General features: G+C 39.8%; 2 protein-coding genes across 3 annotated transcripts; one reads left to right on the forward strand and one right to left on the reverse strand.

Moving 5' to 3' along the window:
- Positions 1-11,554: 11,554 nt before the first annotated feature.
- Positions 11,555-39,307, forward strand: WDR48 (WD repeat domain 48). The gene is made up of 19 exons (XM_041408540.1): positions 11,555-11,643; positions 19,869-20,009; positions 20,736-20,814; positions 21,092-21,174; positions 21,290-21,419; positions 24,890-24,978; positions 25,849-25,950; positions 26,254-26,478; positions 27,804-27,878; positions 28,219-28,321; positions 28,617-28,714; positions 30,284-30,391; positions 30,781-30,877; positions 31,382-31,477; positions 33,530-33,635; positions 34,992-35,079; positions 35,646-35,722; positions 36,500-36,692; positions 37,292-39,307. The coding sequence occupies exons 1-19, from the start codon at positions 11,596-11,598 to the stop codon at positions 37,385-37,387; spliced, it is 2,034 nt and encodes a 677-aa protein (XP_041264474.1). The 5' UTR covers positions 11,555-11,595; the 3' UTR covers positions 37,388-39,307.
- A 3,284-nt stretch (positions 39,308-42,591) lies between these two features.
- GORASP1 (golgi reassembly stacking protein 1) lies at positions 42,592-51,338 on the reverse strand. Of its 2 annotated transcripts, XM_041408792.1 has the most exons (9): positions 51,191-51,338; positions 49,239-49,319; positions 48,024-48,227; positions 47,260-47,346; positions 46,792-46,922; positions 46,103-46,244; positions 45,450-45,594; positions 45,006-45,158; positions 42,592-44,713 (listed from the first exon to the last, which is right to left on the reverse strand). In XM_041408792.1, the coding sequence occupies exons 1-9, from the start codon at positions 51,251-51,253 to the stop codon at positions 44,430-44,432; spliced, it is 1,290 nt and encodes a 429-aa protein (XP_041264726.1). In that variant the 5' UTR covers positions 51,254-51,338; the 3' UTR covers positions 42,592-44,429. The 2 variants fall into 2 exon arrangements, with proteins under 2 accessions (XP_041264726.1, XP_041264727.1); XM_041408793.1 differs by lacking the exon at positions 47,260-47,346.
- Between the last annotated feature and the right edge of the window lie 20,221 nt (positions 51,339-71,559).

Raw genomic sequence — 71,559 nt, forward strand, 5'->3', positions numbered from 1 at the left:
ATCAATGTTCAGTAAAATGTTTCATTGACACATGTAAATTATAGGAAGAGCTACATGTTTATAGCAATGTAGTGGTTTTACATTAATGACAGATTTTCTTACATAGATGCTCCCTGTACCTAAAATTAAACCACATCTAATACTTGGAAACACATCTGCACATATTTTATTTATATACAGACACACACACTTGTATACATATACCCCCAAATATTTTGTTCAAACAGACATAGAATTAAATTAAGATAATCAGCAACTGAGTTTTCTCTAGCATATAAATATTTAGCAAAACCAAAATACTTACAATATCCCTTTCAAAATACAAAAGCCTTCACACAGATTTCTGAAGGTAAAGCTGGCTGGTTGTTATCTCCAAAGAGACAGAAAGTCTTGGTTTTGTCACCTTCACCTTTCCATTCCCAACAACATCACTTCTCCTGAGCCAGCTCCCATGCAGAAAGTTTTCTTTGTAGTGGGATGCCTGTGGGAGGGATGGAGGGAGGAGCTTGCTTGCATTTCTGAAAACAGTAAAGGAAATTTTGTGCTCTCACTGATAATACTGTAAGAAAGGGAAAAGTGCTTGGGTGATACTTTTGAAGAATAATCACCTAAATATTAATCAATTATTTTATTTCTGCTGAAATCATAGCTACATTTATTAAAAGCAAAGATTATTTTGTGTTCAATAAATATAAAATATATCTGTAAAATGGTAAGAAAGCAAAAGGTTTCCTATTTCACATTTCCTTCCAAGCTTTTAACCATGCAGACATGCATTAAATATTGGCACAAAATTTGCCTTTCATTAAAAGCTTTTGGTTAGAAATTAGAGTATATATTGCTATTTTTCATTCGTTAATTTCCGCTTTTTATTATTGCCAGACTTTGATGTATGCTCATTATATCTTATGCAGACAAAATCTGAAATTCAAATATACTATCTGTCATACACAAGACCAGAGCCCAAAATACATTCAATCATGTCATAACCTCCAATAAAACATACAAATCTTGTTTGAGCAAAATGAAAATCACAGCATTTATCCTCATATCTGAAATTACTTATTTTTTAAAAAGCGATGTATAAAGCCTGCAAGCAACAGGTACTTGTTGTGTGTTGTTACTTGTGACAGTAACACACACCCACACTCATGGTAAGCCCTAATGCTAAGTACAGTTATTTCTCTTAATTACATCAACAGAACCCATTACTGTCTGAAATTTCTTTTCTTCTTTATTAAGTAGAATATAAATCTTTCCTATCATCTTTCCTGATGATAAGAGAGTTACTCTGGGTTTTGCTGGAAGAATTCTACTGAAGGAACTACGCTGTCCTTAAAAGCCAGGCAGCACTAATGCACACAAAGAAACAAACAGTGATTAAACATTTTTCTAGCTAGGTACAACTGCAGATGGTTTTAAAAGAAATAAAACTCTAAGTGTTCTGTGGTGCAAGCAGCAAAAGGACATTTTAAGATCCAGTGTAAGTTATTTTTCTAGAAAGCAAGATAATGTTCTCAAGACAAGTTCAATTAAGAGAGCAGAATTTGAAAGATCACTCAAGCATCGCTCTATAAAGGCACTATAGCTGCTACATTTACAATGCTGGACCAGCTAATACCACTAAATGCAATAAAGATCCCTACCTGCATGTATTTATTCTGCTGTGTCTTCTCCATCCATCTGTCCCTGTGAAAAATGAGGCACAGGGGATCAACAGAGACCTCAACACAGAAAAAAAAAAATTGATACAAATCTTGTTTGAGCAAAATGAAAATCACAGCATTTATCCTCATATCTGAAATTACTTATTTTTTAAAAAGCGATGTATAAAGCCTGCAAGCAACAGGTACTTGTTGTGTGTTGTTACTTGTGACAGTAACACACACCCACACTCATGGTAAGCCCTAATGCTAAGTACAGTTATTTCTCTTAATTACATCAACAGAACCCATTACTGTCTGAAATTTCTTTTCTTCTTTATTAAGTAGAATATAAATCTTTCCTATCATCTTTCCTGATGATAAGAGAGTTACTCTGGGTTTTGCTGGAAGAATTCTACTGAAGGAACTACGCTGTCCTTAAAAGCCAGGCAGCACTAATGCACACAAAGAAACAAACAGTGATTAAACATTTTTCTGGCTAGGTACAACTGCAGATGGTTTTAAAAGAAATAAAACTCTAAGTGTTCTGTGGTGCAAGCAGCAAAAGGACATTTTAAGATCCAGTGTAAGTTATTTTTCTAGAAAGCAAGATAATGTTCTCAAGACAAGTTCAATTAAGAGAGCAGAATTTGAAAGATCACTCAAGCATCGCTCTATAAAGGCACTATAGCTGCTACATTTACAATGCTGGACCAGCTAATACCACTAAATGCAATAAAGATCCCTACCTGCATGTATTTATTCTGCTGTGTCTTCTCCATCCATCTGTCCCTGTGAAAAATGAGGCACAGGGGATCAACAGAGACCTCAACACAGAAAAAAAAAATTGCTCTCCTTCTGGACACTGTAATGTTTAAAATCCAAAAAGCAAGAGCTCAGAGAACAAGATTTTTTTATCTGCAGCAGCTTAGGACTTTCAGCTAACCACAGAACACTCAGACAAGTTACTTTTCTTGTGCTACAGTGGAAAATTTCCTTTCTCCCATTAGGAAGACAGTTTCTTACAGCGGGAAGGGGGCAGAAAACCAGCCTCAGAATAACAACACTCTCTTCTTCCATTTTCATTCATTATTCCTGTGGAAATAGGAGGAGAAAAATTGAGGAAATATAAAAGCTGACGTTTAACAAGAAAAGGATAATGTTTGTTATATAAGTTACTAAAATTAAATTCATTACAGAAATTACTGTTAATTTATTCACCATGCTCTTGACGTGGATCTGTTTCCTCCATTAACTGCAAAGTACAGCACTTTTCTTTTTCCTTTTTATTGCCAGAGCACAAGACAAATATTTCTTGTTGGTAGCATTAGCACACCACCATTAGCTTAATGACTAAGAGTGTACAGATGTCAAGAGCTGAAAAAACCAGATTTTTGCATAATTAAATGTATCTTGTAACTGTGCCATAACTAAACATTAGTTGCTGCTTTAAATTATGGATCAGAAATGCAGTCATGAAAGATTTTCAAGATTTCATGCACACTGCATGACCCTCTCCTCCTCAGGTTCCATCCAGCTACCTCCATCCTTTCCCTGTGTGACTGAGACTTTCCCTCAGTCACTTGCCAATCATGGAACCCCTGCTGTGGGACACCTGAAATTAAGATCATCAAAAATCTCTTTCTCACAACATTATTCTCCAAGACACACCCGTACTATTAAGATGCTGTGTCTCAAACTGGCTAAAATGACAAGCTGCATACAAGATCCCAGATGGATACAAGAGGGAATGGAACAAGAATTTCAAACAAACAAGTCATTACCATCAGATGATGTATCTGTAAATCCAATCCTCAAATTTGTGCACTGACCTCTCCAATAGTCTCTTTGTATGATTCATATGAGCACAGAAAGTTTGAGTAAAGTGTTTTACAGAGACAAAATAAATACATTTACCAAAAATTTAATTGAGAAATCAACATTCCTTTACTTACCAGTTAAAAACATCCAGTAACTTTGACCATAACAGTTGGAAGGAAAATTACTTGAGGGTGAGAAAGATATTTCAAATTTTCAAGAAATGGCTCCTGCAAAACAAAATCATACAATCCATAACTAGATCATCCACTGACAAAGAATGCTATTGAATTTGATATAAAGTATCAATTTGAGTGTTTTAATTTAGGTCAAGATTCTCACAGAGGCAAATCACAACTGTTAATTACAGAGTTTATAGTTATAGTTCACTGTCCATTAGCCAGCACCAACCACAAGTGAGTCTGAGACAAACACAACGATGCCAATGATCTCCATTAGAATCAGCAAATGCAAATCACCCTTCACACAGAAAACCCCACAAAACACAAAAATTTCAGCTGTGCACATAACAGCAAAGAGGTGTAAACACAGACACCAAAATAGTCTCCTGAAAGCAAAATCTCAGACTCTGGAGAGCAGGGAATGGAAATCAAGAGGGAGCACAGGCAGGTTTTGAGTTTTGTTAAAGACAGATCCACCACAGGAACAGGGGTTGTCTCTTTTGGGCATAATGAAAATAAACACAAATCATAATCACAGCAAAAAGCTTTTATTAACAAAAATCAGATGTTATTTTTGTCTCCTTAAAAATGCAAGGAAAAAAGGTTTCCAAGTAACTTTAGAGGTAAAAATCAGAAAGTTGTATTAAAGAGGAGGAACTGTTTAAATGTGGCAAACCTGAACAAGTGATTGCATGACAGAAAGAATTTCTCAACAGAAAATCATAAAGACTTGCAGACGAATGAGAGCTTTAATACAGGATGGCTCTTCAAGTTGAAGTTCAAAATAGTCAAATGTAGACCAATAAAATGGGACCAGTATTTAACTGCATAGATCATTCTCTATGGAAACAGCTTGTAAGCACCTGTGGCCTTCTCAAATACTCAAAATCATTGGTGTCTGATAGTGCCAGTAGACCTTTGTTTTTGCATCCCCACCTTGCTTTACATACACAAGGAATTCACAGCAGGTGTTCGTAGGGCAATAATTCATTATAACACAGATCTTGAGCAGTGTGATACCTTAAGTTTTAGCTTTAATATTTTCCAGATTCTGTACTGCATTAGTATATAACTCTGAACTTCATATAAAGTGCTAGCAAGTCCTCTTCACAGTTTAGTCAGACAAAACCATCCTTTTCCAGCCCTAGAACCAAGGACACCACTGCAGCTTCAGGCCCAAAAGATATAAACAACAGTGAATTGAGGAGAGTAATCTGGGAGGATGGGACTGCATAACCTCAAACTGTAATTGGACAATTAACCCCAATATGGAAATGAACCAAAACTTATAAAAGTGTAAAAATTTATGACTCAAGAGTCCATCTTGGGTCCATCTTAGGTAGAGCCACGGCCAGGCTCTTGTACTGCCCAAAGTGTATCCTTTGAAGGCCTTTTAATAAATCTCTACTTTATTCCTTTAACTCTGTCTAGCCTCTGTTCTAGGTATCGTTTGATGCCTCTTTAGGCATCAAGTGTAACAGTTGCTAACTCTGATGCTAACAGCTCATAAATTATATTTCTTACAAATTTATGTTTAAAAGGTCCTTCACTGCTCAGCAATAAAATTTCATACTCCTTGGTAATTCAAGGAATATGAAAGAGAGAGTGCATTGGAGACACTTGCAATGAAAATTATCTGCAGAGATTTCTGTTTACTCTGGCTGCAGCTTCAGAGAATTTGCAATCCTCCTTCCTGTCCGTAGCCAAAACTGGCACACAGGGAATGCAGTGCCCACAATTTGGGAAGCACTATAACCTCTGAAATACCACATTAAGAGTGATCTCTAAGTAATGCACACACATTTATTACAATGCAAACTCAAATGCATCCTTCGTGGGCTGAACTAATTCAGCTGCTGGCCAGAAGCTTCAGGATTCCCTTTAATTTCAAGGGTGACTAATTTCAAGATGTAGAGGAGATTCCTGGAATGTCTTATAAAACATCATAACCCTGAAATCCTGAAACAAGAGCAAAAGTAAGAGGGGACATCAGAAAAAAAACAAAAGGGGGTGGGAAAATACAGAAATACATCTGCTTTGTTACACTTGAACACAGAATAACTAAATATTACATACACAGTAAAACCAAAACAATACACAGAGAAAGAAATATACAAAATCTCCAAAGGCACAAGTTCAGAAAAAAAGAGGCGCTTTGGCAAATTATCTGTGAGATAAACAAAATGTGCAACTCAATCTTTCTTAGAAAAGAATTTAAGAGTGTAAAGGACATGCTGTATTTATCAAGACAATAATTTGCATGATTGCCATTTCCCTTTTTTCATGCTGCACAATGAAATAAGAAATTGACAGACATGAAATTTGGTATTTGGTAAATAGCTAATTGACTTTACAGAACAACAGGAAATAGCTTTTATGGTAAGCACACATTAAAGGCATTGTTACACAAAATAGCGTTCTGCCTAATGACCTAATGTACACTGAAGAAGCCTGAAAATGATCTCAGTGCCTTAAGTTCAAGTTATTCCATCTGTTTCTTCTTAGTGTTCTGAAAAACAGTATTAGTATTTTTGAAACATTTTACATTTCTCCAGAGTCAGATGCTAAGAGCAAAATACTGCTGTTACAACCTCTGAAAGGTTTCCAGCATTTCTGATGCAGTCTCGTTAACACAGTTTATGAAGTCTCCCCTTCCGTGGCATGGGCCTCCAAACACAACCATGAAATGAGAAATGCCAAGAGCCCAGCAAAGGTTGAGATATTTGGTTTCACACCTATTTCTTACTGTACCTCCCTGATGATTAAAGTTTAAACTCCAACATGTCAAGAATGCAACTGGTAAAAAAAACTAATATGGAGATGTTTTTGTGATTGCTGTGCAAGGCTTGCATAGAGCCTGCTTTTCCTGCTGCCACACTGGCCAAAGAGGCTGGGGGTGCACGGGAGGTTGGGAGGAGACACAGCCAGGACAGGTAACCCAAAATGACTGAAGGAATACTCCAGACCATGTGACATCATGCTCAGGAAAAAGCGGAGGGAAGAAGGAGGAAGGGGGGAACATTCACAGTGTTAGCATTTGTCTTCCCAAGTCACTGTTCCACGTGATGGGGCTCCTCTCTCTTGGAGATGGCTGAACAACTGCCCAACCACGGGAAGCAGGGAATTAATGCTATGGTTTTCCTTGCTTGTGTGCATGGCTTTTGCTTTCCCTGTTAGACTGTCTTTAACTCAACCCTAGAGTTTTCCAGATTTTGCCCTCTGATTCTCTCCCTGATCCCACTGGTAGGGGAGCGAACGAGTGGCTCTGAGGGGCTTTGGCTGTTGGCTGGGGTGAAACCACAATTCCTTATTCACCAAACACTCCACCCACTGAATCCATCTCTCTCCAGTTCAGATGATGCCTTGTGAAGGCTGACCTAGAACAGAGGCTAGATGGAGCTAAAGAATAAAGCAGGGATTTATTAGAAGGCCTCCATGGATCCACCTTGGGCAGTGCAAGAGTCCGGCCAGGGCTACACCCAAGATGAACCAAAATGGTCACAAAATGGACCACCGGTCACGGGATGTCTCACTTTTATAAGTTCTGTTCCATGTGCAGATTGCAGTTCAGTGTCCAATTCCAGCTTTAGCCCATGCAGTCCCATCCTGCTTGTTTTTCTCTCTTCAGCTCACGGTGTTTGTGCTCTTGGGCCTGAAATTTGGATCATTTGTCCTTGGTCCCCGCTAGAGAAGGAATTGTTTTGTCTCCCTGCTCTGTGCAGAGAGCTCACCATCCCCTAATATGAGGCTCAGAACTACACACTAAAGCAGTAGAGAATCTGAAAAATAAAAAAGCTAAAATCTGAGGCATAACAGAGAGAAAGATGTTGTGAGGACCATGTCAAGGGCTTTATACAAATTACATCCAGAACCTTTCCCTTGGTCACTCCATCACAGAAAGCCACTGGGTTGGTCAGGCAGAACTTGCCTTCGGTGAAGCCGTGCTGGCTGTCTTGAGTCACCTCCCTGTCCTCTGTGTGCCTCGTTGCAGCTTCCAGGAGGATCTGTTCTGTGACCTCCCCAGGCACAGAGGGAAGGCTGACAGGAGGGGAGTTCCAGCAGCCTCCTTTCCACCCTCTTTAAAGGTGGGCAAAAATGTTTCCCTTTTCCCAGTTACCTGGGACTTCCCCTCTATGCCAGGAGTTTTCAAATACTTAGAGAGAGGCTTGGCAACTACAGACAAGCCCCTCAGTCTTTGGGATGTATCCCATCAGATCCCTTAGGCTTAGGTACATTCAGGTGTCATGAACCTGATTGTTACTCACTCTGGGGAGCATTTTTGTCACAGCAGTGGGAAGATTATGATTTAAGGTATTTCCAAAGACAAATTTGAAATATGTTTATTGTTTTTTGGGTTTTGTTTTTTTTTTTTAATACAAAATGAAGGCTTGTTTTTTTTCAGTAAGACAAATCTGAAATATTTATTGTTTTTTTTTTTTTTTTTTTTTTTTAAATACAAAATGAAGGCTTGTTTTTTATCAGTTTAGACGTGTGCTGGGTTCAGGCTAATGGTAATTGCCAAAGTGTTTCAGATGCTGTCATGCACAAAGTATGGAGATTTATTGGATTCTGGGTTGGAAAAGAATGAGGCAAAGTGAAGTTTTCCCTGTAAGTAAATAGTGAGCAAAGTGCCTGACTACATTTCACTATACATTAGTCCATTAAGAAGCAGATTACTTCTTCTCATAACACAGTCATTTTCATGCATACACTTAAGTGACTTCTAGTCTTGTGTCAAAGGTAGTGAAATTCTGATGATAATTTTGTGCTATTCTTTGACAAAATGAAGCACTAATTTAATTCATAAACCCCAACCATAACTTCATTATCCATAACCACTAATGCATTATTCATTTAATTAATACTGTGTCTTTAAGAGCAGTCAGCATCTTTTGTACATTTGGTTTGAAATTGGCTTTGTTTATAGACAGAGAAGTTTGCTTTTTACATTTCTATGCAATTTAAAAATGGGGTTTCCTTTTTTGTTTGGTTGTTTTTTTTTTTTTTGGTGCATCAAGGAACTTTAAGTGTATTATGGCTGCTATTAGTGCATATAATGCAGAGTTTGTTCAACTTGTCGGGCCATTAAATTTAAGGTGAAAAAAAGGTACAGTGATGCCTTTGTATCACAGAACCACTGTGGTCAGAGGAGATCTCTGGAGAGTGCCTGGTCCAACAAAGATCACATTTACTGAGGGCAGCTAAAAATATGAATATCATAATAGTGATAATTTTCTGGTTTCTGTGTGTATTTTTACCAACCCTGAACTAAAGGCAATATTACATAAAAAACATGGTGGGTAATGATTTTTTTTGTTATGCAGGAAACCTTCCAGCCTTTCATCATGTTTGTGTCATTTCCTAGTAGGAAAATGGTAAGATGTGCTGGTCTATAATATTAACAGCTTGCTTTAGGTTTTGGAAGAGAAAGAATATGATGTTTATATGAGTCTAGGGATTATTTTTCAATTTCCATGAAAATTTGATCTTCTTAAGCTAGATTGTGAATTTCTCAGAACACTGCAGTGAGCAAACTGCTGCTGAGTCAAAAAGGAAGTGGTGAAGAGCCAAACAGGTCTCAGGAGTGAAGCCAGGATGTTGAGATAGGGAGAGAAGGAAGAATGGAAATGCCCAGAATGTAAGCACTGAGTGAATAAACATTGTAATGAAGAGCAAGTAACGTAAGTAAGAGTGGAGAGATTATATTTCCTTAATAACAGTGACTTCTAGAATGCTGTGGAATTTCCCAGCTTCCTCTGTGTGCTGCTGCATTCTCTCTCATAAGGCTTGGCAGTCACAGAACTAAAATGTTAAAAGATTTTAGAAATACACTGTAAGAATAATTTGGAGCCTGAGAAGCATGATTTTGTCCAGTGGAGAGAAGATGGAAGGAAACACGACAGCATGACAAATAGTTAAGAAATGTGGAACAAACTCATCTTCTTGTCCATGAGGAATGAACCAAGCAGTAACAGGATGAGACTGCAGCTCAGGAAATTCAGATGAAGCACAAGAAAACCCTTTTTTGGCAGTGAGAACAGTGAAGGAATAGAATATGCAGATGAAGGTATTGGAATCACCGTCTGTTGCAACTAGGGACTAAACAGATATCTCCAGGAATTACATCAGTGGAGTTGATGCTGTTTTGGGATAAATGAACTAACTGGTTTTAGGACATCACTCCCAAACCCATTTTTAATAGATATAACTATACAACTACAAGCAGAAAATATTTTGTATAAAAAAAGGCCTCTCAAATCCTCCAGGACGAGCTGTAATACGTTCTCTACTTGGGACAAGAACTACACAAATTCAAGATATAAAGACATGCATTTTAAGATCAGATGATCATGGAAAATTATCCAAAGGAATGGTAGATTCTACATAGCTTGAAACCAAAAGTGTTGTAGGTTATATATAATTTCTGGCATGACTCAGATGCAACTGTTTGAAAATACTGTATTAGGCTGTGCTTTATGGGATGTGAAACTTGGTGATCTAAAATACAATTTAAATGTTTTGAGTGACTCAAGTCTCCTGAGATATCATATTCTATGTCTGCATAAGCAAGGCATTTGAGTAAAAAACTCCACAGTTTTAGACTCCATCATGTCCAAAATCTGCTGTAAAAGCCACAAAAATACATTCACATAACAATGTACAATGAGCCCAGTGCTGGCAGTGGTTCTCTGGAAGTGGTGTGTCTGTAATCAGCAGCAACTCTTGCTTCTGGATTAAAGGAGATAAATTACTATTGCAGCATTAATTTTGTCTTAAATTTGCTTAATCTAACCAGTAAATACTGGATTCTAGTTCAGTTATTAAATTCTTCCCTGTGAGGGTGGGAGTGCCCTGGCACAGGGTGCCCAGAGAAGCTGTGGCTATCCCTGGAATTGTCCAAGGTCAGGCTGGATGGGGCTTGGAGCAGCCTGGGATGGTACTGGATGAGGTCTTTTCCAACCCAAACCATTCCACGATTCTGTGAAATACTGCAGTGAAGGAAGGATTTTGGCCAAGGCAGATCTCATTTCACAAACCACATACTCCACCTGCAACTGCGATGAGGACATTACAATGAGGACATACATTCTTCACTGCTAGAAAAACTCATCTGTATAAAAACAAGCAAAGTTTCAATCAGCAGAAGTAATAAATTCCCTTATCTTCTACTTAGCCTTGCAGCCAGCATTGAAGAATAGGAATACCCGAATGCATAATTTCCTCCCTAACCCCTTACATTTCATCTCTCACAGCGTTCTTCTTTCACTGATTAACTATTAGCACCTTTACTGATCTACCACAAAGAAGTAGCTGGTCTAAAAAATGGTATGCTGAGAATAGTCTTGCACACAACTTCATACAGCTCCTCACCCAGAAGACACAGAAGGAGATACAAAATATTCTGAGTTGGCAGAGAACCACAAAAGTCCAACTTTTAACAGAGCGCCCCACATGGGGATCAAACCCATGGCAAGTTGTCAGCACCATGCTCTAACCAACATCCCTACTTCTTAATCGACAAGAATATCCCACACAGAGAAATCTCTGGCTAGTTATTAATGAAGTACAGAACTGTCTGATTATTACTGGCAGCTAAAACCAATGATTTTGTTTATTCGAGTGGGCCCTTTATTTCAACATATGCCTTTCACCGCCACTCGAGACGAAGCAAAGCGGGACAAACACACCACAGGAGCACCAGAAAGCAGACAGCAAAGAAGCAAGGGGGAAGAGGACAGACATGACCCGCCCCGGGGCCGGGCTGAGGCGGCGCCTCATGAGGCGGCAACATGGCGGGCACCCCGTGAGGGCGGGGACGGTGGGCACGCCCCCATTGGCCGCGCCCCTTTGACCACGCCCACCCCTGCCGCTCGCCTATAAAAGCCTCGCGCGGGCAGGGTGAGGGGCCGGCACTTCCGGTCGGACATGACGCCACAGTGTCAACATGCAAGATGGCGGCGCATCACCGGCAGAACACGGCGGGGCGGCGGAAAGTGCAGGTGAGGGCGCGGCGGGGCCGGCACGGCTCGAGGGGGGGCCCGGAGCCTCGCGGGCCACGCCAGCGGCTGCAGGGTGTCAGCCTTTGGGGGTTTCTATGGCAGCGCAGTCGCCTGATCCCCCGCAGCCGCGCTGCGCTGAGGGGAGGCAGCGCCGCACGCCCCCGGGGTCTCTCCCAGCTCCGCTGGCCGCCGTGGCGGGGGCGAGCGGCCGCCCGAGGCAGCGCGGGGGAGTGAGCAGAACGGGATCGGGTTCTGCAGCCCGCAGGAGGCAGAGCTGGAGCAGCTGAGATCGAAAGCGGCGGAGCACGGCGGGAGGGAAGCTGAGACCGGGGGAACGGTGCCCCCGGACCCGCTGTGGTGGAACGGGAATTCCCAGCAGCTGTGTCCGGTGCCAGAGCAGGTTTAGATTAGATATTGGGAAGAAATTCTTTGCTGCGAGCGTGGTGAGACGCTGAAATAATTTTCCCAGTGAAGCTGTGGATGCTCAATCTCTGGAATTGATTTCAAGACCGGGTTGGACGGGGCTCTGAGCAACCTGGTCCAGAGGAAGCTGTCCCTGCCCTGGGCAGGGGTTGGAACTGGGTGATGTTCAAGGTCCCTTCTTACCCAAACCATTCCATGGTTCTGTGATCCGCTTTGCATCGTATTTCTGCTTAGTTTCTGTAAAACACTCTGTGCCTTTGCACACGTGAGCGAGGAGCAGGGTTTTTTCTTCTCAAATTTCAGAAGTGTTCCTTGCCAGCTTCAGGCAGCATTTGTTGAAGGAAAACCATGGCACAGGCAGTCAGGTGGGTGTAGGCTTTCTCAGCACACTTGAGGAAGAATTAAACCCTGTGGTTTGGGCTCACATGTCCCTACAAGTGGATTGTGGTAGCCTTGGTAACTCTGGGGTTACCAAAGTGTGTATAAAAAGTCAAGGCTTTTTAACATTTAAAGTAATAGAAGTGGTTTTATTTTATGGCTCTCAATGCTTTTCTTCTTGTTTGTGATACTGCCTGCCTTTTGGATGTTTTTACAGCTTTCACTATGGAAAAAGATTTAATGCTTTATCAATGTGCAAAGCTGCTTAGTGGCAAGTGCCAGTTTCAGCTGTACCTCTCCTAGTGGGATCAAATGAAATATTGATTAGGCTTGAAATAGCATTAGGAGCTTTAAAAACAGAGGTGGGTTTGGCTTTTGGACACATCATTTATCACACTGAGGAAATGGGCATCTTACAGAGCATTTAGTGTTTTCTGTGGTTAAGGGAAGCACTCTTTCAATTCTATATAAAGAATTCCCTTGTCATGACAGAAAAAAATTGGATATGCTTTAAAATATAAGGAATGCCTCTGCTGGGAACAAGTTTTTGCAGGTTACACCCCTAAGGAGGGGGATTTTATTATACCTTGATATTTGTGTGATGCACTCCTATTTATGAACTATTTCCCTGACAGCAGCATGCATCAAAGAGCTCACTGTTTCCTTTTGTCACTACTACTTTTTGTTCTCCAGGCATTGCTTAGCTCAAAAGTTCATTTTTACAGGTGATTTTGTACTGGTTTTTGATGTTTTGTCTGTTCTCATTGTGCTGTGTGGTATTTTTTCACCTCATGTACTGATGACACTTGATGTTCACGACGCTGCTCTGTGTCTCAGCAGTGCACTGTGAGTTTAGATCCAGACTGGTTGTGTTTCCCAGAGAAGCTTCCCAGCCCTGGAAGTGTTCAAGACCAGGCTGGAAGGGGCTTGGAGCAGCCTGGCATTGTGGGAGGTGTCCCTGCCCATTGCAGAGGGTGGAATGAGAGCATCTGTAAAGGTCCTTTCCAACCTGAACCATTCCATGATAAACATTTATAAAGCTTGACTAGAAGCTGGATTTTTTTTTTCTTGACTTGTTTTTTCACCTGCTTGGTTAGTGACAGGACTTTGTTCCAGTAAAGGAGTTTTAAGTGGCTGTTTTATCCATCTGCTGCAAATGGAAAAATAAAACCACTCATGATTTATTTTAATTCCCAATGGCTGAGCATTTAGGGTGCATCTATAGATGGTTTTTGAGAGAGACACAGAGTTGGAGAAATTTGTTCCAAACCTTTGAGGATGGGAGAAGAGGGTTTTACAAAAGACACCTCTCAGGCATGAAGGAACTTGATTCCTTTCATGGCAGAAGAGCTGGTTCAAGTTTATGGAAATCAGAACTATTATTAGCTTGGATGCACCTGTTCTACTGGTAAGCAAAGCCATCCAAAATAGTCAGTTTAGGGTGCTTCTGCATATAATTTTTAGCTTCTAATGGTTTAATCAGAGTTTCAGGCCTCAAAATGAGTTCTATGCATAGAAAAAGAAAAGAATTTAAATTCTTTAAATGGGAGTCAGGCATTTGAAGTGTCCAGTGGCAGGTGTTTGTGAAGCTCTGCCCTGCCTTTCAGAAGGTTGCAGCAGTGAGGTTGAGTGATTTGGGAAGGGAGGGAGGCTGCAGAGGTGTGTCAGATACTGATTTGGGAAGGGAGGGAGGCTGCAGAGGTGTGTTCACACACTGATTTGGAAGCAGGGAGGATGCAGGGGTGTGTCAGACACTGATTTTGGGAAGGAGGGAGGATGCAGGGGTGTGTCAGACACTGCTGTTGGCCATGTGCTGCTGCTTTCAGATGTTGTCCTGCAGTCAAGTCAAGGTGAAGCTTTCCCAGCAGGTGCTTTGAAGGAGCTGCCCTGCAGGGGTTGCATTGTAGCTGCTCTCCCAAACTTCCTCCCTGGCCACAATAAATTTACCCCCAAACTCAAAACAACAAGTGAGAATTTTGCCATATAAGGATCAGCATCCTTATAATCTGATTAGATGAATTTTAAGCACTTTTTGTCTTTAAGTCTTGTACAGAATAAGAAATTCTCCATCCCTGGGAGTGTTCAAGGCCAGGCTGGATGGGGCTTTGAGCACTTGGTCTAGTGGAAGGTGTCCCTGCCTGTGGCACTGGTTGGAATGAAATAGTCTTTAAGGTCCTGTCCAACCCAAACCATTGTGATGTTTTTGAACTGATTTTGTCATATTTGTGCATTAATTTTTGCAGCTTACTAGATGTGATATGTTATTTTTATATTTTATATAATATAAATGTAAAAATTATCATTACAGATATATTTATTTCAGATATAATGCTTAAGCAAACAAATAGCCAGTATGTTGATTCCATTGTAAAAGGATAAAATGAGCTTCTTAATGCCTTCCATTACTTTTATTCTGGAGCCTAGATAAAAATCCAAATAGTCTTCTTAATTAAAAGCCATGTTTTAGGGATCCATATCCCAAAAGATAGTAAAGCAATGTTGATGTTTTTTCCTTGGTATTTCACTGCTGCTTATCTCATCCTTGATGCAATTCAGATCTCATAGAACCCTCTCATGATTTTGAGAAATGGGGTTTTTTTGTTTTGTTTTTAATTGCTCACTTAGAAACAAGGAATGAGTGTTCTCAGAGCTCAGCTGGTTACTGTTTCCTCCGTGTGGTTTGGTGGGATGTTTTAAAAGCACATTTTACCCATCTGTGAAGATAAAGGCTGTTCTAATGCATGTAATGTAACAAGGGTAACATGATCCCACGTCAGCTGAGACACTTATCCACGCAGGAAACACTTGTAAGTCCTGCAAGAAATTCATTTGGCTTTGTGTGCCAAAATGTATCTGTGGGCAGTAACTTTGTCTGGAGCTCTTAGGTAGTCATTAAAATGATTACTCCTGATCCATTTAGGCTCCTGAATCCCATAAACTCTTTATAATGAGTGGATGTTTGTGCTGTTCCACTGCTGCTGTGGAAGATTCTTACTCACTCTGGGAGCTTATAAAAGCTGCAGCAGTGGCCATGGCAAAGCTTTGGTTGTTAGTGAAATATTTCACATGCCACAAGCCCTGCTCCTCCCAGCCCATGTGGCAGTAAAGCCATGCTCATCTATATCCCAATTTTTGTGTCTGTGCTTTGCCCTGGCTCTGTGCTCTGCTGGAAAGGGCACAGCAGGGATGTGCTCCAGCCTGTCCTGCATGGAGCAAATGGCACTGAGGTCTCGGAGCCCTCACTTCTGGGGGTCTCCACACCCCTTTCCAGACAGAACCCAGTGCTTTATCTTCAGTGATAAGATCTGTGTGCTTCAGGAGCAGAGGTGAATTTTATCACAGCAGTTTCTCCTCAACCAGAACTTCCCTGCATTTATATTGTTTAGATATGTTCGTGTACACGCAGGCTTGAAAATGTATTTTGTTTTTGTATTTGCTTTGTGTACTTATTAAATCTTCTAATATTTCTTAAGTCTATGCTAAATGTCACTCAAAACCCCAACCAAACAAAAAAGCACTTTCTCACTTTTTTCCCCCGAAATAAGAACAAAATGGAGAACCACATGTGGATTATCAGCAACCTTCCTCTGTTCTTATTAGTGAATGTTTTGGTTTTGTGGACTTGGCTGCATGTCCACCACTCTTACCCAAATTTCATCTCTCTTAGCCAACTTGCTGTTGCTTTTATTGATACATTTTAAGTTCCACATGCATTTCAACTGCCTTTAAAAAGATTTTGTGGAGCCCTTAATTTTCCCCTCCATGTTAATATGGAGTAAATGCATTTAAGTACAAGCCTGGATGCTTCTGGTGTTATACCTCCCTTTCCAGAGGGTTCTGTGTGGTGTGCAACAAATGTCTCATGGGGTTGTTTTTAGTTCAGCCACATGTGCTGTGTCTTGTTCTAGTTTTGTTAATATACAAGATGTTTATTCCAGCCCCAATGCCTGGTTAGCATGAGTGGACCAGTCAATATTTTTTATTTTGGCTGAGCAAATAAATTTATTAGATATTTTCAGTGTAAACAGCTGACAGTTACTTGGATATCACCAGATTTCCAAAATGAGTTGGAGAATCCATTTTTTGCTGTAGTCCTTTTTCTGCTCATACTGTTTTCAGGACAGATGGTTTTCTTTGTCCTTAGCCAGCTGCTCAAATTGCAGTGCTCATTTGAAGTGCTGGTGTTGTGTCCCATCAAGCTGCTCACCACAGAATAATTCTTCTCTCATTTTAATTTTGTTTGTCCTTGTAGTATTAGAAATTTTAAAAAATTAAGGAGTACATGTTTAATTTGGACTAGAGTTACTTTTCTGATTGAAAAATATCTGTCATGGTTTTTCCACGTCACATGGAGGAAGCTATCATTGCTTAATAAAATAAGGATTTCTTTTTCTTCTTACTGCTACTCCTTCAATTTTTAAGACAGTTTATCAGGACAAGTATACTATTCCTTCTGTGGACAGTAAATGACACTTTCTAAAATTGTGAGGGGAGACAAAAGTAGCTGGTTGAATTCTGTGCACAGTAGCAGTCACTGATGGGAAATTTTGTATCAAGCTCTTTTTGTTGTCTTGCCATATTTTTTTTTTTTTTACATCAAAGATCTCCTGTATTTATACCAAAAAGAGGAACACAAGGTTTTAATTGTTTGTTTCAGTTGTTACAGCAGAGTTACTTTCTGAAGTTTGTCACAGGGAGAAAGAAGGATGATGTTGGCTTTCCTGCTCAACTTCTGCTGAGGTCCAGTTCAGATCTACCAGAGAACAATAACACTGGAACAATATAACCCCTCTCTTTATCCCAGTTCTTTTAAAATAAAAACAATACTTGCCAAGAGATGTTTGACTGAATTAGTATGTGGAAGTCATTAAAGGCAATGGAGGACAAATTAACTTTGACTATTTCAGTACTGGTGATAATGAGAAATGGTTGTCAGTCTCCTCTGATCCTGTCTTTTTGTGAGGGAAAAACAGCATTTGGTTGAGCTGACTTTAATTTCATCAAGATTAATGTAGAAATATGACTCAATTTCCAAAGTCCTGTGAAAGTTTTAATCATATATGAAAAGTACCTTATTTACTAAAGTAAGCCATCATTTGGGGATTTTTTTTTGCACTTTTAAATATTTATGGCTGTGTTTTTCTTGATTTCCTTTAAACTAAAAAGAAGTAACATCGTTATGTGCAAAAAGAATCAGCGTTATCATGCTTAGGTGACTAACATAGTTTGACATTCTAACTTATGAGTGGAATGAAGAGCTCTTAAATTATACCTGAAAATATAACAAATATGGGAGGTGACTGACAGAGGAGGAACAAATCCGAAAATTGAGGCTTTCTCAAAGAATATCCTGGTGGCATTTGGGAAAACAAGAGGTGAAATGCCCTGCTGATCTTGAGCCTGATACCTTGTCAGGAAAATATTGTTCTCTCTAATGAATAACATTCAATTTGATCTACTGATCTCCAGGTTTGTGTCTTAGCTGTTCTCATTTAGTATTTTTAACTGAGTGTTTTCATTGGTTTTATTCAGAGAATTTGACAGCAACGTGAATTTGATGGGCATCCCTTTGCCTTGTGTTTGAATCATGTTAAACCTTGACTTTTGTACACATAACTTGTGTGGGTCTTTGAGCAATACAGCCATGAGTTGATTAAGCCCAGGTAAGGAGTGGCACATACATCTTGCTCCCTGCATCTCACAAGGAAATAATACCTGGAGTGCTTGAAGTGCTTTAACATGACACTTGTGCGTGGTTGATGGTGTCTCCTTTCAGCAGCATCTCTGGAGCTGTGTGTAGGTGGAAACTTGAGCATGGATAGTGAGAATGTTAAGGATGAGTCTGGAATGGGTGAGAGAGGCTGAATGTGTCCTCATTTCCAACACTATCTAAAACTGGGAGGAAGAGCTGTGGTTGTAAAAGGGCTGAGAGTGGCTGACAGAAGGTCTTTAAGAGCATTTGGAATATAATAATTCACTTATGTATGTGTATTGTACATATACAATTATGTGTTATGTACATCACATTAATAAGTGTAGTGAAGGACTTGTGGAATGATAATTGGGAATGTTGAGACAGAAAGCTTCAGGAGACTCTTAATTGTGATCCTTCGGTGTTGGTCTGTAGAGCTGCTGCAGCCGTTTCTCAGCCAGAGAATAGCACTGGACATGTGTTTTCTGGAAGCATCAGTGCTCTGGCTCTGCTGCCTGAGGATGGGATAATTTGATGGAGGTGTTTCCCACGTTCACAAATGGACCTTGCAGCTCTCATGGTACAGAATCTGAGCTGTAAATATACTTCCATAGAATACTTCTTCTGTGATAAGGACCACTGAGCATCTTAATTTGTTGGATTTATTTTGTGTCACTGAGACCTGATCTGGAAAACATTTTCTTTATACTACTTCAACACAGTTACTGGGGTGAAAAATTGCTTTCAGATCTCTAGACCAAGACTATTCCTTATAAGCATTTTCAAAACATTTTCAAAACGGGTGCTTGTGTATCTAGAAGATTCCTGTTTTGAGCAGGTTTGATTGCACCAAGCATGAAATTTTACCTTGTTCTGATTATATTTTATAGAATCTGGGAAGATGCATATCTAGCATTTTCCCTCAGCTTTGAGCTTTTTTTTTGGAGGGCTTTCCTCAGAGTAGTGTGTAAATCCAGGGATCAGGAAAGTGAGTGCAGTAGCTCTGAAGAAACTGCAGTGTCTTAGAATTGTATTTACTGAACACTAATAATGGCGACTGCTGTGGCTTTTCAGGTTCTCCTGAAATTTCCTTTTAGTTTTTCTGAACAAATACATGAAATAACCTTTACACACAATACTGTCAAACGTGGAAGGAAAGAAACTAATGGAATAATTTATCTGAAAGAGCACTAAGAGTTTGATTTCTTATTATATTGGTTGGTAGGTAGTTCTTAAAAAATTGGTTTAAAAATAATAGTGACACCTGTTGAATATGAATCTGCAGTCTGTCAGTACTTTGTAAGCCATGGTGAACATATCCTCCCCTTTGTGAGGCTGGAAGTACTGGCATTGCAGCTGTGGAAACTGGAACCCACTTGGGAAGTGACACACAGACAACTCTGTGTTGTCCAAGATCACCCAGAATGTGCACACACAGCAGGGAATTGAACTGAGGATCCTCTGGGTCTAACTCAGCTGAAGTTGCAATGATTAAAAGAATCTTCTGGGCTCCAGTTCTATCACTGCTGAATCTTCTCTGTGACTCTTCCCCATTTTTGGGGACAAAAATGACCTTGGTGGTGCTGATAACTCTCAAACTGACAAAACAATGCTTGTAAAACTCTTCATATTCTCTACTCTAGAGCCTTACAAAGATGAAATTAGATGTTCAGATTTTATGGCCATGTCAATATCTTAATACCATAATTGGATTTGTGCAAATGTGTTTTAGGTTTCCTATGTGATTAGAGATGAAGTGGAGAAGTACAACCGGAATGGGGTAAATGCACTTCAGCTGGACCCAGCATTAAACAGACTCTTCACAGCAGGGCGGGACTCCATCATAAGGATATGGAGTGTCAATCAGCACAAGGTCAGTCACGACAGCCTTCCTGGCTCTAAACCTGCTTTTTTCCAAGTTATCCTGCTGGTAAGCTGCCTACAGGGTTATACCTGATGCTGTTTTTTAACAGCTGCCAATTATTGTGATCACAGAATCCTTTCGCTGTTGCTTGTGCTGTGGTATTTTATGTGGTATTCACATTCTCTGAAAAATCCCTTAGCCCAGGATTTTTCTCCTGGGAAGCTGAGACACCTCAGAGAAAAGGAAATTCTTATTTGCTTCTCCTGTGTTTTGCTCATCTGGAATGTGTTTGGAGATTGTTTACCCACAGGTGATTGTTTCACTGCATTCTGGTGTGAGTTGTTTTCACTCTTTGGCCAATCAGGGCCATGCTGTGTCGGGACTCTGGAAAGAGTTGCAAATTTTCATTAATATCTTTTTAGCAATCAGTAAGTGTGCATTCTGTATTCTTTAGTATAATTTAGTATAGTATTCTTTAATATAATATAGTATTATAAAGTAATAAATTAGCCTTCTGAGGACCTCAGTTGTGTGATGTCATTCCTCCCTGCCACGGGGATCTCTGCAAATACAATAATTGTACATAACTGTGTAGCTCTCACAAAAAGGGTTCTGGGAGAGTGATTTCAAACAACTCTGCACTAGGCAACTCTGAATCCATATGCAGGTTAAAAAAGGATTTGGTAGTCACAATCTTCTCCATTAGTGATGAGCTTATTTTTTCTTAATTTGCAGCAAGACCCTTATATAGCTTCTATGGAACATCACACAGATTGGGTAAATGACATTGTGCTCTGCTGCAATGGCAAAACATGTAAGTACTTAAAAGTTTCAGAACTGCAGTATTCAGAAACTGCATACAAGTAAATTATCTGCTGCTTTAATTATTTTGCATCTTTTCTTAGCGTGTAAAATTAATTTGTGTTGTATATTTTAATTTTGGTAAATAGTGTAAGCAGCTGTTTTAATGAAAATTGAAATGTTATATAAATTGTTTTCATCTCTTTTGAAAAACAAATTAGAGTAGTACAAATATGCTCTGAAGTAATATATAAGCCATTAAAATTTAGTCTTTATTCTTTCCAATTTAGTGATATCTGCTTCTTCAGATACTACTGTTAAAGTGTGGAATGCACATAAGGGATTTTGCATGTCAACACTAAGGACGCATAAGGTGAAAAACATTATCTGTAAATACTGTGTGTGATCAGTGCCCTTCTTAAAATTATTAAGATGTAGACTTCACAAGGATAACATTGATTCATATCGTTCTATTTCTTTTATTGTAGGACTATGTGAAAGCCTTAGCATATGCAAAAGATAAGGAGCTGGTAGCATCTGCTGGGCTGGACAGACAGATATTCCTCTGGGATGTAAATACTCTCACAGCACTGACTGCCTCAAATAATACTGTCACAAGTAGGTACCTGGAGAGGGGAGACAAATGAAATGCATTTTATTGAGTAGCATAATCTGTGAGGTCAGTTTAAAACTATGGGTGCCTTTTTCTATCTACATAAAAAATGGACAAGAAATTTGAAGGGGGGGTTTGTATGCATTCAGTCCATTTGTTGTGTTGTGTAATGGCTGGCAATCTGGAGCAGCCAACAGTCATGGCATTTAGAATAGAGGACAAGTCTCTTTTGAACTCTTTCTTCTGAACTGTGACATACTGCTTTCTCTGAAACTTGACAGAACTTTTAAGCTGAGGAGATTTTAACCTCTCAACCAGCCTCTTATCGAAATGTTCTGTTAGCTTGTTTGTTCCTACATTTTCTGTGCTTTGGAGTTGGTTTTTTGTTTGTATAGATGCTGAAAAAAAGGAAGTACAGCTTCTAAAGCGTGATTTGATGCATTTGTCAAATCTGTCAGAAGAATAGATAAACTAGACTAAAAAGCATACAGAGTAACACAAAGCACTGATTACATAGAAGGGTAACAGACTGGTGAGATCTGACTGACTAGAGATTGGAAGGCAAGGAGAAACTGGAGATTCTACTCATCAGGGTTAATTCTCAATGTCACCCTCATCTTTTAGGAAGTCACCTGTCCTGCTCCTCTCTCCCAGAAAGGCACTACATAAATTGTGAGACCTTTCCTTTATACAGCAATTCTAACACTGCCTTTTTTTAAATGCTCAGGGTAGAGCTGGTTAAATTGCACTTCTGGCAAGTGTCACACCAGTCTTTAGGTTCAGTTGGATTTAAGTGAATAACATAGATCTGGGTTGTGGCATCCTGGTTTGTATTGGCTGTTTTACAGTTGATTTTTTGAGGAAAAAGTCTAGTGTGATCACAGTGTACATTGCTGCTTGTTAGGTAGGTTGGAAAAATTGTGTTCCCAATGATTGATCTTTCATTTTTTAGTTAGTTTAATGGATATTTAAACAATAGCACTGGGAAAGAACAGAACCATTTTGCACACTGCCACATGCTAATTTTCTAAATAAGCCTATTGCTTCCTCAGTCATGGGTTAGTAATGACTCAAGGAAAATCTGCAAAACTAAACCTTGGAATTGACACACATTCCTAAGACATTTCAGGAATATATGATTCTGTGAGTAAGAGGCAGTTAGTGTTTTTATTTACTGTATTGGGCTGTTTTCAAAAGGTGTGTTTAATTTTATAGATTTGGTGTCTTCTAAAGCCAGAGGTGCATCTGCTGGGCAGAACTGTCAGTTTTGCATTTGTTGTCTAAAGAACTTTTTAATTCAAGCATAGCCTTGTGCTGACATGTCTGAGTAGCCTTTGGAGGAGACATAGCTTTAGAGAGCTGTGTTGTGCTGCAGAATTCTAGTGGGATAGCACATGACTGAAGAGATTTACTTCGTATTTCCCAGAAATACAAAATTCTTCTATTTCTTCCTTTTTTTCCAGTGGAAGTAGAATTACTTTATAGCCAAACTTTGCTGATCACTGTAAATTTTGCTGTCTCCTACTTCAACAAAGTGTTTTTGAAGGAAAAATTTATTTGTGAGCTCACAGGAAACTCAGTTGTGTGATAATAAAGAAACATAAAAACATTTCTTGTGCATTGTAACAGTGATACAGAACCTAAATGGTTGAAGTGAATCAGAAATGGGAGATGGGGAGTACTGAGGAGCTGGTGCTTGTTTTGAACCCAAGATCAAATGGAAGTGGAGACATTTCCTTTAAGGTGACAGGGAGAAATTTGCATTTCTGGAGTAGGAATACAAATATTTCATAAGGGGGAGGAAGAGGAAGCAGAGGAGGTTTTTCTTTCATTTTAGTGCTCCCAGTAACTCTTTTCTGTTGGAAAGAACACAACATATGTCCTCACAGAATCTGTTCTCCTGAGTCCTTTCAAGCAGTATGGATTTTTCAGGGTACAAATGAATATTGTGTCTGTGCATTAATTTTCTATCTGATTACCTGGAAGCAGTGTACAAAAAACCAGCATCAAGAGGAAGTCTGTTTTTAAAGAGTCTCTCAGTCAGCAGAGATGTAATTCAAATTAAAGGAAGAGATTTAGCTTTTGAGAGGTAGTCCCTTCCAGAAGGGAGTGGAGTTGAGCTTTGTTGTTGTTCTGGCATAAATTCTGCTTCTGTACGTTTAAGATTCTCCTATTCCTGCTATCCAGCTTCCTTTCCTAAATTATCCTTTCCTAAATTGTTGTGATTGTTGAGCAGTGTGCAGACTTTCAAGAGTTTTCAGTTCTGTATTTTGCTTTCAGCTGTTCTCTAGGGACAGTGGAAAACTCTCACTTTATTTTAGCTCCCAATAACAGATTTCATTTGACAGTTTGTTTGGATGCTGTAACCAGTGGCTAAGAGGACTCTGAAGTAAAGCTGCATAATTCCATAATAGGGTTACAGAATATCCTGAATTGTAAAGGACTCTCAAGGATCATTGAGTCCAGTTCCTGGCCCTACATGGGACAATCCCAAAAATGTCACCCTGTGCCTGAGAGTGTTGTCCAAATGCTCCTGGGGGCTCTGTCAGCCTCGGGACTGTGACACTGCCCTGGGGAGCCTGTTCAGTGTCCCACCACCCTCTGAGGGAAGAACCTCTTCATGATTTCTAGCCTAAACCCCCCTGACACAGGTTTCTCCTTTGTGACAAAATGTGATATTAAATTCTGATATTAGTTACAAATCCTGTGTTGGAAATTTAGCTCCATCATACAAATAAATCATTGTGTGAAGTTTCACATTTTTACTGGCCATGCAGTTTGTTGCTATTCTCAGCTTTCTTGGCATACTAATGGTATGGATTTGAGGCTTGATGAAATGCCTGATTGTGCTCTCGAAATAGATGATTTTCATTTGCTGTGTCTGTGCTTTTCTGAGTTGAGGGACTGGTACTTTAATTTCTGAAAGAGGGTTAGGCTGGTTGGTATAGAATTCCTCAGCTCTGATGGTAGGTGTGATGCTAAGGAGCTGCCATATGGTCTTCACAAGTGCAGAGGTAGCATCCCTGCTCAAATAACACATTTCAGTGCTGCAATGTAACTTCTCTGCATTTCTGCTGAACTAGAAGAGCCTTTAATACAAAATGTAGAATTTTACTGTTATTCGGCTTGGAAAAAAAATCTCTGCATTTAAATCCAAATGCTGTGTGTTACAAGATCACAAAGAAGTGTCACATTCCAATTACACAGTTGAGCAAGAGTAGGTTGATGGCCCTGGCACAGAACTGTGGTGCCAATGGTCACTAAAATTGTAATCACCATAAATCTGAGGGATTACTTTGTTTTTATGCAGTAGTAGATTAAGAATTGGAATGGGGTTTTCCCAGCACTATGCTGACTATAGTCTTTCTTAAAGCAACTCTATATATGGGTCAAGGAGTATTGAAATACCAGTTTTGAGTCAATAAGTATGTTTTTCAAATAACAGCATTAAAATGTGAATTTTGTTTTGAAATAGCTTCTTCCCTGAGTGGGAACAAAGACTCAATCTACAGCCTTGCAATGAATCAAATGGGAACAGTTATTGTATCAGGGTCCACTGAAAAGGTAAGCAAAATTTGGGGTTCATTTCACTTCAGTTTGATTTCAGTATAAAGAGACAATTTTATTCACTTTCAATGTCATGTCTGTAGCAGCTTTTGTGTTTTCAGTAGTGAGGGCAGACACTTCTCTTAAGTGGGAGTGCAAGTGTAGGATACAAATCCTGCCTCAGTCTGAAGATGTGATGTATCCATAGAGCTTTAATACATAGGGGAGACAATCAGATCATCTTGTGTAACCCTCTTTGTCAGGGATCATTACATTTCCCCACAAGAGCTCTGATTTTGAGGGCACATGACTCAGATGATTATCAAAACTGAAGCAGTTGCTGCAGGTAGGAGAGAAGGTGCCAGCAATTTGCAAAATCCCTGCAGGAGGTGGCAAATGAAGTGAGCTAATGAAGCTCAAGTGTTCCCAAGAGACAGCCCCTGCTCTTTGTTAAGGAAGGTAAAAGAGGCTTAAGTCTCTGACTTGGTTTCTTTTGCCTAATCTAACTTTCAGAGAATTTAATTTCCAAGACAATATAAAACAGAAAAGAGGATACACCAATGAAGCATCTGAGAGGATTCTCAGAAGCACATTTTATGCCCACATCACACTGTCCTGTTTCCAGTCATTTCCATTCTTTAATTTCTTTAAGACAGAAAAAGCCAGAGCAAATTAAATTAAAATCAGAAGAAGATCACATCTGATTTTAAGAGCTGCATGAGATATAACTATATCTGTCTTGTTGAGACATATATTTTCAGTGATGAATGTCCACATGTTTGGAATAAGGATTGATTCATTTGGAAAGGCTTAATTTCTTTCTGCAGAGGTAGCACCTTGGTGGGAAGAATGGTGTTAATGTCATTTATCCACTGTCTGTTTCCATAGGTTCTAAGGGTGTGGGATCCAAGGACTTGTGCAAAACTAATGAAACTCAAAGGGCACACAGACAATGTCAAAGCTTTGTTGTTGAACAGAGATGGCACCCAGGTATGTGCTTTAACCTGAGACAAAGGCAGTTTGCAGAGAGCAGAAATTTCAATCCATTTCAATGTAATTATTTAATGTCATATATTTAGTGTTTAAGGGAGGGAGGCTGATGGGTGCAAGCTTTAATTACATGTTCATGTGGGTTTACATAAAACACTGGAAATCACGACTAGAGTTGGTACCTGTTTAGCACCATTTTAGAAGAAAAATATAAATATATAAATAATCAAATCTTTTTATGGGGAAAAATATTTTGAACTACTTGGGTAGCTGTTTGATTGAAGCGTGCTGGTCGTTGCTCAGTGTCTTTCAGGCAGCTCTGACGGGACGATCCGCCTGTGGTCCCTTGGGCAGCAGAGGTGCATAGCCACGTACCGAGTCCACGATGAGGGTGTTTGGGCTCTGCAGGTCAATGAAGCCTTCACTCATGTTTATTCAGGAGGAAGAGACAGGAAGATTTATTGCACAGATCTACGAAATCCGGATATCCGGGTGCTGATCTGTGAAGAAAAAGCACCGGTTCTTAAGGTAATTGAGTTTAATTCAGAGAATCATGCAATGTCTGAGGTTAGGAGTGATGGCTGAAGATCATCTGGTCCACCCCTCTTCCTTGCTCAAGAGCGCTGGAACTTGGAACCACGTCAAGATGGGTTTTGAGTATCTCCAAGAATGGAGAATCCACAATTTGTGCCAGTGTTCTGTCACCCTCACAGTATAAAAGGATAATTGCATGTTTTCTCATGAAACCGTGGCTTGAGGTATAAATTGATTGAAGAATTCACATTTGGCTAACAAGTGTTTATGGTACCACACCTTCAGCAGATTGGCTCTGTCTCCTAAATTACATTTAAGGTTTAATTGCCTGAAGAAGATGGGTGCCTGGCAGCTACTGAAAATGTGCAGGTTTGAATATTACTGAAATTGAAAATGCTTCACATGCAGTAAGTTGGGTTTATCAGGCTCTAGTACAGTTTTAAGAAACTGAGCTGGCATTGCCAGGGTTTTGTGCAAAAGTGGATTTTTCTTAGCAGCAGCATATGTGCACAGGACTGTTTTAGAATCTGTTACATACTCATGGGAACCAGGAGTAAAGTTGTTTGTGGGTTTTTTTTGAACACCTAAACATGACATTTGTATGCACAAGTCTGAATCTTTCAAAGAGGCTGTTTTTTGAATGTTTTTGCTGTCTCTAATGACATGACTTTGGAACCTGCAGGTGTATAAGGAGTGTGCAATTGAAACATATACTAATAGATATGAGCAGCCTGGGTTTCCTTGGGAGTGAATTCTAGCTTAGAGTGTTAAGATAAAAATCCTGGGTATGTTAATTTAGTTCTGGAAAAGTCAGGATGTGAGATTCCAGTTCAAAATGGAAAAAGAACGTGCTGGTCAGCTGTACAGAGGTCAGGAGGGGCTTCTAATCTTGGCTATAGTGAGCTGAGAAATGTAATGTCAGAGCCAAATGTATAGAATTCTGCTTTTTCATTAGTATAGAACTTCATACATTTTCATATTAACCATAGGAAGTGTCTGAATACAAAGTAATTGGGAAAATAGTGTACTTAGGAAACTGTCCATTAGGCAAGATTGCATCATGCTGGAAGTAATTCTAACTACTGTGTTAATACACACTGCATCTATTATTGCCCATGTCTAGAAGTCATTTGTTGAATATTTGTAACAATTCCTGTGAATTTTCAGAAGTTTCATCTTAGCTACTTTTCATTTAAACTTTGTGTTTCTACAGCAAACTGAAATTAGTGCTGTTTCTGAGATGCTTGCAATTATAGGAGTGGGTAATTATCAAAGGGAAACAAAGTTAAGCGTGACTGAAATTTTGTTTCATTATTTAGATGGAACTGGATAGATCAGCTGATCCTCCTCCAGCACTTTGGGTAGCAACAACTAAATCCTCTGTGAATAAATGGGTGAGTGATACATTTTGCAGTCTGTGAATACAATTGAGTAGTCATGGGATTTGCAGTCTTGGTGTCAGAACTGTTGGGCTGTTGCTTTCAATTTGACTGGGATGTGCTGTGATTTGTAAGCTTTACTTAGAATAAATCATAAAATACTAATATTAAATTGCTCAAAATGTGTGAAGCTTTGAATTCCTGTCTTTGCTCTATTTATGATGCATTTAGAAATTCTATTCCTTGGAACTGGATAGTTAACATCTAAATAGCAGCATGAACTGGCAGTTGTTACTCACAAATAAAAGCAAAGTTTATAGATAATTATGAATGTGTCATTTCTTTCTTTCTTTAGACTTTGAAGGGAATCCATAATTTTAGAGCATCAGGAGATTATGATAATGATTGTACCAATCCCATACCACCCTTGTGTACACAGCCTGACCAAGTTATAAAAGGTAAACAGCTGTTTTACAGAGGACCTTGTAAAATCTTTTGTCTTTAGCACAAGTGATAGAGCTTTAAGATTGACTCAGTTTTTTAAAAACTTGATACTATGATTTCAACCAGAACAATGTGGTTACTGTCTATCCACTGTTGGTTACAGTTAAAATCATATTTAAACCTTGGTGGTATCCAAGGTTTACACAAAAAAGTGAAACCAAAGAGCAGCATATGTCCTGCAATTGAATTTAATGTGATATTAGAAAAAAATAATGACAGTAGTAACCTTAATTCTTGTTTGTTTGCCAGGGGGTGCTAGTATTATTCAGTGCCACATTCTTAATGACAAGAGGCACATATTAACCAAAGACACAAATAATAATGTGGCATACTGGGATGTCTTGAAGGTAAGGATATAATTTCAGATTTTCTACTGTTGGATGATTAATTATTTTGTGCCACTTTCTTATATATAAATTTTTAATGTTTGAGATTTCTGTGGTAGAAAGTCAATCATCTTTCTGTCTCAGGATATCATGCAAGGTTTGCCTTTAGAAAAAGGAGGGGACATTTCTGAGCTTTTCTGTAGCTTTCCCTGATGTGAGGTTGATATCTGCATTCATCTGAATTCAATCCAGTGTTGACATCTGCATTCTCCTGATGTTCAGACCCTTGAATTTTTTTCCAGGAAATAGTAATGTGTATTTTGATGGGGTTTTGTTGCAAAGAGGGCTTGTGTTTGCTGGTAAGTCAGGAAAATGAACAGAAGGAAGCATGGCTCTTGCCTGGTGTTGCCTGGGGAGACTTGGTGTGGCATTTCTTTATGTTGGTTTACCCAATGATTGCTCAGAGGAGAGGGGAAAGAGTGAGAGAGAGAGGACTCAAATCCCACATCAGTGAGATGGTCAGCAAATTCTTCTCTGGCAAAAGCCTGTTTAAATTCTAAATATTTTCTTCTGGAGCTATGGAGTGCAGCAGCCAAGATGAGTAATGAGGTAAAGCATGCTCAGCCAACTTACTGAGTTGTTGAATGAAGCGAAAAATAAATTAAGTTGGAGAATACAGATTCATACTAAAAATTATCTAGATTATTTTTGGAAGAGTTTTCTTTATTTCAGTCTGTATTTAAGTGTGCAATGTTAGATCTCGGGGCCAAAGTCAAATGCTAATGGTAATTTTTACTTTCATTCAGGTTTTTTTTTCCTTAGTAAGGCTGTGAGAAGTGTCACTTGATATATGTTTAAATACATACTCACTGTAGAGGTGAGATGCTTTGTCAGGTCAGACTGTTGCTCCCTGCACTTGAAAGCTGAGACTTTATTGAGAATGCTGGAAGAATTGAGGGAGGTTTTCCTGAAGCTGCACCCTTCAGTCTTTGCTTCCTGTAACTTTTCCTGGATTTTGGGGGAATAAATTCCAAGGCTGCCGTCCTTAGTGTTTGCCTAAAACGAGTATTTCAGAATGACTCTGCAAGTGGATTATAATAATTTGGATTTTAACAGAATTACTTAAAGGACTTTAAAATAAAAGTATGAAAGAAACAGAAATAAAGCATCTGCACAGAAATTCACTCAATGTTGTTCCTATTGCAGTAGTTGAACTGAATTTGTTGCTTGAGGTGCTGGAAATACTGGTGTTTGATGGAGTACTGAAATACTGGTACTGATGGGGAGAGAAATGATAAGGGGGTATTAGAAGACAGCAGTATATCTGTGTAGGGAAAATACTTTCTAGCAATCTGAAGTAATATTTCCAGACTTTTCTACTGGCTTGATGCCACTACCTCAGAGATAAATGAAGAATAAAAATTACTTATCAAATAAATCACTGTTTGACTTTTGTAAAAGATTTAACCTTTAACTTGGATGTTTTTGGACTGCAGTGCTCAGGGAGAGATCCTAAGTCACAATCATTCCAAGTGTGTTTGAAAATAAAGGAAAAAATGACTCTACTTGTACATTTCTTTTGGTGAACAGGCATGTAAAGTTGAAGACCTTGGGAAAGTAGATTTTGAAGAAGAAATTAAGAAGAGATTTAAAATGGTTTATGTGCCAAACTGGTTCTCAGTGGACTTGAAAACCGGGGTGAGATACAACTCCTACATCTGTTGCTTTAATGTCATATTTCACTTTTTTTCATATATTGTTTGTTCAAAAAAGGTTTAGTTTGTTAACTTCAGAAGAACATTCATTGCTTATCTGATGGATTAAATTAATTTTCAAGTAAAACAGCAAATTTTTCCTCTTCTTAATAATCTGAATAACAGATTTTTTAATTAAATTTTGCTTGTGGTATAGTCCACCAATACCAATTATGAATTAATACAGCTTGGTAAACAAAGTGTTCTGTCATGCTTTCAGAAATTCTTGGATTTGTCGGAGCAAATTTAGAATGTAGAATTTATTATGTAGAAATTTATGGACTTGGTTAATCCCAAATAACTATTACATTCATCATGGTCTTTTGCCAACAGATGTTGACAATTACTTTGGATGAAAGTGACTGCTTTGCAGCCTGGGTTTCAGCAAAAGATGCTGGATTTAGCAGTCCTGATGGTTCTGATCCAAAATGTAAGTTTTAACTAATAATAGTGTTTTATTTTAACAAAGAAATCAGAGTAAATTCCAGTATATATGTTTTGAAGTATTCCAGTGCCACCTATGTCAGTGTCTGGTTGGATTTTGAGGTTTATTTTCTTAGTACTAAATTCTGTAGCATATTCTCCAAAGAAAGTATTTCCTTTTTTCTGAAACAGTCATGTTCAGGGTTTACATTTAATTTTGTTTTAAACCTTTAAGATGAAAAAGTGAATAAGTAATTATAACCTAATGTAGAGAATGCTAAAGCACAAGAGTGATCCAACAGCAGGGATTCTAAAATCAGCTTTTCCTGAATGATTGTAACATGCAGCTCTCAGATTGTGACAAGCAGATTTCTGTGCTCATAAATAGTTTGCTTTGGGAACAGACCTGCTCAAACTTGTGGGGAATTTTCAGCTGTGGATCAAATGGACAATATTACATTGCCCATGTTTTTTTGTGTGATTGAAGTTCTGCCTCACTGTGTGTTGACAGTAAACCTTGGAGGGCTTCTGCTGCAAGCACTTCTGGAGTATTGGCCTAGAACACATATCAATCCAATGGATGAAGAAGAAAATGAGATAAACCATGGTTAGTATTTTAATATTTTCCTTTTTTATTACTTGTCCATGTATTATTTGTTTATATGTTTCTTAAACAGATATATTTGTTGTCTTACACCTGTCTCTCTGTGCATTATAGACTTCATGTTTTCTAGAACTTCTAAATTTGCTTTACATCAGGAAGTGTTGTACTTCCAAAAGTATCAGCAAAAATCTTAGGTCTGCCTGTAAAAAAAAGTAGGTGAATAAATGATTCTGAATATTCTGAAGTTACAGAAACATGAGGAAAAATAATGATGAAAAACAATTACTGGCAAACTGAGGCTTGACTTGGAAAAGAAGCAGCAAATAGCAATAATTCAGTTATCCAACATTAGCAAGTATTCTCTTGACATACTTCCAGTTTTTTCTAGGTATTGTGAACAAAATAAAAGCTTTATTGGAAAAAACACATTCAGTGTAATAATGCATGAAGTAGTTCTATAGAAAACTCCTTAAAGTGGTGTTTAAGGTAATAATGCTAAGGCTGATCAGGCCTTAGATGAAAGCCATGTGAAATGTAAAGTAGAGGCTGAATTTGGCAAAGAAGAGAGTCTAACTCCTGAGTGGGAAATCAATTCAACCCAGGTCAGAGTTAACTGAAGTCTCATTTTTGGTGATTAAGAAATTACTTTCTATAGCTAGATGATGCAATTAAGAAAACTGTACATTCAGCATATCTCACTGCTTTGTGACAAGACTGTGCCAAGAATTAGTTGCTTTCTTCTTTCAAAACTGGCCTCCAAGGAGGTTTAGAGCTCTTGGCAGACTTTTCTGGATCCAGCTGCTGATTCTCAGACTGTTGTGTATTGGCAGTTTACAGCTTAGAGCCAGACAAGGTTTGAGAAGTGTCACTCACAGGCTTTTGTGCTGTTGGATTATTGATACTACACTCCTTATTCCTGTGTAGAGTTGTGGATTAGTGAAATGTTTGGAGTATTCCCAACAGAATGTTTTCATTGCCCTTCCAAAAGTAAAAAATTAGGAGACTGGCACTGAGCAGTGACTTGAGAAGGTGAAATGTACCTGTTGGACACTGGCATTTTTGTAGAGATACAAGTTTAAATAAACACAAATTATGTGCAGTGTTGTTCCTTTCAATTGTTCAGAGAAGTGTTATGAAAAAATGTTTCAAGCTACAGGATTTTTCACTTGCTGTAACTTTAGTACCATGTTTACCCCTTCCAATACAGATTATCTTTTTTTATTTCTTTGCTTGCTACAATTTCTGACCTTTCTTTGCCTACATGTGTTTCTGGTTAGAAAGCTGAGCAATCATTCATCTCATCAGTCTGTGCCATTTAAATTTCTTAAAGTTGCTTGAATTCAACATCTCCTCAAACACAGTAATGAGGTGCTACAGTGTAATGGAGATGATGTTTCCCAAGTGCAAGTCAGGCATCCAAATTCTTCTACATTGTTTCAAGGCACCTACTGATTAGAAGCTGCACTGTTCAAGAGGTGTATAAATAATGCTGATTTTTCTTTAATCTTATGCTATATGGAATCAAGTTCTTCAGCCTTTGAAGACCATACTGCTGTAATTAGCTATAATAAATTGAATGTATAAAACGGGAAACTCAAGGCACTGTGAGTCTGAGCTTTCCTGGTACATTGTTTTGACATTTAGCAAATCTGGCAAATCCAGGCAGAAGAGCATCCCTTCAGAGTTCTGTACTGTCACTCTAGAGGGAAGAATAGTCTTGTCTCAGCAGAGTCTATTTAGTTGATTCCTAGTTTTAGTATTGTTCAGTTTGACAAAATAAATGGGGAATAAAACTCATAATTGGGTGTTGACTCCTGGGCTTTATTTTCCTTTTTTCACAGGCTTTTGAAATAGGCCTTCCACAAACCTGTATTGATCTTGTTAATCTCCAGTGGTTTTTTATATACTTGCTGTATCTTGGAAATGGGGATTTTCTTGGTTTTCATGAGGCTTATGATCTTATTAATTTACAAAATGTATCTGCTGTAGGTGGAATGTGTGCCCAGTTTGAAGGCCTAGTGCAGTCTCACTGCTGTTATGTGTTTTTTCCAACAGTGAATGGGGAGCAGGAGAACAGAGTCCAGAAAGGAAATGGATACTTCCAAGTGCCACCACATACACCAGTTATTTTTGGTGAGGCTGGAGGACGCACTTTGTTCAGGTATAAAAACTTAAAAATACAAGTTCAGTGGATGAACAATCTCTTTCTTAGTGCAAGCAGGAATGTTATCAGAAATGTTCTTTGGATCTGTTCTGTGCATTTAAGACATGCCCTTGAAAGGCAAAGTAAGCAGCCTTTGATGATGATTTATCCAACTGAGCGTGTGAGTTTGAGCATCAGCAAGGTGTGGGGTTTTAAAGCAGTAGGAGTTGTGTGCAGTCCTTAGTTGTGTGTGATATTTCTGCGTGCCCTCTTTCTGCAAACTGATAAATTAAACTGTTTTAGAATGAAATTGTGCTGCTTCAGACTCTTGTGTGTTGTGCTGACCTCTGAGAATTACTCAAGAGCTGCTACTCACTAGAGAATTGGCTTCTGCTCCCAGAATTAGTTGATAAATCCAGGAGAAGGTCCCAATCCCTGCCATACAGGTTCTGTATTGCAATATGTGTATGGTTACCCTTCTATGTCTTCTCATGCTACATTGAAGAACCCAGCTGTGATATGTGATACATCAGAGGCAGTTTAATAGTGCTGCAAAACAGGTGCTGAGCTTGCAAACACTGTGAATTGTTTGATATTTACTGACATAGTGGATTTTAAATGTAAGGTGTGGGGCATGTTTGATTTGTTTTTGTTTCCCAGGCTGAAAAGGCCCCAAAATGCTGTAACTTTTGGTCAGTGAAACAGGAAACCATTTTCAGCTTAGAAAGTTGACTTTCTCCTACAGTATCCATGTCTTTATGTTGTACTTGGGGCTTAATATTTGCCTGCATTCTGTTCTGGTGGATCTTCCCTCTTATGCAGCTGCTCCCCAAGAGAACACTGGAGAGACCCCACTGAAAGGAGCAAGCCATGTTTATGGGACAAAAAGGTGGCTTGCAGGACTCTGACAAAATACCTCATTGTAATTTATAAAATGAAATGTGACTTTTTTGCATCATTGCATGGGCACATTTCCTAAAACTGGTTTTATTCTTTCCTTCAAGTGAGGGCTTAGCAGATGCTTTACATGCAAAGCTCATTTTTGTCAAGGAGAGAATTGCTTTATGCCAGGTGCCTTTCACCTTCTCCTGACAGTTCTGTATTTCAACACAAACATAACACAATCCAGAGCAAAGCACTTTTATATATTTTCTGTGTCAAAGCTGTAGTCTCCTGAGATCCTACTCTCTGTTTCTGGGATCTGTCTTCCTACAGCTCCTTCTGCTCTTTACAGAAAATAGGTAATCTTTTTCCCAGTAAGTTCATAATCCTAACAGAGTTCAGCTCCCTGTTCATTAAAACCTCTCCTGAAAGCTTTTTAATGCAACTGGCAATAATTGTTATTACAGTAAAGGTTATTTCTTTGTGTCTCAGGTTGTTATGTCGGGATTCAGGTGGTGAAACTGAATCCATGCTTCTTAATGAAACAGTGCCACAATGGGTAATTGACATCACTGTGGATGTGAGTATTGGGTGTATAAGTTTGGCTTTTTTTTTTTAGTTTTTTTAAGATATATTACAATTAACTTCACAGTATCTGGAATGACATTTTAAATTTTTGCTGTGTTTGTATTTAACATAAGTGGTTTAAAGGTCTGTAATCAAGACCCTTTGAGATGCATCGTTTTTTGATGTGTCTAGTTAAAGTACTTCTTGCTCAATTTCTTTTGACAGACTGTCTTAGATAAAGAATTCAAAGTCCTGTGCATAATTGATATCCTTTCCTAGTGAGAAACTCAGGAATAGAGAACACACTTCATATTGCTGCTGTCTTTTGATACTATCTAATTGCCTTTGAAATAAATGATAATTTATATTCAAAAGCTAGATGATCTGTGCATCATGTAAATTGAAGTGTCTCAGGAGTATGAGTAATTTGGAAGTTGGCTGTGGTGGGAATGCTGATTAGGAATCTCTCATGAGTTTTGATAATTGGGAGCTGAATATACTTCACATAGCAGCTGCTGCAAATAGGAGCTGATAATGGTTCATCCTAAATTAACACTTCTGAAACTTCTTTTCTTCTAGAAAAATATGCCCAAGTTCAATAAGATTCCCTTCTACCTCCAACCTCATTCATCATCAGGAGCAAAAACTCTAAAAAAGTAAGTAATGCAAATATGACTATCAACATTGAATGTCCAACTTGCAGGAAAAAACCTGCAAACTTAAGGAAGAAAAACCAACAACCAAAAAAAAACCGAAAAAAACCCCCAAAAACATCAAAGCAATTCACTGATTTTTCCAGAGAATTTTTGTGCTTAAATTTGTAGAAGCTCTTAGTCATTTAGCAGCATTGCTCTGAAGCAACAAGTTATATCAGAATACTTAAAAGAACTGTGGATTTGGGTTCAACAGGCAGTTGTAGTACAAGTTTATGCTAAGAAATGTCTAAGAACTAACTAGTGAAATGGGACTTTGTCTTTTTTGGTGTTTAATCAGAAAGGAGATGAATTTATAGATTGTTACTCTGTTCAGAACCACAGCTTTGTTTCCTGTTGCCAACAGAGATGAATAATTGCTTTTTGAAAGGAAAAGGGACAAGTAGGGAATGCAAACTAGTTTGCCAGTCACATGAGCTGTAACTGGGAGCTGAGTTGGTTAGAAATCAATGTAGATTCTTATCTAGTCTTTTGAATATCTCAGCTAATTTTCTGAGTTTTTTGCTGTGTGACTCTTTGGATAAATTGCTGTTACGATCATGGCATTTTGGATGACCCTGATAATTTACTACTAGACAATATAGAGATGATCTATATTGTCTACTAGTAGTTGCGTAGTGTAGTTGCATAGTTTGCTACAGCTAAGGAAGGTGTTGTGAAGATAAGAAATGCAGTTTGTTTCTCAAGTGTTTTCCTGATAAACTTCTCTAACTCCTGTAGAGACCGGCTGTCAGCCAGTGACATGCTTCAGGTGAGGAAGGTGATGGAACATGTCTATGAGAAAATCATCAATTTGGACAATGAGTCTCAGACAACGAGCTCCTCCAACAATGAGAAAGCAGGAGAACAAGAAAAGGAGGAGGACATTGCTGTGCTAGCAGAGGAGAAGATTGAACTTCTGTGCCAGGACCAGGTAAGTTCCCTGTGATCAAAACCAGGCTCTAGCAGTGAATTGGTTGTGAATTTTTGATTTCTGAGCTTCAACTATGCTATAGATTACCTGTTACCTTTAAAACTAAGTAAATGTTTTGATGTTATTAACTTAGTGCTGACAGAAATTTCTGACAGTTGCAGATAGGCTGATGAAGGAATTTTCATAATAAACCTGTTTAATTTGGTCTGGTATGGGGCCCTTCCAGCGTTACTTGCTCATAGTCAACAAATGGGCTTAATACAATTCCACAGAGTTGTATTTTTAGCATTTCTGGAATGTTTTGAGTTCTGCTTTTTTGGCAGTTTTCAAAATCGGTCCAAAACCATGAATTGCCTAATAAGTGTAATGGAGATTAGGCTCCACCACTGAGGAGGTGGTCGTAACCTGAAGTTGCATGTTACTCTGCTAAAATCCTTCAGTAATGCATCAGGCTCAGTTGCTAATGGAAAAATCTGAGCCTTTGCATGGCTCCTCTTGGTATCAGTTTTCAGTTTGGTTTTTTAATTTTTTTTGGGTTGTTTTAAATTTCTGCCAGCCTAGCAGACTTGTGGATTAAAAGCTGCCTTTTTGCTGTGTAGGTTTTGGACCCCAACATGGACCTTCGAACTGTAAAGCACTTCATCTGGAAGAGTGGCGGGGACCTGACGCTTCACTACCGCCAGAAATCGACGTGAGGGCGGCGCGGACCCGGAGCGGTCATTACTGACTCGACCTTGCTGTGCTGGTTCCAAGAGTAGTTCTAGAGCAGCCCTGAACCCCTAAGGTAGATGAGACTTCTAATGCCTCAGTATGGACAGGAAGTAAACATTTAATTGAAGTGACTAATAGACCTGTAATATAGAGGAAAAAAAAAAATCTATATGACTTAAACTAAAGTCTGTCCTAGTCTCAGTCAATGAGATGGGAGGTCCCTGAGTGGTTTGTGTTGTGTGAGGTGTACAGAGAGTGGATGATAACCCAGTGCAGACTTTTGCTTCCTCATTTTTGCTTTTGGTTTTTTTCCAGAACATAATCCCCTCATCTGCTCATGCTCAGTATCAAACAGGTTTGGCCATATTAGTCACTGTTCACAATGTAATTAAGAACTGCACACAAGGTATCTTTAGTACATTCCATTCATAAAGTTCCAGCAATGATTTCTCACAGGTTACTCAAGCATTTCTACCACTAAAAGAAATTTGGAGAAGAAAACACCAGAAAATAGTTATTGAATACTTGAATCAATGGGCCCATTGAATTGCAAACCAAGGATTAACATGAGAATTGTTTTAACTGCTTTAGAGAGCTGTTGACATGCAAGAAAAGAACACTAGAAAGATATCAGAGCAATGTGAGTCCAGTGATGCTGTGCATCATAATAGAGTGAACGTGCTTTGCAGCAACTTAGAGATTTTTTTTTTCTAAATATATATAACTTTTTCCTGCACTGTGTCCTAGGCGTTCTAAAGACACACCAGTCTAATTTTTGGTAACTGTGCTCCAAAAGTATGTGACATGTTGTTAAAACTTCAAACCATTCTGATTATAAATTCATATGTTTAATGTTAAACTTAAAAAACTTCTCAGCAGATTTCATATTCATGGCATAAAAATACTGATTCTTCTTTTCTGAGATTTTATATGCAATTGTTCTTTTGTTAGAGATTTATGCAGATCTTGTTTTCACTGCTATTTCTAAAAATCTGTGACTGTCCTAGGCTCATGGTAATCTTTTATAGAAGTTTAACTTATTGGGGGGAGGGAGGGTAAGGGCCTTTCAGCTTTTTGTGAGGAAAATGTGGGGATATCCCAGAAAACCATTTGTAGCCAGAGCAGATTAGAATTCCTTGTAGAGAAGTGGTTTAAAAATTACTCTTGTCTGAAGCAGAAGCACAAGTGCCTTCAAGGGGCAGTATATTATTGGAGTTTCTTCAGGAGACACATGCTCTAGCCCTTCCTGTATCTTGTGATCAAGATGTAGGTTGAGGCCTAAGAAAAGTCCCAATAAATTATATTACTGGGATTGTATTGGTCAGACAAAAAGTAAAGTATTTTTCATCATGTTTTATTTGAAAAAATAGTCAAAATATAGTCAAAATAGTCATTCCCTTCTGCACTTTAAACCCAGCAAAACAAGTTCATTGCTTAGACAAAACCATGGTTCAAAATTCAGCTAGCATGTCTTTTCCCATCTTTTGAGAATCAGGTTCAGTTTTCTATCCCCACTTCTGTGTATGCTTCGTTTGACACAATTGTGCTTTAACTGCACATTTTTAGTGCTGTTTGTGAATTAAATGGTTAAACAGAACTGTAACTTTTATTGGTAATCTGTCCTGACTTGTATTTATTACTAGCAAGGGTCTTTGTCTGTTCCAATAGGCACTGTTTGGGTTATGTTTTGTTTCCTGGTTGTCTTCCTGTCCTATTGTATACATTGGAGTTGCTCACAGTAATTTTTTGTTTGAAATCAGCCCAAGGTTGTAACTCTCCTTCTGTTTTTTCTTTCTAACCATCCCGAAACACAGTAACAGGAAAGATTAATGGAAGAGTCTGCAATGCCAGAAGGGTAAATGATGTTTCACAGTTGTATAGAATAAAAGGCTTTAGTTAAAATATTTTCAAGTTGTTTTGTGTACTAGATAAATTGTGCAGCTTTGGAGCTTGAATTTAACAAAGGGCTTCAGAGTGCTTTGAAGGCTTGAGTAATGCAATGGCTGAAGAAATGGCAATGCCTTAGCAGAATCCTGTGAAGATAATCTTGTAGTGTGCTTGGATGTAAGAATTTCTGAGGTGAGCAGACCTTCAGATGTGAGCTTTGAGTCCTGTTGAGGGGAGAACGTCACATGGGCAGTGCTGCTTTTGTACCATGAAAGTATTTTGTGCTAACAAGTGACTTGTGCCAGTTGCTTCTGAGCTGTCTGGGTGTGGAAAGGTGGCAAGAGGCACATGGGAAACCAAGCTGGGTTTCCTGATGTTGAAAATGCCAGGACAGAATGCTCAGAGCTTTTGCCTTGGGAATTGTCAGCTGAGCTGCTCTCTCTGAGCACACAGTAATTCAGTGCCCAGGTGTGCTCCCACATTCCCAGCTCTGACTTACATGGTGTATAAAGTGAGAGAAGGGTTTTTTTGCTTCTACCTTTTAAATTCTGTCACCTTTTCTGGAGTTGTGCTTTCTGTAAGAGTCCTGAAGGGAGAAGGAGGAGAGCATTGAGTTAATATGAGAGTCACATCCCCTGGGAACATTGTGAGCAGAGAGTTTAAGATTGCCAGAATCATGGAGAAGGCTGCAGATTTGCTAAAGTTCCTTAAAGTTCATAATGGGAAGGAGTTGTAAATCTGGTTTAGTAGTGCAGCCTGTCTTCCAGAAAAGCATTTAAATTTTGTGTGACAGGTAATTTTTTATTCTCTTTAGATGGGATGGGGCTGAGAACAGGAGAGCTTGGCTCAGAACTTTGTAGCTGAAGTGTAAGTCTTTTAGGATGAGGAGAACTGCTTGAAGGATTTACCAGTAACTTTAAGAAACACTGAATATTCAAAATAAGCTCTAGGCAGAAAGGTGGTGGACTCCCCTTCCCTGGAAGTGTTCTAGGCCAGGCTAGATGGGGCTCTGAGCTGTTCTAGTGTAAGGTGCCCCTGCCCATGGCAGGGGATTGGAACTGGATCAGCTTTATTACAGAATAATAAATGGTTTGGGTTGGAAGGGACCTTAGTGTAATTCTACCTCTTGGTCTTGGGATTTATTAGTTGGATTGTCCAGGTATTCCCTAGGAGAGGGGCAGCCAGGGACTAGCAGGGCAGTTACTGGTATAGAGACATTACACCAAGGTAAGATTTTTCCTTTCACAGAGGTCCTTTATCCCTAGAAATTTATTGAATTTGACATTTAGAATCAATCTTTAAGCACATGATCTTGCACTGTGCGTGTGGTGCTGGCTCCTGAACAGAGCCAGGTAGAGTCACCTCCCAGCTGGATAACAGAGCTGTTGGGACCACACACACACTTAACAGGAAAGTGATTGATTGAAAGAGTTCCCTGTACTACAGTGGAGGTTTTTCTGTGCACACACACACTTAAGTGAAGGAAAGTGATTGATTGAAAGAGTTCCCTGTACTACAGTGGAGGTTTTTCTGTACAGAGCTGTGCAAACACCATGCAGAGCAGAGGTGCTGACTACAGCCTGGGTGGAACATGTCTGATCTCTCTTTGAGGATATTGTGACATTATTCTAAATGTCTTTTTCAGGGGACTCTGAATGTTTAATTATATATTACACACGTAATATGTATGTAATATGTAATAATGACATATTAATTACATATTGTAGCTTAGAAATGTAACTTTCATGTCTTTTTCAGGGGACTCTGTTTAATTATATATTACACATGTAATGTGTAGTAATGACATATTAATTACATATTGTAGCTTAGAAATGTAACTTTGAGCAAACAGTTGAAATTTTGCTACAGCAGAAGCAATGCCAGTTAAGTGTTTCATTAAGGCAAAAGCCAAGAAGGTTGTGTGGGCAGTGGCCAGGAAATGGAACATGCTAATCAATGCAATGAGTGACCTGCAGCTGCTTTCTCTTAAGAGCCTGTTCTTGTGTTACTGCTTGGAGGTGAAAATACTTGCCCAGATTTGGGGAAAGATGGAGAATGCATGTGGAAGTACATGAGCCCACCAGTGTGTGTGAGTGGTGTGATCTCTGCTCAGCAGAGATCCATTTTCCTGCAGCATTTCTGCAGCCAAGTGTGGCTGAGCAGCCTCTGCACAGAGCCTAGAGCAGTACAGCAGGCACTTCAGTAGATTGTCAGGCCTGCTGTGGAAGTTTAAGAGGGAAAATTAAATCATCACTGCCTGAATCTGGTGTTAAAATAGCTCTGCTAATAGGTGCTTAACTTAAAGACAATAAATACATCCACATTCATTCATTCAAGTTCAGCCAGTATTAGTTCAGTATCCATATTGATGTTAATAATGAGATTTGCATGTTTATCTCTATTTCCTTATCATGATCTTGGGGCTTCACCATCATTCCTAGTACAGGGTTATGCTGTATAGAAAGTTCCCATGGAACAAGCTACCCTTGGTTGGGGCAGGGCTTGGCCACCTTTTCTGTGGCCTTTGTTTGAGCTGAGGTTTGAGCAGCCAGGTGGGAGGAGGCGCCGTGGCTCAGAGGGCTCTCCTGGCTGCTGTGGCATTGGCAGGAGCAGGGCTCAGTGGAGAGGGGCTTTGCCCAATCCTCACTCTAATGCTTGAGCTGCTGGGAGCCTCTGTGGGTTGAACATCTGCCAGACCTGTGTCCTCAGGCTCACCTGGTAGTTCTAGGGAGCAGCTCAGGTCTGGCAGCTCATCCTCTTGTGTCTGGCCATACAAATCACCCCGCTGTTCTAACATCTGAGGTGCCCTCCTCCTCCTCCTCCTGCCTTTGTTCTACCCTTCTCCTGATGCTGCCCAGATAATCCTGCTTGTGTCTGCAGAGCTGCTGCTCTCGGGTTTAGAGTGGAGAAAGGTCACATCCAGCTGCTGCTTACCTGGAAACGTTTGGGACAGCAGCAGGCTGAGTGGCTGTTTGGTATTGGCTCTGAATCCCACCCTCAGGTGTTTCTCTCACTCTTTTTAGGTTTTATTTTGAAACTAAAATTCCAGTCACTTTTCTCACTTTGCACCCACAAACAGTAGTACTCTCCACTTGCTGGGCTGCAGCTCTGAGGGAGATCCAAGTTGGTAAGAAAGAAATTTGATGAGGAGGTCCAACTCTTCACCTCATTTAACACTTGAATGATCAGGTTTCAGGTTTGGAGAACACAACATTCTCTGGCTCAAGGTTTAACTACTTGGCTTTCCAAACCCCTTCCCAGAGCCAGTTAACATAACACACAGGCTGGACACAGACTGAAGTAAGTTTAACCCATTTATTATGGTGAATTTGAAATCTAACATGAGTTTTGACATTCTCTGCTCTTAGATTTCTAAAAGGTGTTTATGGTAGAGTCACTTAAATTACCCTCTCATGGCCATTTTTGAGAAAGGTAAAGGACTAGAAACAGTCTTAAATAAACAACATGAATAAAACACTACCTAGGTGTCTTCAGGCATCAGGCTCCAAGATCAAACAAACCTAGGAATAGTTTAAATTACATTTAGTTTTAGTGTTTGGCTGTTCTCCCTTGTAACAGTCAGCTGGGGGAACAAAATAGGAAATTGATTTTAGCAACATAGGAAATAAAACAGGCCCACAGTTAACAGACCCTTTAGCAGACTAGAATCCACTGTCAATTCTACTGCCTTTAGTTAGAGCTCAATACATTCTTTAAAGCAACAGGTGCTTTGACAATCCTGTTCAGAACTACTGTACTTGCAGTATTTCAGACTAACAACAGGTCAAGGACAGATTTCTTTGTCAGGGTGGACTCTGAAGCCCTCATGTGCTGTGACTTTGCCTGCACCCTTTGGCTGAAGCTGAGCTTCACAGGCAAACCTGTGGGACCCTGAGTCCCCCACTGCATCAGTACCAGATTTCAGCCCAGTCAGCTGTCACTTAGTGCAGAAACAGAGCAGGAGCCAGGGCAAAGGAAATCAGGCAATATTGTGCTAATTGTACTTTAGTTTATAACCTTGTACCCCATTCTCTTCATTCACAAAGGGTTTTCACTGCAGTAGCTCTATTACTGCCTGTCAGCAGCTTTGAAATTCCATGATAAATCACTGCCCTGAGGATTATAAAACCATCCATGTCTTCCGTTGTTTGTCATGCTTTCCATTACATTCAGAAGTGATTTGGAGACAAAAGCAAGCAAAAAAAAAAAGCTACAAAAAGCAGTTGCTGGTGCTGCACAAAAGCCCTGTTTTATACTTAAAACAATTTGTATAAAAATAGTAATGAGTAAATAGAAAAGCACAAGCAAAGGCAAGCTATTTCTTGGTCACTACAGGAGCCAAGACATTCAATCTTCACCAAAAAGATTCATCACCCCTACTTTAAAATCATCTTCAGTTTATTTCAAGTAACCACCATCGTTCCCTCCCCCCTCACTGTTTATTTAACTGCAAGGCCAGCACCTGGTCCACTCAAGAGCAGAAGTGAATGACAGGACCCACCACCATGGCTTTGTCCCATCTGAGGCTGCAATTTCAAACCCCACTGTATTTCTTTCCTGCCCAAGTAGGGATAAAGAATGTACATAAAGGACTGTTGCAGAGAAGGGAATTAAACCAAGAAAAATAAGAGTCTAGTAAGAGTACTAGAGCAGTAAGTAAAAGTATCTTAGTGTAAGAAATGCCTTGCAAGTCACAAGAACAGTCTAACCAAGATGTACCATTAGAAAAGCTTTCTAACAATTTAAAACTATAAATATTTTTTTAATGCCATCAACCATACTGATAAAAGTCATCACTAAGTCTCACTGTTCAGGCACAGTGCCTTTGTAAATACATTCAGGAGCACTTCTAGGCAAATGTGAATTCCAGAACTTGACTTTCTGCCAGTGTCCAACTTGTTTCTGCATCAATTTCTCTATTGATTGGGTGATTTTGGACAGCATTCAAATTCTGAGCATAGATCAATCCATTAAACAGTGATTGGAAAAGACAACAGGATGTGTACTTCATGTGATTTCTTTTCTAGTATTGTCTACACTAACAAAATAGAGTAACTGTAAATCTTTCAAGATCAGAAAAATATTCCAAGCTGTAGCACTGCAGCATTCAGCAGTCTGTAAACAGCAGCAGGGTCCATTTCACTCAGGATCTTGTGCAGCTGCTTCTCCTTTCTGCTCACTTGCTGCTTTGTGCTCTGGTGTCTCTGGAGCAGTGGTTAATGAGCTCTCAATGCTGTTCACAAGCAGCTTGGACTCCTGGTTATCAGCATCAGTTCCTAGGGTTGGTTTTGAAGAAATGTCATGAGGAAGATCAAGAGAAGGTAAAGATGGAATTGAAGGCAGGAGGTCATCCAGTGTGGGCTGCTTGCCTGATCCTTCAGGATACGGGGTTAAACCTTCAGGGTCCAAAGCTGAGGCATTTTCTGGGAAATTGAGAGAGTTTGTAAAAAAAAAACAAAACATATCAGGCTAACAGACAGTGCCTCAGCATTTTCATTTCAAGAAAGAGACCTACATGCTATAAACTTAAGGAAAAGAGCATTAGATTTTTCCATTTCTAAACCAGATTTCTGCTACTTTTTCCATCCCATTTTTGCCATTCTTGCTGCTTTGTATTAAAATTTGCCTATTTCCAAAATCTGCGATGATGTTAAGTGAACATGTGTTGGTGCCATTCCAGAAATAAGACCCAAAGGAAATCTTGACTGCACTTACCAAAATAAGCAGAGGCTTCACTATTTGGCATTGTTTCAGAGCCTACAGAAGCCCCTGCTGCTGGCACGTTGAAGGAGGCAGATGGGGGCAGGCTGGACACTTCTGTTAAGCTTGTGAACTCAGAAACTGAAATTCCAGACATATCCAGAAATCCTGAAGGAGAAAGCAAGTATTAGGAGAAAGCAACACAAAATTCTAGATTGAAAGACGTGTCCTATCCAGACTGAAGTCAGTGAAACCCCCTTCCTACTAAATCCAAATGAATTTAACTTCCCTGGTACCCAAATTCTACAGCTCTGAAATCCAGGGAAGTAAAAAACCTCAAGGGAAAGCACCACCAGTGCTCACAGTTCTGAATTTAAGCCTCTAGCTTGTTTAAACCGTATTAGTTTATTTAGATGTACTCTAAAGAATTGGTGAAAAAAAGCACCCAAGAACACATACCTGGATCCATAACTCTCTGGAGAGGGGGAGGAGGAGAAAGGGAACTTTCTGGTGAGTAACCACTCATTTCCTGCTCTGTGGAATGATCCAAGTTCATAACTGTTTCAGAGCTGTCATTCTGAGATGTAGGTGCCAACAATGGAGTCTGGAATAAGACAGCAAGAAGTAAAAACATTGTTTTACATCAAAAGCTTTACCTGTAGCCAAACCTCCCGGGACAGCATCCTGCCTGTCTCCACATGCACCAGTTCAGAGAGAAGCTGTGATGCTGAAACTGAAAGACAAACACCACTTAGGACATGTTCCAGCTCAGCCTTTTAAAGCCAGTCTGTTCTCTGAACTTGGTTCTTGGAGGTGTATCTTTCTCCTAGTGAAGTAGGTGTTCCAACATGATCCTTGTTGACTGGCACAGCTGTAGGATGCAAGACTTGAAAACAGGGAGAAAATACCTGGCAAGAATTTCTGTCAGCTGACACTGGTGATGTTGCAGCTGCTCAGCAGCATCAGCTCTCCTCTTCCCTTCACCCAGCTCCATTTCACTCAGCAAAATCGAATACTGGTCTCAAACATTCTGTATTACCACTGTCCCAAACAGCAGAAAACTTTGAAACTCCAGAGAATGTGGCAGAGATTGGAATCCATTTTTTTCCTACCTCTGTGTAACCATTAGTGGATGGCAGAGGAGTTCCAGCCTCTGGTGAGGGTGAAGGTGATTTGTTTTCTGGCTTTTTCTTTGATGTCATGGACTGTGTTGGAATTCTGTGCAAATAGCCATATCCAATACCACATCCTAAACTGTACATGAGAAAAAAAATCAAGACACAAAAAAGGTGCTCTTAACAAAGCTAATATTTTAAATTTTGACTTTTTAAAACAATAATAGTGTGTGTCTTTTATCTATACCAGGAAATACCTACCCGCAAGAATTTCACTTAAGAGTACTCAAGGAACACTCTGCAATCAACTTTGAGAAATGCTGACAGCTTAGCTTTCAGTGAATTATTTTATATCTTTACAAAATATTTAATCTGACCTGATGTAAATTTTGTTCTTGCTTTAGCTGAATGTTTTGACTATGAGAATGCAGATAATGAACCTGCTAATGGGGAAGTCAAGACAGGAGCTCTGCCATTTGATTCAAATTGAGCAGGATTAGATTCTGAATATGCCCAGTTCTTAAGTTCTAAGCTGAGGTTTTTTAACATAAAGATTAACAGTTTTGGGTGACAAGTGTGAGGAAACAAGGCTTAACCTGGAAACACCAATAACTGATAGCAGTAATACTCCTAACAGGAGCTCATTTACAGCAAGTATAAAACCTGTCATCAAGAGAGATCAGTACCTTCCTTCTCCACCCCAAGCTCCATTGGGAGTCACAACTACCTCTCGGATGGAATCTGCCTCAGTGTTATAAACCATCAGCTTCAGCGGCTTCCCCTCGTGGGATTCAATCAGGGAAAAGAAATCCTCTGACTAGGAAAAAGAAAGATAGAAGGTAATAGTTAATAAACCCATGTGTGCAAGTCAACATTTTACATAGTTATTTACTCAGTGTGAGATATTAAAGACCCAGAGACAGAAAAATCACCAATGTAGTTTGATCTTTAGTGGCAAATTTTTTTTATTGTCAGATTAAAAGAAAGATGTTTACCTCAACAATAAAGCTTCTGTCATAAACATCAACCCTCCAAAATCCCTCAGTGCCACCCGCCACGTGCTTGATGAGATTTATACAAAACCCAAATCCTACAATAAACACTTGGCAGGCACAAAGACAATCGGTGCCTGCTGGAAGGAGCGTGCTCCCTACCTCCTGCAGAATCTGATCAGATCCCACAACGTAGTCAGTGTACGGCTGCAGCCCCGCCAGAGCCGCAGGAGACGAAGGCTCCACGTCCTGTGAAAGAATGACACGAGTCATTGCACCCCCAGCAGGATAAACTCCCAAGGTCAAAAAGAACTAACTCCCAGAGCAAGGAGGGAAAGAACAACTTGTTAATGGGATAAAAAATCAGTTCTCGAATAGTCCACATCTACCTGTGCCATCCTGTAACACATGCTGGGTAAGAAAGATGTAGAATGTGATGAGTAAGAAAATCTTACCAGTTTAAAATTACATCCTCTGAAGATGCTGAGAAATTGCATTTGCTTAAACAACCAGAAAGATGAACATTATTTTCTGTTCAGTTCTACTCTTTCAGCTCTTCTTCTTAGTTTTAAAATAAATTTGTGGTGCTTTTTGTAACATTAATATTACTTCAGTGAAGTTTATCGCCAGCTTTAGAGATACCAGTCAGGCCAGAATCCTTTTACTTTTGCCATTGATTCTTCAACATAAAAGGAAAAAAACCCTTTCCAGCTATACTGTTTAGTCTGGTTGGGATGGAGTTATTTTTGTCACTGGGAGCCCTGACAGCCACCCACTCCTTGTCCCTACTTAGCTCAGACAAACCTTCAAGACTGTGTTCCCTTCCTCTGTGTGGCTGCATCACTGTACTTCACATTTCTGCTAAACATCACACAGTAAAACAAGGCCACACAGACAGTAACGAGCCAGCCAGAGCTGCTGCTCACCAGAACGTGCCAGACGTGCTCATTGGCTCCCTGGAAGCTGCAGAACCTCACGCTGGCCCCAAGGAGGCCTTGTCCTCCCCACATGTTACTGGGGATCACCTCCACCTCTCGGATTTTCATTGTCTTGATGTTGTACACCTCCAGCTTCACTGCTTTCTCAGCATTTGCCTTCAGCAGGTCTTTCAACATATTGTTTTCCTTGTTCTGAAAAGCAGATGCAAGATTAACATTATTTCCAGTTGCACCTGTAACATCTGTGGCAGAATTTGAATACAAAGAACCAAAACTATCAAAGTTTAGGCTCTGTGGCTCACAAACAATCCCAATTCAATTTTCTTTTACTAGAAGGCAGTCAGTACTGTCAACACACATCACTTTACATAAATACTTCCTGTTAGGCCATTTCATCACTGGCATTCCTGTCCTTCACAACTGCTGTTAAATAATACCAGCAGTATCAGATGCCAGCTGTAATGTACAAAGAGCAGCAACATTTCACTTCGTGTCTCTGAGCCCCATCCCTCTTCAACAGCCCTTCAAAGTCACTGCACGCTGACTGGGAAAGAATAGCTTCATTTTTGTCACGTCAGAAGATTAAATGATCTACCCCCAAAATCTGCCCTTATAATGATCACTTCCAAAAAAGACATCTCCTCTCATAAAAACAAGACAAACTTCATTATTTCAGCTTGAATGTGGTTAGAGTGGAGCATACAAGGCAAAGCTCTGAGCCTTTTAAGTAAACTAATAAAACCCCAATCAAAACCCAAAAAAACCCCATCAAACCAAAACTCAACTCTTCTCTCATAACACACAGGAACTGTGTTCTTGGCCTCAGAAGTATAAGCAGACACACTGATTCTTTTCCACGTTTTATCAAATGTTGAAACAAGTTTGTTTAAACAAATGTTGAGCTCTGACTACTGACTCACCAGTTCAGCATTCACCTTGTGGTAGAAAACATTACAAATGAGCAATAACAAAAACATTGTGTTAACCTGCTAAGAAGTTAAGGTAAAGGCATAAACAAAACCTTTCCTTCAAACTTGGATCTAGCCAAGAGACTTTGAACCCCTGCAAGTTTTACTTTACTTTTAATGTCCAATGTGAAAAGTTTCTCTGCTTGTGACAGTTTATGGTTTTGCCTTTCATCATGACTACAGTGCCCACAGTTGATGCAGGGGTGGAAAACAACTGAAATCATCTGAGACTTACAAGCCTCGTGTGTCCTATGGCAATGATGAAATCAAAGAAAGGCTCCAGTCCTCCTTGTTGGGCTGGGGAGTTCTCCTGAACCTGCAGAACACAGATTTTACTGTTATTCTACACTGACCTCCAGTTACATAAGTGAAAGTGTTAATCTTTACACTTGATTCAATATTTACTTTTGAGGTGAGCCAGAGATAAGGCACCAAATGACCATCCTCAAGCAGCAGTGCATAATTAGGCTCTTACTTTTATGTAACTATGAACAGATATCCAAATCAAGCTGTAAAAAGCAGGTTTTGAACCCCATACAAGACACAAATGTTGGGATTCAGAGTGCACAGCCTGCAATTATTAAATACTGTACACTTTGGAGAAAGGCTTGGTTTTCAACGTGCTGCTGCAGGATTTTCTCCTATGGTTCTAACAACCTGAGCACAGTGAGAGTCTCCACTGGCACCAGAGCCATTTTTCCATGAACACAAGTGACAGCTGGCTTCCCACATTTCCAGCCCGTTGGAACAGGAATATTTACACAAGCACACACCTGCCCACAAGCTGTGGTCAAGAAAACTGCCACCACTTACTAAAGATTCCTAAGAAGTAAGAGTTGGGACATCTCAGTTTCATTAGAACCAAAGCTGTCATAGAACAGATGCCATCACTAGAGAGAATACTCATAAAACACATTCATACCAGGAAAAACCCCACCAAAAGTTTGCAATTACATTAAATCCACCCACTTCAAGGTGCACTGACAAAGCAAGATGGTGTTAAGGAATCAAACCTACTGAGTTTGCTCTTGACTTCACTTTCTGTTACCTCAGCAGCCCTTAACCTGAGATGTATCTGACTCCTGAGGGCCACCTCACAGTTTAAGCACAAAATTAAAACCCAGGCATCATCTAAACTGGGAAGTTCATTGCTAGGAAAGTTAAAACTGCTACATCTTATATTTGGTCTGGTGTTACCAAAATGCTAGATACATATTTTTACTTTTTACTCTATTTTTTAATAGATGAAGTTGTATTGGTATTGAGGCTTTTGCTGGCAGAAATGTCTATAACAATAGCATAATTACTTCAGTAAAAGCTTCTAAAGCAAAAAATAAGAACAAAAATCCTGCTTTATTTTTAAATAGTCAAGACTGAGCACTGTAACCACAGCTGGAGTCAAAGCATTAACTTTGATCACAGCCCTGAACTGCATCAAAAGCAAACAGGCAGCTCATACTGATGCTGAGAAACACAGAATGCAGATGAAGTGGAAACAGCACGTGGCAGGAACATTCTTATTCCAGGGAGGGAAAATACCACCAAAAGAAACGATAACTCATGCAAACAGCTGCTGTCTGCCCATCCTTAAACTTCCAGATATGCATTTACACCACTGTACGTGCAGACAATCTGCTAAAGAGGAGTTACAGCAGACTTGCATCTGGGAGAGGCAGCCACGGGGGAAACACCTCTGGAGGGGGAATTAACCCCCTAACAGGGTGTGTGGGGATCCACAGGGAAGGCAGCAGGGAAAGGAGGGAAGAGGCGAATAGGGAGAGAGAAAAGGAGAAGAGCAGAGAGAGAGAGGAGAGATGGAGAGGAGCCGGGAGCAAAGGAGGGGAACAGGGACGGAAGAAGCGCTGTTCTACTCTCGAACTACTTGAAGCTCCCCGAGAGCAGCCGCACAGGCTCCCCCAGGCTCTTCGGCACCCAAGTCCCGCCAGGTCGCGGCCCCGAGCTCGCCGGGTCGGGCACCCGCAGGTACCGGGAGCGGCGCGGCCGCCCCGCCCCGCCCCGCCCCTGCCGGCGTGGCAGCTCCGGGAAGAGCCGCCAGCTGCGAGCGGGGCCGACCCGGCCAGCACGGGCGGGGAGCGGCAGCGCGACCCCGCCGGAGCCGCCCCGGCGCCCGCCGCCCCTCGCGGCCCTCCCGACCTCCCTCCCTGCGTCTCCCCGCGGCCGCCTCACCCCGTGCACGTGGAAGCCCTCGGCGCCGCCGCCGGGGCCCTCGGAGCTGGAGCCCAGCCCCATGGCGGCCGCCCCGGCACCGCCGCGCCGGGACCCGAGCGGAGCCGGCCCTCAGGCGGCCGCGGCCCCGAGCATCGCCCTCACGCCTCTCCCGCAGGCCCGAGCAACCGAGCGCCGAGCGCAGCGCCGGGACACGGCGGAGCGATGCGGGAGCGTGGCTCGACTCAGCGACCTGGCGCGTGACGGGCGGGGAACGCCCCCTAGCGACGGGGGCGGGGCGGGAGAAGCGAGGCGTTGCTGCGGGGGGCGGAGAGGGGGCGTGGCTATTGCTGAGGGGCGGGGCCAGAGCTGAGGGCCGGGGCCAGCGCTGGGGTCCCGGAATCACAAAATCGCAGAATTACGGAATTTTTTAGGTTGGGAAAAAGCTCTGAGGTCACTGAATCCAACCTATCAACGACCACCACCGTGGGGACAGCCCATGGCACTTCAATCTTCCCTCACGAACCTCCAGGCAGGGCGGCTCCACCGCCTCCCTGGGCAGCCCCTTCCAATGTGTGACCAACCCTTTGTGGGAAGAAATTCCTCCTGATGTCCAACCTAAACCTCCCCTGGCACGGCTTAAGACTGTGAAAAAACCCCAAACTCACCCACTACTGTTCTCGTTCTAACAGCCTTTAAAAATCATCCCCGTTAGTATAATTAAAAAATGTTATTGCTAATTTTTTTACCGATACTGTGTTTCTGTTCCACTCTGTCAGCAGAGAATTGTGCTCAAGAACAGCGTTTCTACCAGCTGAGACAACTTTCAGCATTAATTATTGCTATTAAATCAATAGTCCAATGTTGCTCTTTTACGAGTGGTAGGCTGTGGTATTTCCATTTCTAAGAGGTTCTGGTATTTCCATCCCCCTGAAATTTCATGTCTGCCCCACTGTGTTCTACTTAGGATGGATCCTTCTGATTCTGCCTTTAACTCATCAATGGAAAAGTTCTGAAAAATTTCAAAGCAGCAGAATTAATTGGAAGCATTATTTGGTTAATATTGTTAAAATGTTAGTTGTATTTCCTGCATGAACATTTTCATTTCAGTATAAAAGTACTAATTTCATTAAAACTCCTTGCTAGTACTGCTGTCACCTCCAAGATCTCATTTTTCAAAGGACCCATCCACATAATCTCTGTTCTTCAAGTCTGATGCATAAAAACAGAAAAAAAGATAAGTAAATTTTTTTAAAAAGCTACTTTTTCCATTCTGTGCCTTTGCTTCCAAGTGAAATTCTTACATTCCCTGTCACTTCAGGAGCTATTTATGCTTGAAAATCCACACACTTTGGTTCATACTTATCCAAAGAATGCACAGGATATTCTCAGGGGCCTTTTAAAGTAACTTTTCCCTGGAGTTGTCTCTAAGCTGTGACTGCAGATCTGTGCATCACATTCATTGAGCAGATGGGAAATAAAAGTACTCAGAAAAAAAAAAAAGCGCCAAATGTTTATCTGTGGGATTTTTATGCTGTGTATATTTGGGAACCTTATCTCATGACTGTATTTTGTATTAAACTGCTTTTTTTCAGAGTGTCTTTTGTAACAGGTGAGCCAATGAGGAGCTGCAGTGTTGGCCGTGTAGTTGCATTTTTACAAACAGAAATGAGAAATATTTCTTCAGACTTACCAAAAGTAGGTGCCAGAGGAGAGAGTCTGATTCCAGCACTAAATTAGTATTTAGAAGATAAAAGACCATTAAAAAAAAAAATCTAGAGGAATTCTTTGCATTTGTGTTTATCACAGAAGGCAGTGAAGAGGTTCCCATCCCCAGCCTTTCTTTGCATTGTCTTGTGTTTAAGGTGGAGGTGAAAGAGCCCATGAAGAGAGAAAATAAGCAGGAAATTTTCAGGAATAAGTAGTACTTATCTCATCTTTCTGGAGGAGCAGGGGAATGAGCTGGCACACCGCAAGCAGGTGTTTTGTACTGCTTGCTTCAAGGGCTGCATGGGACTGGGAAGTGCTAAACATACAAATTTTTAACAAGGTGTCTTGGTTTGCAAAGCCAGGTGTCTGCTGAGGAAGGCAGGAGCCTCGCCTGAAATGGAAAATGTAAACTTTCTCCCTCTGAATTATCATAATTTTGAAATTAAGGGGCTATCAGGCAAAGACATGGGAGCAGGAATAACAGTTCCTAACAGTTACTGGGGAAGTAAATAATAAATAAATAAATAATGCAGTAATACAGAACACCCAGGAATTCTAGCAGAGATCTGAAGGGGAGGTCTGCAAGCCTTAATAACATAAGAGAAACTCCAATAATTAATATTTTAAGTGGGTACTTGAGTATGATATTCTTGGTAAGAGCCAACATGGCTCTGATAAACGAATACCCCGTCTCACACATCTGGAAATACACAGAAAGGAACAGTCTGCCAGCTTGGATTTAAAAAACTCCCTCATCAAAGCTTTACCAAAGTTTTTTTAAGGAAACTAAACAGCAATACTTTGAGTTATGTTTATATCAATGAGTGGCTAAAAGATAAATAGATTATGAGAGTGCATGATCACTGAAAGATCATTCAAAGCATTATCAAAAAACCCAAACACTGGTTTTCCTCGTAATCTAAAAGCCTGGAAAGAGAGATACACACTGAGATGACAAAAGGTTTAAAAAAATAGATACGGTGGTCTTTTCTTTTTTTCTTTTTTTTTTTTTTTTAACTTCTGCTTTTAGATTTTTCTTGTCACAAGTTCCAGCAGTCTGAAATTTGATGATCTATTAGCCCAGTGTTTCATTCACCTCTGCAGGTTAAATGAGGAGCTATAGAACAAAAGAAATCTAGGGGTGGTTTGGTAAATGTAGGCATGTTTTAAATAGTATTTTATCTAATTTACTAAAGAAACTAGCACCAAAAATAGTGCTGCTGTCAAAAAAATTACTGAAAAAAACCTAATCTGCCCCATGGCACTCTTTTGCAGCAGTTTTGTTTGTTTAGAAAAATAGTTTAGCTCATGTTTATTCAACACTTGAGCAGCACTTCCATATTAAATTTGTCAGCTTAGCCAGGGCCCAGAGCCTCCAATAAATTATTAAAGAGCAGCATTGCATAGCAGGATTTCTAGTGACACATTGTGTCTTCTCACAGAGAGAAATCAAGTTTTATTTTCATGTGGCTCTGTCGAGGATGATTGTGCTGCACTAAGGATTTATTTATTTTAAATGGCTGCATGGAGCATTCTGGAACATCAGCACAAGAGTTTCAGACACTAGAGAAGAAAGTTATTTATTCAATTAGAAATAAGAAATTTAGGAAAACAAAGATCTGTCAGTGGAGAATTATATATATATAATATATTTAATATGTGTGTGAATATATATGTTGTATATTTGGTGTGACTTTTTTTTGCAAAAAATATTTAATTTTTTTAAAATATGCTTTCTAAAGGAGAAAACTTACTGCTTTACTTTGCAATCTGGAAAATTATGAACAATTTTGCTTTCAGCACCAGAATCTGGAAAGCTCTGCATGTGTGTTTCAAGCATTAGGAGGATTTTCATTGTTTGTTTGAGTGTGGTTGCTGTTTCATCACTTTTAAAAAATTGTACACATTTAGCACATTTTTGGTTTAGTCTTGGAATTTGAATATTTCAGTTTTTAGATTTTGAGGCTGGCTTAGAGCTGGGAAATCAAAGAAACAGGAAGAATGTGGAGACTAATTAATTATATTATACAAGAATGTTTTTATAGCTAATGGATAAAAATGATGAAGGACTTGACAGAAGGCTGAAAATGTCTCCTGGATCTTGAGAGGGAGTGCATCAATGGTATCTCACCCATAGCAAGGCAGAAAGCCTCACTATTTAAAAAGTAAAATGAGATCACTAGACTTTTAGCCCAATACGAGTAAGTGTTAATATGCAAAATCTAATGTATACTGTACCTTAGTTTGTAATTATCTAGATTACATTTCTTGTTTATTATGAAATCTGGGCTTTTTTAATTTTTTTTTAGTAAATATTTCGATATTATTCCAAAACTTTTTCAGACAGGGAAGAAAGTTTATTTGTTTCTACAGGGGGAAAATAAAATAATGGTTGGGGGTAACACTGTTTCATCGTGTCTACTTACATTTGGCTGTAAGTTTAGAATTACTTTGATGTAATTATATGCCAGAGGCAAGGAAGCTGGAATTAAAGCACTCTCTGAACAGGTCTTAGTGAGTGTTGCATTAAGAGGCAAATCCTGACCTAGTGACAAAAAGGTATAAGGACTTTAAGATTTTCAGCCTCTTCTCCCTGTGGTTGTTTTCCCCCCTTTTTTTTTTTTTTTTTTTTTGGTGTGTGTAATTATTCTTTTCTCATTGGTTGTCTTGTACAGGAAACAGTCTGCTCAATTTTTGGCGTCTAAAAGAGTTCTGAAAGCAGGCAAAGGAGACTTTTTGGTCCCATGTGACTGAACAAAGGTGGCACATTCATGTCATAAAAACAGTTAAATCTCTAACTGGTGGGTGAAAATTGTTGTCAAATTTCTTAGGAAACACTTTTTGAAATTCAACTTTTTAAAATTTTATTCTGTTAATTGTGTATTAGTGAAAATAGGATTGTATTATTGGTAATAAATAGATAAGATTAATATTTTAGGCATCCTCCAAAACAGTTTGTCCACGGATGAGTTTCCTTTTATAATAAAATCAGTCCACGAAAAACCAGGCAATTGATAATGCAAGGTTAAATCCATAACAACTGGCAGGAACCCAGAAGTATATTGTGGTTGTTACAGGGCTTTAAGCCACTACAAATACTTCAGTGTTGTGGCATTTCCACACAGTGATATCTGCATCAGGTCTTTGCTTTTGCAGATACTGAATTTTGAAAGAAATGTCATTTATCATTCATGGCAATGGAACTAAAACAATGTCACACAGAGCTGGCAGATCCTGCAGAGAACTGCACACTTCAAATGCTTATTTTCCAAAGCTCTTTGTGTGCTTAGCACTTACAGCTTGCCTGCAATATCAATCTTTTCTAAAGGTTCCTGTGTAAATGTGAGATGTGTGCTGACTGCTCTACATTTAGATCTGTACATACAGTATAAAAAGCTGCAGCTGAGCTAGTTGTAGGTTTCTTTTTTTCAGTCAGTGAAGAAAAACAGGCAATTCTTGACTGTAGCTGTTATGAAAGATTTCTCAAGCTCATTGTACAAGTAATTTTTCAGTATGGCTGAAGGATTGTGTAGTAGAAAGATTTTGGCTTCTTTCAGAACTGTTTTACTGTAGAGCTCATGAGAAATTACAAACGAATAACATTCAAAATCTCAAAGGATTCATGTTTTCAAATATTTTCATATATTTACTAAAATCAGTGAGCTTCAGAAGTAAGCTTGCAATACAGAGAAAATTCTGTGAAAGAGTTTCATTAGTTAAGAATGATGAAAAATAATAGAATATTAGTTCTTCATTATCAATGCAAAATATTTATGCAGCAATACACCTATAATAAATTTTAGGATTACGAAATAAGTTGACCCTAAACAATGTTGTGGTCAAAATACTTAGGAATAAGAACTCAACATTACAGAGGACACTAATGTTTACAGAAAGTCGTTATTCAAAATTAAAAGGAAGAGCACTTTGTAGATCAAACCAGTTTAAACTGAATTTTCTTAAGGAGATTCATTTCACCTTCCACTTGTGCAGATGATTTGTAGGACCTTTATCATGTGAACAAGTGAATTTTGTCCTGAGCAGTTATGTATCTGATGGAATTATCCACTTCACTGGCAAATATTAATAAATCTGTCATGATCTTCAATGATACTTATTTATACCTCTTGGAAGGCACGCACAGGATGCTCATAAATGGGAATTCTAACAGTGATTAGACAACATTTTCATATATGCATCATACATAAAGAATTAAATCATCATCACCTTGTTAACAATATCACCTCGTTAACAATATCACCTCTTCAGAACTTGTAAAGCATTGAATCTTTTAACCTTGGAGAAGCATAAATAAAGATAATTCTACATTTAAGAGTTGCCAGGCAGAGGCAAGGGCTCAGCCATGTCCAGTTTTGTGGATTTTGTTGTTGTGGTGTGTTTCAAGCTCCCTCCTGTATTCACAAAAGAGAATTTCCATTTCATAGAAATAAGATGTAGATGGTAAAGGAAGTTGTGGTTCTTCCAAATGCAGTGCAGCTAAATTCATTACAGATTTACAGAGCATTATATGAGTTTAACATTTGATTTTTCTCATGGCAAAGCCTTGCAGAGACTCCCCAGCTTATTCTTTAGTCTCCTTTACTGTACCCCTGTCCTGGTGCTATCAGAGCTGCCTGAGTTGGTAGGCAAAGGTATTTCCTGAGCAAACAGAGCCCTTGGAAATGTTCCAGCATTTCAGATGGGTGCAGGAGCTGCCCAGCTGGGTTGCCAGCAGTCAGTAATGCAGCCATCAGCACACTGGGATAACTGGGATTGTGGGAGAAGTCACCTCAGAACTTTGGGAGTGAAGGTGAAGTTTCCAGTTGTTGCACTGAGTGCTCTGGTTTGGACCAGGAAAAGGAGATTTCAAAGCGTCCTTCCCTTCACACAGACACAAGTGAAACTGCTCTGAAAAACTTTCAGGAATTGTTGTGGTTGTTGCTTCATTTTCTTGCACTTTTCATCACTGCTGCAGGTTTTTGAGACACAGCAGAGGACACAAAACCCTGACTTTTCAAAGCAGCCAGGACCATTTTTTTTTCCCACCAGAATTTGGCACCTATTAATGTCCAGCATCATCAGCACCAGGACTGAGTACAAGCTGCTGAAAGCTGTAAAGATGCATCAATCTCTACTCCAACAGATAGTAAAGAAAGTATTTTTGAAAATCTCAATCAGCATCTCACTATACAAGGTGAGAGAAATTGTTCTTTTGGTGTCTCAAAAATATAAAAAAGGAAATATTGCCTAATTTTTTCAAAACCATGGGATTATCATGAGGGCATTCTTAAATGGTATTTCTGGCATTGAAATGGAATAAAAATCAAAAAGGAACAAGAACTTAAAAAGGAAATTCAGCCACAGTAGCAGTTTTCATATTTATTTATCCATTAAATAAAATGTATAAAATTGAAAAATATTTTAAACTTCACATGTAATACAATAAATCATCAGAAGAGAGCATCATATTACAAATATAAAAATCAGGTCACACTCAAGAAAAGGGAAAATTGCTCTGGTATAGTTTTCTACTCACAGTAAAAGGCAGTTCTTAAAGCCCATAAAGTATTGGTTTGGAAAACTCCCATTTACATTTGTGAATGTTTGATTCTCAGGGCCATTAACTGGCAGAAAATTGCATTGAATTAAGTATGAATTCCATCTACACTTTTACTGAGCATTAATGATATGCAACACATCACAAGCTTTAATGTCTTGCAGCTTCATTTAAATAGAACAGCCATTAACATTTTGCAGGATTGCTCTGATTTTCAAAGAGAGGCCATCTCCTTGTTATTTGTACTTGACTTCCTCTGTGTTTCCTCTACTTGTTTATTCATGATAGAAATTATGTTAGGCCTGTCACTTCAGATAATTAATGATGCACAAGGAAAATCAGTAAAAAATACCCTTGGCTGATTATTCATAATTACTCTGATACTGCAATAGTTGTGCTAATGGGGAAATCTATCTTTGATTTAATTATAAAACTAGATTGAAATTGTTTTGGAAAAAAATTGATCTGCTCTGTTTCTGTCTTTTATGATAGAACTCAGTAGAGAGAAAATAAGAGGCTCTTGATACTATTACAATTGTTATCTAAATACTTCATTTTTAATTACTTCTTATTTTCTCAGACAATAATGAAGTTACCTTATTTTTAATTTGGGTGATTGATTGTCAAGATGCAACAACTGTTTCTCCAGTCTACACATCAGCACACTGTTTTTCTATAGAAGCACCAAGCAGGAAATTGCTCCATGAGATTGGTTTGCATCACTAATTTTTTTCCAGAGAAAGTCATAGAAAATGAGTAAAGAAATAAAATTATGAAAATGAGAGCGAGAGATCTGCATCCCCTAAATACTGTAGGATAGAAAATATATTCACTCAAGACACACATCTAAAAAGAGAAGAAATGTTTGGGTTTTGCAGGTCATTGCCACCAAAGTGGTGACACTGATCCACCCATCCATTACAGTGTGACACCTAAGATGGGTTTGGAACTCTTCCTAAAAAGGGGAAATGTCCTATGCACTTTTTGGGATGGTAATATTAGTTCATTTATTATCTATTCTGATAGAATTTAAAGTAAAAAATTTGGAATATTGTTTAATGCATGTGTAATGCATGTTTAATGCATGTCTATGCATGCAATGCATGTGTAGGGCTTTTTATTTGGTCATCTCCTTTCCTTTTCACAAGTTTTTGTATTCTAGATGAGGAGAGATCTCATGTTTAAGAAACAAAAATACGAACAGGCAATAACCCTTTAGCAGAATGTTGTATAGAAATCATAAATATATAACATTAAATAAGCTTGAAGATTGTGATTTTAGTCAGATTTATACTCCAAGTTTAAAAAAAAAAAAAAAAAAAACTTACTAACAGATAAAAACTCTGTTTTCTTAACAGAGCTAAGAAGAGTTTCTTCTTCTTTCTTTCACCTAAAAAATTTTCCCCTTCTGGGTAAAATCCAGGATTTCACAGGCATTTCTGTAGTGTGACATGGAGAATTAATAGATTTGACAGTTTTGGAAGAGTTTTCTACTTCTAGGAGCTGGAGATGTCAGCAGCATTTAAATTCCTCTTGGCTCTGTAGCTCTGCCATTATTTCTTTTAAAAACCTTACTCTTTTCCCAAGAGAAAATAAGTATTGCTCTATCTGATTAGTTACAGACACAGAACAAAACAAAATTAAGCCTGCACGATTTAAGTCAATATTTAAGTTTTTCCAGATCTGATATAATCTGAGTTATTGTAAGGTAGCAATAAAATGTGCTTTAATGCCTTATAATTTTTAGGTAACTTTTCAGCCCTGGAAATATTAAATTTTCTGAGAAGTAGTAACCTTTATAAAACTAGAAAGAATTTTTTTTTTTCAATCTTCGGAACGTTGAAGAAAAAATAAATTTTGGAATCTGGTGATAAGTACTTCAAAGGACTCTGCTGCTGGTAAGGCATTTGAGGGAATGTTTGTGGATTTGGGATTTTCAGAGCTACACCTCTGTGCAGTTTGTGTGATGGCTCTAAGGCTCAGTTTGTAAGCCAGATTTTAACTGGAATCTGTTCCCAACTTTAGTGATTTCCTCGTGTTTGCCCGGGGTAGCTCCCTACAGGCTGGGATTTGTGTGAGAGTGGATGGCACAGATCTTTTATCCTTCATGGGACTGGCAGCACTGGATGAAAAGCACAGTAAAATGTTCATTATCTAGATGTACATCTTTTTGACTTTTGTAAACATTGATGTCCAACCAAAAAGCCCCTCAAGAACTTGCTGTGCTGCAGTGGGGAGGTCCTGCTCCTCCTCCAGCCTTAATTCTCTCACAGGTTCTCACCTGCCTCTAATTCTGCACCTGATTCAGCTTTCTAAAACAACCAGCAAAAATAGGAATACATTTTCCCTGGCTTAGTGAATCAAATCCTTTCACCCCCTGAGAGGACAGGTTCCAGAGCTCAAGGCAAGTGAGGGATCTGCTGCCAGGAATAGAGTGATAACAAATCACTCCTTTTTTGCAGCAACAAGCTGTTGGAGCAGCTCAGCCGTGCCTGTAACATCACCCCTGGCACAGCTGATCATCACTTGTGAGCTGTGTCAGTACCTGGAAATGGAGAGCCAGGAGCCACTGCCCCAAATATCCTCTGATAAATAAATTATCCTCCCCAGCTGCTCCAAGGGATTGCTCCTTCCAGTGGTTAAAGGAAACGCTGTTCTTTATTAACACCGAGCTGGGTGTTGGTTGTCATCATCACAGCCGTGCAGGTGTCTCTTTGTGGATGGTGTTAAACAGCTCAGTTAGCACCTGGAATGACCCATAAAATCCCTTAGCTCAACAAAGGGGGCTTTGTGCACTTAGCAGAGCTCAGGGCTATGCTGCGATTTCAGGGTGAGAGTGGGAGCATCAGCTTGGAGATTCAAGGGAGAAGTTTGGAGAAATGCAGGCATCTGTGTCCCAGGGAGAGATTTGGATTGGCAGCTTTCCAGCAACACATGCCATTGACAGAGTTTAAATTTATTTAGTGCCTGACAGAAGTACTTCATTAATTGCAAAAGCACTTCTTGTCTAAGCATATAATCAGAAACAAGGTACTTAAGCTGTCATGATTCAATGGAAGAGTTGTGGTACTTGGGGAAAAGTAAACAAACTAATTTTCCTCCAAGGCTGACTTCTTCCTTGGCAGAGTTTATATGCTTAGTGCCTGATTTGTCTCTTTTCTAAGTGCTTGATTTTCCATTAATCTGTGCATCAGAACTGGCAAGCACATGATCTGTAAAACTGTAAGAACTGTGAAGCTATAAATGGCATGTGAAGGATGGCATATGTATGACAAAACCTGTACATTCATCAAGATATTGTAAAAAGTTAGATATCTATCTGAAAGAAAACCATGCACTTGTTGTTTATAAATTTATGTGCAGACCTATGCTTACTGCAAATATTTCCAAATTCACTTTTTTTTTGTAAAATAACTTTTCTCTTTCATGGTGCTTTATATAGATAAATATGGAAACTTCATGTTGAGAAGATTGGTCAGCCTCTGCTTTTTCCAAATAGCCTCATGGACAATCTAATGAAGCTCTGGGATAATTTGAGGAAGCTGGAAAGGACAGAGAGCTATGAACAGTGTGCTTCAGATTTGTCCAGATCCTCTGGGGCTTTGGCTCTTCATGTGGAACAGGACCACAGCTTCTCTGACAGACTGTTTATAACTTCTGGAAGTGATTTTTCTGCTCTGGTGAACTTCACCACTCCTTCCATTGTTTGGGATAAGGCTCCATTCCCAAGCTTTGTCTCTATCAAATCCAACATTTGTACGTGCAGGGCTGTCTATAAGGAAGGTTGGCTGTTATCCTGAAGTTTTCCTGTGCCTTTTCATTTAACTCTCAAGTGCAGAACTAATTTGTCCAGTCCTTTTTCAGTGCTTGGAGCAAGTTCTGACCCTTTGAAAAGGACTAATTTGGTTCACCACTTCCAAGGAGTTATCTCCTGTTATTCTCCAGGGAGAGAACAATGTGCCGCTGTGTCCTCAGCTCCTTTAAACTCACAATGTTCTCTTTGCTTCAGTCACTGTGAGCTCTTCAAGAACAGCATGAACCTGGCAGTACTGACAGTACCCTGTGCTTTGTGCTTGAGGACCTTGGCATGGCCTTTAACACCAAAACAGTCATTTTGCGTTTGTGTTCCAGGTGTCAAAGCAATTTTCTCTTTGCTTTCCATTCCCACCTTTGTGCATCAGCACATGTTCAGTGCAAAGCTGTCAGCTTTGTTACCCCAGAGCCATAAGTGTTCAGCATCCTACCCTGGAATTGCACAGTTCAGTTCTGCAATCCTTTTCCTTGGATTTCTCAAGGCAGGAAGGAGATCCCAATTAGGACCTGCCACTGCTGCAGGTGAACAACTTACCCTAAAACACCAAAACCCATCTGAAAATATTTCAAGGGCAGAGTTACTCATAGCTGTTTGCTACTATTAAAGAATAGAGGAGCTGGGAAACCACTAAGGGTTTGAGGAACTTGAACACAGTAATTCAAACACTGTTATGAAAGTTTGCCATTGAAAATCCTCATTAGGATATTGGTTTACTGTCTTCTGGCCTCAGTCAGATTGAATTATGTTGTTTACCATGGGGCAGAACCATGACCATGAGTAGAGAACTCTGTTGCTCAACTGCTTTGCAGCATCCAGATTTTTTAAAAACGTGATATTGCTCATCACACACTTGAGGGTGAAAAGATTAATTGCAACACTTTGCATCAGCATCAGGATTACAAAGGAGGCATCTGAACAGGGTTTCAGCTGATGAATAAATAATTATAAGTCTATTAGTAACCAAATGGGTGGCACACATTATTTATTCCTGAGTCCAGCTGGCAACACACATCTCACATCCCTGTTGTTAAACTTTTATCTCTAAATAAGAGTGTGGGCAGCCCAGTTGCCCCCTGGAATCATTCCTGGCCCATATTATGCTCTAAAATGTGACCAAGCATTGTCTGGGACTGTGGTGGCTGACATGGGGCAAAACCACACCAGGAGCTGTGCAAACAGTTTCACAAGAGGCAGCAGAAGGAAATGTCAAGGCTTGGGCTCTGGTGCAGTTTAGTTCTCAGTGTAGAAAGAGATCTGACTCTGAAGATATGTGTGGAAAAGTTCCCTTGGAGCCAACTAAACCTCTGGATTAAACCTGTGGTTTGGGATTGGTGATCTTGAAAATGCTGAGCATGGAGCTGGTCAGTGCACCAGCTCTCCTGAGCACTTCATCAGTTCATCAGCACGAATATCCCTCTTTGTACCAAGTCCTGGGCTTTTACTTCTCCATGGCAAACATGGAGAAAGGATCTATCAGGATGCCTTTCATGTATCTTTGCTGCTCTAGTTAACAGTCAGGTTTGCCTCTCTGCCTGGTTGGAAGGCTCATCCCTTTCAGTGATCTGAAAGTTCAAAGTTTGTCATGTTTGGGAATATCCCAAGTGCCTACATAGACAAAATCCATTAACCCCACACAGTAACAGGTAATCCCACTGCTGTGACATCAACAGATAAGATACTGCAAGGTTCCCATCTCCTTTGCCAGCAAGCACTTGCCATCCACTTTAACAGCAAGGAACTCATTTTCCACAAGCTCCAAAGACACCAGTGGAAGTGCTGAATTAAAGTGCTGGCCATGAAATGGGGGAGAAGGGGAAGAAGGGATGGGGATCTGCACCCTAAACAACACAGCTCAAGCAGGACCAAGTGCAAGGACCAGAACAGCTCTCCCAGGGTACAGCCCCACATGAGGCTTCTCAGGTGCTTTTCCTTCTCATTTAGCATTTCCTCCAATGGAGCAGTTTCCAGAGCAGTCTGACCCAAGCTCTCAGCTCCACTGTACCAGAGCTGGCCCTGAGCACAGACAGCTGAGTGCCCAGGGCTGGGAGGGCAGGGCTGCAGCACTCACTGGAGCACACACGCCCCTTGCCAAGTGAGGTTTGCCAGCAGGGATTCAATGGTCCTAGACTGGCCAAGGATCTTCAGGTTTGGAAGTACCTAGTGAGTCCAAGAGCCCTGTCCTTCCTTCCAGCCCTTCCTGTACTTGTTTCAGGCCAGGCCTGCCATCCCTGGCTCTGCCATCCCTGTTTAATGTGCTGATGTTGGTTTTCCTGCTGGATGAGAGCAACTCTGCAACTTCCCTCCTCGAGCACATCCAGAGGGGGCAACAAGGCTGGAGAGGGGCTGGGAACACAAACCCTGGGAGGAACCCCTGAGGGAGCTGGGGGTGCTCACCTGGAGAAAAGGAGACTCAGGGCTGCCCTCCTCACTCTGCACAGCTCCTGAAAGGTGCCTGTGCTCAGCTGGGGCTGGGCTCTTTCTCCAGCAGCACTGACACAACCAGAGCACACAGCCTCCAGCTGAACCAAGGGAAATATAGATTGGATATTCGGAAAAAATTTTTCACAGAAAGGGTGATAAAGTTCTGTGGCAGCAGCTCTCTGGTCACCGAGAGCAACAGACAACTTTCCCAGGCATTGTCCTGGGAAAGGCTGTGAAAAGATCAGAGAAAAGAATGATAGACAATTCTTATTTTCACTTGCTGCACCTGTTGTTGTGCACATGTGGAATGTGTTATGGAGATTTGTTTACCAAAGGGTGATTTCTTAATTGGCCAATGGTGATGGTGATTAGATTGAAGGACCAATTGGGTACCCCTGTGTCGTGACTGTTGGTAAGGGCAATGTGTTTCTTAATAAGTATAGTGTAATAAAGTGATTGATCAGCCTTCTGGAATGATGGAGTCAATGCTAATTATTACCCAGCTGGGGACCTGCAGTGATAAAGTTCTGGAATGGCTGCCCAGGGAGGTGGTGCAGTCCCCATCCCTGGGTGTGTTTAACAAAGCCTGGATGTGGCACTGGGGGCCAGGGTTGAGTTGAGCTGTTGGGGCTGGGTTGGACTCAATGATCTTTAAGGTCTCTTCCAACCTGGTTATTCTGTGAATTCCCAGCAAGGGAAATCGTGATTCTCAGGCAAAAATAACTTTGCTGTGCATCCAGGTACATGTGTTCTTCAGCTGCAGTCTTCTCAGGGGCTCTTGCTGGTTTGGCTGGAAATGTGGCACTGCAACAGAGAGAAACTGCAGCTAAACTACTCCAGCCAGAGACAACTGAGCCATGTCCACACGTGGAAGCACTCAGCCTTTTTCTGCTCTTTATGTTGATCTTCCTGTTATTGGCTGAAATCCTGTTGTCTCAGATATGTTTTTGTGTGTATATTCCTGCATCCACCCATTGCTTTGAGGCCACAAGTTGGTTTGGGTTTTTTTTTCCAGAAATTCTGATGTTGAGAAGAACAGGTATGGCAGAGTGTGTGCTCTTGTATTTGTGAGGTGCCCCATGGCAGGAAAGAATGATGAATCTGACTCCATGTTCTAAGAAGGCTAATTTATTATTTTATGATCTAGATTATATTAAAGAATACTAATCTAAACTATACTAAAGAATACAGAAAAGATACCTACAGAAGGCTAAAAGATACTAATGAAAACTCGTGTCTCTTTCCAGAGCCTTGACATAGCTTGGCTGTAATTGGCCATTGAGTCAAAACAATTCACATGAAGCCAATGAAACAATCACCTGGTGGTAAACAAGGTCCAAACACATTCTAAAGCAGCACAACACAGGAGAAGCAAATCAGGTAATTATTGTTTTCCTTTTTCTCTGAGGCCTCTCAGCTTCCCAGGAGAAGAATCCTGGACAAAGAGGTTTTTCAGAAAATATGATGGCAACATTGTGCCTTTCTTTTTTACACCAGCAAATGTGATGTCAGAAAGAAGAAAGGAGGGAAGAGAAAGGTGCCTTGATGCTATTCCCTGAGCATACAACTGAGATAAAAATTTGTTAGTCTTGAGTGCATTAATACACACTCAGGAAAAGCACAAATGTACATACTGACAACCCACTCAGACACAGAATATTAATTTATAAACATTCTTTTTTTAAAAACATCTTTTCATTAAAAAGAAAAAAATGAAATTGCAGAACTTGTAAGAACCTCCATGCTGCAAGATTAGGATGGCATCAGCTACAGAGCAGGTTGTAGCATTTTAAGGTGATGAATTTCTAGTCTGGGGCAAGGTGTGATTTATGAGATAATTAGAAAAGTAAATGAGTAACCACCCTGTTTACACATGGGGAAGTCAGGATTTATAGACAAAAAAATGCATTTTGCTTTATATTAGTCACTATTTGAGAAACTGGGAAATGCCGGTGAGAATTTAACGTTGTTGTAATTGAGATAAATAGAAGGAAGAGGGGCAACAGGGTGTAAGAGCAGCAGAAAAGTGATTAAAGGAGTTTTGTCCTTGTTTGCAAGAGGGCTCATATCATCTAAAGACATTACAGGAATATTATGTAATGGCTATTACAGACAGAGGAGATGTTGAAAAAGCTTGTAGAAATTTTTTTTTAAATTAGTTAAAATAGTCTTTAGATCTTTTAATGCACATTCCTTTTACAAATTGCTCATAAGCTCCTGATTTGCTTTTACACCTTTTTTTAATTCACAGTGAATAACATTTTCTTTTTCCCTTAAAACAAAAAGCACAGAAATTAAATTAATAAGCATATTGAAATACTATGCATGAATGTTTTTACTGCTTTTTCCATGTTGAGTAAGGACTCAGAGACAGAATGTAAGCTGTTTATCTTGTACTTTTTCCTCTTTACTTAAAGTCAAAGTGAGCTTTTCCAGTAAGCACAGTGGGTGAGATTCTGATGTCATAAATACTAAACTTTTCCTTTAATTTCAGTGGAGTTAGGACTGTTTATAATGTTCCACAGACTAATTTTCCTAAAGCTTACAATTTATTTGCTTGTAGAAAAATCACACCCATAACTCTTAAGGGTTATGAAAACTGTGGATTTCAATAAACTGCTTTCTAGTGCAATGGTTACTTCAATACTGAAATGGGAGATTGAGTTGTACACTGAAGGTTCTGCAGAATTTGGAGCAAGATCAAGCTACTCTGCTTTTAGGAGTAAATAAATAAGACATTATTTCTCAAGACTTTTCTCTCAGTACTGTGTGGTGCTTAAATAATTTGAATTATTGATGTTTTGCTCCTCTCCTTAGAATTTTCAATGTAATCAAATCGATATTGAGAAATAACAGTGTGAAATTACAACTAACTGAGCATCTTGGTCTGAACCAACAAAACATTTCATTATGAGCTGCAAATGAACAGTTAATGACTTCAATGGAGCTTTATGAATGCTCAAAATTAATCATCAATCGTTAAACATATTAAAGCAGGTAGCAAGTTTTGCTGCCTAAAGGAGCCCTTTGACCTTGATTTGATGAGCAGTGTTTTGGATAATTAAGAGTCTAACCATCCTAATTCTTCATACAGCACCCAGCTGTAAAATGTTATTCCTGAAAATTGTAGCATTGCCTGTACCAGGGGAGATGGTTTTCTTTTTGTATCTTCTAGTCTCAGAAAAGCTGAAATATTTTGTGGGGTTTTAATGATAAGAATGTTTGATTCATCTATTCCATCTAGTTTGCCAATAATATGTTCCCCTAATATAAAGATTTAATATCTAGATTTTATATTTAATACATAAATTCATTTTTATGAGATTCTGTCTGTAGGAATTCAGGTGCACAGCTGTGCCACTGCCTCACCACCCTCACAGGGAAGAATTTCTTCCTAAATATCTAATCCTAACCTTCCCTCTGTCAGTTTGAAGCCATTTCCCCTTGTCCCAACACTCCATGCCCTTGTCAGAAGTCCCTCTCCAGCTCACCTGTAGCTCCTTTAGGGGCTGGAAGGTGCTCAAAGCTGCTCTTTTTTTGCAAAGAAAACATTCCAATTATTTTCACAGTGACCCAAGTCTGTGTGATACTTAAAACACAGTTCCAAGGCCAGAATTCAACTCAAACAATTAGCAAAAGTACACTGGGTGTTGTCAGATGCTGCTGATGAAAAAGTGGGGTGTTAGTTGTTATTCATCTCCCCACTCACTGAGCCTTAGGCACTGCTTTACTCTCTGAGTAGAACATATGCCAAAGCTGTCCTGGATCCATCACCTCCCCAGATGGTGCAGAAAGGCTTTAAATGGAACCAGTAACTCTGCCATATGCAGCAGCCCATGTTAAGAACATCATATAATGCCTGACACCTCCAGCAACCCCCAGAACCTGGGATTTCTCCTGCCCAGCTGCTGGAACCCCCAGACCCTCATACCTGCTGGGTGATCTCTCCTTGCCTCCAAGTCACAGATTCACGGACTCATTAAGGTTGGAAAAGATCTCTAAGATCCCCAAGTCCAACCACTTGTCCTGCATAGCCCCCTTGAGTACCCCAAATCCTCAAGTTCACCTTCTTTTTAACTCTTTATCAGTTGCACCTTCCCAATTAGCTCCCTCCAAAGCTCTGCCTGTAGTTAGTTCCTTACTGGCCCATCACTGCTGGTTTAGACACTTTTGTTCTTCATCCCCACCCTGTTCATCCCTTGTCTGCCAGACCTGTGTCCCTGTGTTTTGTTTATCCCTTTCCCTTTTACTTGTTTGAACTAAAAATCCCTTGATCTTGTAACTGCATCAAGTCAGACACTCTCATGTTCCATGTGCCTTCGACAGTCTGTCCCTCAATCTTGTCTAAAAAATCACTCTCAGAGCAGTGTCTGTGTGCATTAGAACTTCCCTGCACCTCAGCTGCCCTATAAATTTATCAGGCAGCATTTCTAAACCTCAGCTGCCCAATAAATTGATCAGGTGGCATTTCTCACTAATGTGTGTGCCCAGGGTGTGCTGAACTGGGATGTTACTGAGCCCATTGCCCTCTCCATCAGACATCCCCTTGTGAAACAGCAATAAATATGGATTAAGTGTCTGTGTTTCATGAGAGCAACTTTAAATCCAATAAACATTTTAAACCTTAAAGTGAATATATATATATATATTTATGTCTGGAATTCAGTTTGTGCTTTAAGGCCTCCCTGAAAGATGATTTCGTTGTCATTTCTGCGCTCAATGACTCACACTGGGTCTCATCAAGTCCACCCAAATATCCTCATTTGCTTATACAGTCCTGGAATCTTTCCCCAAGACCTTTCCTATCCCCCACAACCCCCTTATGCTTCCTATCCCTCCTAAAATATTCTACTCACCTAGAAAATGCTTCTGTCATCAAAATATTTAATCCTGATCCTCTGTGAATGAGGACAAAAGGCTGTATAGTAATTGAAGAGTACTAGATCACTAATTATTGAAACAATTCCAAAGCTCCAATTAACTAAGCAGTGCTAGAGCACCAACTCAGATATTCTGCTTTTCCTGGACAGAAAACTGTTAACACACTGGCATAATGCTGGTTTGCACCAGCCCATGCTCCTCATAGCAACTTTTACACATGGTTTGGAAAGCCAGTGTGGACAAGGGTCCACAGGCAACGTGGATGAGACCTTTCTGTTGCAGAGACAAAAGGATTTTGCCATATGGACACACACAGGGCTGCTTGAGTTGCTTTTGTGGTGTTGGAGTTGGACGCGATGATCGCTGGGGGTCCTGGGGGAAATGCTGACATCCCACAAGAGCTCTGCACTGAAACAATGCCTGGAGAGGAGGAATTCTGAAAACAGCTGTAATTCATCATCCCCAGTGTAATTCATTTCTCCTTTGGGCATTACAACACAGCCCAGCATCAAAGGCGCAGCGAGGATGGCGTGTGCATGGCTGTGGAGAACAGATTATGGACAAACAACTGCTCAAGATAAATGCCTGATGTCCAAAAGGAGAATAAACAACTGCATTCTTCAACATGGAGGGAACACATAAAGCCTTTGGAAAAATAGATTAGTGGTAGGAAATGAGCTGGCCAGGCCTAACTGGGATGATGAACGCAGTGAAGGTGAGGGAAGAAACAGCTTGGGTAGGAGGCCACTTTCTGACCTACCAAAACTGACTGGGAGCTAAAAATTACCTGTGATGTAAGGGGGAAAATGTGCTCAAAGACTAAAAAAGGGGTCTCAGTGCTGAAATATCACACTGAACTTTTTATGGCTCTCACTAAAATAAAATGATTTGTGAAAGAGGACTGTAGGGACTGTACGGGAAAGGTCCTGGATCATGCATTCCATGGAGAGCGGATCCCATTAGCACACCTGGCTAGGTGACCATCTTCTCCAGTTAATTTCCGTTACACTCCCTTTTTTTACTTGACAGCTGCTCTCTGACTGCAGCTCAAGGTGAGATTTACTTCCCACTCACTGATGGCCTCTGTATCCCAAGAGGATTTCCCTTGACCATGGAAGCCAGTCTTTGGATTTCCATCAGCTGCAGGCATTTCTTGTTTCCTTCCTCTCTGGAAACAAAAAGTAGGGCTGTGTATATATTTATATATTTATATTATTTCTATTTATATCTATATCTGTATTTATATCTATCTATATCTATATTTAACTGAAGAACTAATGCCTCCACTATGCTCCCTGATTGCACCTTTAACCATTACATGGATATAAATCATGACATTCCACAAGCACAAAATAAAAGGGGCTGCAGTTAATGGGGATATGAAAAAAATCTGTGGTTTCTGACAAAGATCTGTTCATGTCACATGGAGCAGCAGAAAGCTGGACTGGCAAATAAATCTCTTAGAAGAGAGATGACACAACACATGCACAATAATACAACATGTGCACCCACAGCCTCGAGCCTGGGGCTGCCCTGCCTTCTTTTTGACTTGATCTGAGAGAGCTCCAAATTTCTCAGGATTTTTCTGCCTCGTGTCTCTGTGGGAACCATACAGTGTGGAGGTGTTTGTGTAGCCTTGGGCTCTACATTGAGCAGTTGGGTTTTTTTCCACAGAGAGAACATTTTTGATCAGTTTAATGAGTTATGGGTATAGATAGCTGCATTGATCCCAGATTTAGACACAGCTTCTTGGCAGATATTTTAGTATAAAAAGACATTTTCTTGGGAAAAAAATGGAACCATTTCATTAAAGATGTTTCAGTTTCTGGTTCTTCTCAGTTGCCTGGGTAAGTTGCAATTTATTTGAGCTGGGAAAGGGTGAAGCTCTCAACCTCTAAGTGGTGAAGATTGGAGCATATAGAATTTTTTTTCTCTTCAGTTTCTGTGCTAGGCCAAAGCCTAATGTGGAAGGGTTTTCCTCTGTTGTGGAAGCATTATCTCCATGAG

The sequence above is a fragment of the Onychostruthus taczanowskii genome, unplaced genomic scaffold, assembly GCF_017590055.1.
Source record: "Onychostruthus taczanowskii isolate IOZ18803 unplaced genomic scaffold, ASM1759005v1 scaffold3, whole genome shotgun sequence".
Lineage (NCBI taxonomy): Eukaryota > Metazoa > Chordata > Aves > Passeriformes > Passeridae > Onychostruthus > Onychostruthus taczanowskii.

Excerpts from the sequence above, each read along its gene's own strand:
- WDR48 (XM_041408540.1), top strand. The coding sequence starts at position 11,596 with ATGGCGGCGCATCACCGGCAGAACACGGCGGGGCGGCGGAAAGTGCAG. Across the intron at positions 28,715-30,283 it reads CATACTGGGATGTCTTGAAG|GCATGTAAAGTTGAAGACCT; the intron begins GTAAGGATATAA and ends TTTGGTGAACAG. Across the intron at positions 33,636-34,991 it reads GGAGGACGCACTTTGTTCAG|GTTGTTATGTCGGGATTCAG; the intron begins GTATAAAAACTT and ends TTTGTGTCTCAG.
- GORASP1 (XM_041408792.1), bottom strand. The coding sequence starts at position 51,253 with ATGGGGCTGGGCTCCAGCTCCGAGGGCCCCGGCGGCGGCGCCGAGGGC. Across the intron at positions 49,320-51,190 it reads AGGGCTTCCACGTGCACGGG|GTTCAGGAGAACTCCCCAGC; the intron begins GTGAGGCGGCCG and ends TGTGTTCTGCAG. Across the intron at positions 46,923-47,259 it reads CTGATCAGATTCTGCAGGAG|TCAGAGGATTTCTTTTCCCT; the intron begins GTAGGGAGCACG and ends TCTTTTTCCTAG.